At 48.3% G+C, this 70,838-nt stretch overlaps 1 pseudogene; it reads left to right on the top strand.

Annotated features, from left to right (window-relative positions):
- The first annotated feature begins 12,573 nt into the window (after positions 1 to 12,573).
- LOC141938287 (hydrocephalus-inducing protein homolog) lies at positions 12,574 to 69,179 on the top strand (annotated as a pseudogene).
- Positions 69,180 to 70,838: the final 1,659 nt, after the last annotated feature.

Raw genomic sequence — 70,838 nt, 5'->3', positions numbered from 1 at the left:
TGCCGGGGAAGGGGAAGCTTTGGTCTAAAACCCCAAACTTTTTCATGGTTCTGATTTTTTTAAAAAAAAGGTTTGTTGTCACAGTTCGGGCTGTTCAGACGTTCTGATGTGTGACTGTGCTTGTCCTTTTACCTTGAACTTGGTGGGTCTTTGCTGTCTGTAAGGGTCTGTTGTGTCTGCGGGGTTTATCTGTCAGGTTACCCCAGGGAAAGTGAATTTTAGCCCTTTATTTTTACTTCAAGTGTGAAAGAAGTGACGCATTTAATATTTTCTGCTCTCTGTGGTGATTTGGGTTGGGTGGGTTCAAAGTGATGAAACACCTCAGAGTGGTGCTTCAGAGGGTGCCAGCCACCAGAGCCAAGAGGTGCTGATCAGAAACCGGCATTAAGCCCGAGGGTGAGAGCTGGCCCAGGCGGGCTCTTGCCTTCTGGCTGTGGGACAGTTTTTCCCAGCTCGGGGGTGCTGGGAGCGATGAGGGGGGGGGGTGGGGTGTGAGCAGGGGGGTGTGCTGAAGCCCAGTCCCTTTGCAGAGTCCTGCTGCTCCTCTGGCTTTCTGGACAAAGCTCAGTTTCTGTGCTGAGCTTGATTTGCACCTTTCCCAAAAGACAAATCCTGGTTTTTTCAAGTTGGAAGGACCCTGCTCTGCTTTCAGAAAAGTATCTTTTGACATCTGCAGGCAGAGCAGAAGTCTCACACAATGAAGGTACAAGAAGTAATTGAAAAGTAATTAAAGGACAAATTTCTGTGTGCTGGGATCCTGGGAGTGCTTCTAGTTGTGAAATCCGGCAGCAGCAGTTGCTCTGAGACTGCAAACAGCTGGCAGAGCTCCTGCTGTGGGTGACACTGCTTCAGCCTCCCCCGTCAGCTGCTCCTTCATCTCCACCTCTCTGCTCTGCACCAGCTCTGCATAAAATAGTCGCTTTTCACTGCATGTAGCTGTGGATTGCTGTAAACGTGATGTAACTGGTTGCCACCGTTCTTCTTTGCAAGCTTGTCCCACCCGATGTGCTGTCGGTCTGCAGATCGTCACCTCGTTCCTAGGTGAGTGTTGGTGCTTCTCCTGGGGTCTCCTGTGCATCTTCTTAAATGTTGACAAAATGCCCGTGTGGAAATAGAATTAATCATCAGAATAACTGATAAGGAAGAATTAATCAAGATTTAAACAAAACCAGGCTCCTGTCCAGAACACCTGTGTAGTTCATCTTGCCTGTTTTTCCTTCCCGTCACTTTCAAGCTCCTGTTCAGTTCTGCTTTGCCCTGCATCTCTGCTTGTTCTCATCCCAATTTCATGTAGCCAGGCAGACCGACTTCCTCCACCTCCTTTTCTCTGGTTTTCTCCCTGTGAAATCTCTTTTCTGTAATTGCCTGGTCTTCGTGGAAACACATTTAAAAACTGCTCTCGCAGGTTCCCCCCTTTCAGGAGGTGCCTGTGGCTGCAGGGATGCCGTGTGAAGCAGGTGGGACAGGGCTGGTGTCTGCTCCGGGTCGGGGTTCGCACCCCTCGGGTGCTGCGGAGAGGCAGGGTGCTGTGGGCTCACGGCGGTAGCTCGAGGTCGGAGCAGAACCTGGTCTTTGGGGAAAACGTGAGTTTTCCTGAAGTGACTCCCTATCCCTAGGGCTGGCTGGCAGCCTGCAGCCGGCATGTGCCCCGTGGGGGGAGCTGGCCGGGGGGCTGTCAGGGGAGCGGAGAGGTCTGACAGCACCTTCCTGGGGCGCTGGCTGGGACAGGCTGGGGAGGTCTTGAGCTTTGTGTGTGGTGGTCAGGGGAGACCATGCAGCAGGTGGAGCCGGCTCGTCTCTGATCGACCTTTTGAGGCAAGTCCTGTTGGGGATTTAGGTTTTAGGACAGTTAACTGAAATCTTGCTTTATAAGTTCTTGCTGATTGATATGAAAAATGCAACACCTCAGAATGGCAGTAGTCAGAGGTGGGCTGCATCTGGATCCAGGTGATGCTCCTCTGTCCTTAGAACTTAAGGAAGGAAGCTTGCAGGTGTCAGTAGTGCTGCTGCTGAGGGCACTGGGTTTTCCAGAGCTGGGGAGCAGATTCTTACCCCGTCTATACTGCGTCTGCACTGTGAAAGCTTGTGCACAGTAATGCCTTGCTGTCTGTCCCTTCTGTTTCAGAGCTCTGCTGTCAGTTATTTAATACTCTGCTCTGGTTACTGTTGTCATGGTCCTGTTTTCCTTCATCCTTCACTGACTGTGGTGAGCAGCAGGCTCAGAAGGTGGTGGTGAAAATGTGATGGATCAGGAGAGGCAGCAGGACCACTGGCAGTGAAAGAGTTGTCAGGTGTTCAGTGTCACAGGAGAAGCAGCTGAGAGGTTTCAGAATGGTGATTTGTTTGAAGATGGGTCACACGGGGTCACCAGGACATCATGAAGTTTAATTTTGTGTTATAAAGGAATTTTCCACTCTAAAGCTCAGGCAAGTAGCAGTTATTTCTTGGTATTTTAAAAGCAGTTAGAATTTCCTCTACTACTTCTGTCATTACCAGGTGTTGAATTGGCAGCTGACAACCCCAGAGGTCTCGCTTCTGTCTCACATCTTCCACATCACACCAGCTGTTCCTGTGTGGCTCAGGTGTGTGCATTGCTGAGGCGCCTGCACAAATTCCTCTCTATCCCATTTTTTCCTACAGGAAAAATGGAATTGGGAACAGTCGCACTCTGGGGATTCCATCCTGGGCAGGCAATGGGATGTGCCCGAAACTGTAGTTTGACTGTAGGGGGAATTGTTGCAGAACCAGAGTGTAGGGTTGGAGAGCCAAAACGTTTCAGCAGCAATGAAGAGAGAAGTATGGGAAGGTTTCAGCTGCCAGCCTGCACACACTGGGTGTGCATGTACTCGAATGCATGGCTGCATTGCCCCAGGCTGCAGAGGTTATTGTGTAGAAAAGCCCTTGGTTAGTGAATCTCTGTTGGAATAAATCTGCATCTGGTCAGCGGAATGGGATATTTACCTTGTGACACAGAGGTACCTCTCGGGCAAAGCCAAATACTAAGAGATTTTTTTTAGGAATGTTCATTTTCATTCTGATTTCATGCTGTCTGAACTGTTTTGTCCAATCCTGACTTTCTCCCCAGCTGTCCATCACCCACTCTCATGTTTTGATGGCTCTTGTCACAGACAGCCTGGTAAAAAGATCTTGGTTATTTTCTCTTTCCTTTTTTTCCCCTTTGAGAAGTCTCATGAACTTTTTGCAGCTGTCCTGACTCTCCTCCCCTGTCCTCCCTGAGCAGCAGTGTGGCAGTTGGAGCTGCCCCCCCCACCCTGGGAGGAGGTGTGCTCTGCTGGCTGTTAAAGAGTTGGCAGCGCTGTGCTCTGTGCTCATCTCCAAAGCTTCTCTGTTCTCCCTGGGCAGTGGATTTTAGTGTTCTGCCATTCCAAGTACAGTAACATCTGTACAGATACAGAACCTCTAGTTCATGGATTGCGTTCATGAAGTCCTGATTCTATTAATCTCCTTGGGAAGCTCTGTTGCCCCACATTTTCCTTCTCCCCTCTTCTCTCTCAAACTGTTTCACAGCTGGCCTTCTTCCCCAGGCTTTGCCTCGTACCTGGTCAGACTCGAGCTGTTCAGTTCCTGCAGGCCCAGCGGCTGTTGGGGGATCTGAGCTGCTCAGAGACAGCAGGGCCTGATCTCTAAAGGAAGGCAGATTTTGTGGTCTGACTCTGATCTTGCTGAAGCTGCTTTTGTCACCCTTTCAGAAACCAACCGAGGGCTGAATCAGAGCTGGCCGTTTGCTGAAGGTACCAAAGAATGGGGGGTTTAGAAGCCAATGCCTAATCCCGAGGACAACCTTAATGCTGTTGCTTTGATAACCTGTAGGAGGTATTTTATTGTGGGTTTTGTGTAAGGTGCTATAAAGCAATCCCATGCAGCTGGAAGCCAGAGGCAAGACTATTTATTTCAGAGCTTTGAAGATCTGTACTCCTGTGACAGCTGTCTCACTGCTGCAGTGGTTGGGTTTTATTTTGCTTTGGAAAAACTGAACAAAAATTTTCATTCCATTTTCCTTGAGGTGGGAGAATTCCTGGAAGTCTCCAAATAGAGTTAAGGGATGTCTTCATCTTTTTTCCCTGGACTGGGCTGAGTGCAGCTCCCAGAAGACTGGGGTTTGGAAGGCTGGGAGCGCTGACCCGACCAATCTGAGAGGACTCCTGACAGCAGGGCTGGACTGCAGATGTGGGTGCAGGTATGTGGGGAGATGCTGGGTGTCTGGGTGGGCTGACCTGGCTGGTTTGGTTGTTTTGAGGGCGCTGTACTCTCTGCACCAGCTGCTGATAAGGTGTTTTCTGTGGGCAGAGCTGGTGGCCCATCAGTCTGTGTTCTCAGAGATGAGCCCACAGGAGTCCCTCGCTGGGGCTTGGCTGCAGAGAGCTTTGTGCTATCTTGACAGTGTTTGACATTTCCCAGACAATGCTTAAACCTGCCAGTTGACGCTATTTAACACTCTCCTCTGTAAGAGCCTTCCAGCGGTGATGCCTATCACCTCTGGCTTTCCCTTCAAAGAACTGTTACCAAAAGCTTCTGTATCTTTGTCACTTGCCAAATGCCACCTTGTTGCTTTGGGTTTTTATGTGTTGCCTTTAATTAGGATGTGTGCTCTTCTGTCCAGGGGCTGGTGGGCAGCTCTTTGGTGACCAAATCCAGGAGAAAACAAGAGGGTTTACTGTATTATCTCTTGTACTTGAAGGAACAATCCTTTAGCCCAGGTGTCTTTGGACGTGTCTTTTGAGAGGGGGCTACAGGCCTCCAAATCCAGCAGTTTGTCAGTTTATTCTTTGTCCTGTTTGTGTTTTGTTCCTGGCCCTTAATCTGCAGCGGCAGATTGGGGCTGCGTGATGCACAGAGGTTTAGGGCAGGGTTACCTGTTCCTCCAGGACAGGATCTGCTGATTCAGCTTAGTATTTTAAGCAAGATGGAGCCGAATGAATCCTCCTTGTAGCAAGAGCTGGTAGCCAGGATGGATGAGGAGTTCATTCACAGTTACTGAAACACTGAAGGATATTCGATGTGTGTGTTAAAAATTGCTTTCTTAACCAATGTTTAGCCTCTTGGGGTCTCAGGGGTTAAAATACCTCTGGCAACTTGGATCAGTGTATGGGGATTTAAAAGTGCTCTGGATTAAGCAGGCAACTGAGTTAAACTGCATTTAGCTGATTCCCTGGCTGTGAATAATCCAGCCAACCCTGTGCTGAAGACATCTGGGGCTCGTCTGCTGTTTGCAGTGGAGGTTTCGGACCCTTTCTCAAAGGTGTCATCGGTCTGTAAGTTACGGTTTTACTGACCAGAAGTTAGGAGTCACTTTGGGAGTGGCCCCTTCTGATGGAGACTGGAGACCTCTGCTCTTCTGTCCTGGACGTCAGGCAGTGGCTTTCACAGTGGTCCCATCTCTCAGCTCAGCTCTGCTTTCTGTCATTAGGATACAGCTTTGATTTGCCAGGGCTGAGTGAATTGGGACATTCCCTACTGCAGATCTGCACGAGACATACCCCTCTAGCAAGCCATATTCTAGCCAGGTACGGGACAACCTTACAAATACAGAAAGCTGAACCTCCCACTAATTACTCAATGGGAATGCAGCAGGCAGAGCTTTTTGTCTAGATTGCATCCGTGCTGCTGTTAGCTTCAGGAACCCAGTGCTTCCAGCACTGCATCTTCCTCCGCGTTCTCCCCCATGCCCTGGGCAGATCTCTGTTTCAGGGTTGGCCCTGCTGTTCCATGAGCTGTGCCCTCTAGGCGTGGTTATCAAGTGTTAGGACAGATTTTGGGTGTTGCGCTGTGTTATTGCCGTGGTTGTGTAAGTCCCAAGTGCAGATGTGAGGTGACAAGTGCCCGTTATTTGGCCCTGACTCCAGGAAGAACTGAACCCCTTCAGCCTTCTCAATCTGGGTGGAGATGAGTGATGGAAAGCAGTTGCATACTTTCAAGGGATCAGTGAAAGGAGGATCCTTTGCTCTGTTCCCTCAACTAAAATGCTCTGCTGGCAAGCAGCAGCTCTGGGTTTGCCTTGATTATTGCAGTGACTGCTTGTTGTGTTTAGTCTGCTGCGCTGTTATAAGCAGTCTCCCTGCGAGCAAGAAACTTGTGAGTGGCTGAGCTGAGATTTCCAGGTTCCTGATCAGAGGAGGGGCTGTCCCAGCCAAATTGGAGTTGGGTTCCTGATTGCATCCCGATAGAAAAGATTATTCATCCAGTGGGAAAAAAACCCCAAACCGGAACTGCTGTTTTATTGAGTGTTTGACATATCTTAGCTGAGCAGATCTTGGTGCTCAGTACGAGTTACAGCTCTGCTTCTCTGAGCCCGTGAGCTGGGCTCACTTACAGCTGGCCTGACTCTCAGGAATGCTGCCTGCTTTCTGACTTTTCCTGCCCCGTGGGCCTTGGGGGCTTCAGGAACCTTTTCCTCCTTTCCCTTCCATCAGCCCATTTACCACATGCTCTACTATCAGGTTGTTTGGGACTCTGGCCTCTCTTCAGTATTTTCTGGCTGAAACACTTCGGTTTGTACAAGCAACTGTCTGTCTGCATGTCCATCTCTGACTTGCTCTGTCTGTACTCAGCTGACAGACCAGGAAGTGGAACAGGCATCGGTACTTCCCAGTTAACCCCCTCCTACCACTGCAGGGAGCTCCGGGTGGCTTCGGGGGACCAGACCTTACCATTCCTATAACGTAGGTGACCCTGACTGAGACTGGGACCTGCCCTTCCTGTGTCACTGCTCCAGCCATCATCTTTAGTTTTTTCAGGAAAGAGAAACACAAAGAGATGTAGCCCAACATACCAAAAAATCAAATTCTTCCTCCTGACTTTGTGGCGAGAGCCAGTTCAGCCAGAATCACCGACATGCTGACCTCTCCTCCTCTGGCTGGCACAAGTCTGGCAGCCTGTGTCTCCAAGGGCTTCTTACTGAAAAGGCCCCAGGGCAGACGTTAGCACTTTAGAGTACCTTATCTGCTTGGAGCAGACACAAGTCTGCACCAATTTGTTGCAATCACCCATATTTAAAGGCAAGTGGTACCTTTTATTTCCATGGGATTATTGGTCCATGGCACATCTGGCACTCCTATGCACAAGGTCGATGACCTCCCTGCCTTTCTGCTGTACGCTGGGTTTGGCTTTTATCTTTGGTAGGAAGCAACTGGCATTTTGGTCTCAGCAGATGGCTGCTTAAAAATAAAAAACCACCCAAACCAGGAGACTTTCTCTTCTTTTCCAGGAGCCAAGGACTTTGAAGGCGCGTGCTGAGGTTCACTTCCAGCACAAAGGCTGCAGGGTCACAACACACAGTATCTCTTGAAGCCTGTGCTGTAGTTGAGGACAAACGTCTGGTAACTTTAAAGGCAGGTAAAAGTTTATTGTGATCCAGAGAGGTGGGGAATCTCCATCCTGGGAGACATTTAACGCTGCTGGACGCATCCTGCACAATCTGTTTTAACTTTGAAATTGTCCGTTTTGTGCAGAGGGGTTGGACCAGAGACATCCAAAGTCTCTTCCTCCTAAATTTTTCCGTGTTTCTCTACCTGATCCTGCTGATGATCCATGCAGTCTGCTTTATGAGTGAAAGGAAGAGAAAAATCATTGTAAAACATGGAGAATTGTATCAATATTGCTGTCTGCTGCAAGCTCTGCCAGGGAGCAGATGCTAGCTGCCTTTTCTCTTCTAGATTAATTTATTTGACTGGAAAGGCAGCTGCCACAGTTATTGTGAAGTGTCCAGATGAACCTGTACATAGATCTGGGGCAAGTGGGAATGACAAGGGCGGAATTTGGGAAGGCAGGGAGCCCATGCTGGCAGCAGCCCCTGCCCTGCTCGGGGACCAAGCAGGATTCTGGGAGTGATGTGCTGGGGAGGAGCTCCTTGTACTGCTTCTTTCCTCAAGAGCAGCTGTTTCAGGCTTACCTGGATTATGACCATAATGAGAGAGGGTTTCTTGTTGGGCGTACATCCCCAGGAGGGGTTGCACTTGATGTCTGACCTTTGTTTTCATTTCATACCAGGTGTTTCTAGGCCTTGAAATTTTTCTGTGGGCTCAAGGGGACAGTTAAGTCAAGGAGGATGAGAGTAGGGAGACAGGATGTGTGCAAAAGTTGTGCTTTTGTGTCGTAGCTTTTGTGGGAGACAGACAAGCTTTGTGGGCCAAGAACAGCAGGACTAATGATGGGCATTTCTGGAGGGTTGTGTGCCTTCAGAGCTCTCGGCAAATGTCAGCCAGTTTGTCTGCTGCCCTGCAAATGCCGCTCGCTTGGAAGGAGAAATCCGACTGTCCCAAGTGAATCCTTCTCCTCAGCTGCTTTTCAGCTCACTTTGCCAGAGAGACTAAAAAAAGGGCTTCCCTTATGTGCAGGGACTGTGGATTGCACAGAGATACAGCCCAGCAAGCTTGAAAGCATGGAGGGGCCAGTCCAACCTCCCCAGGGCCCTCTCCCAAGTTCAGAGCAGGGAGGGACCAGTGTGTCCAACGAGGCAGAAAAGCTCTCTGAGCTGTGGAGAGGAAGGAAGCTAAGCCCAGGGATCGAAGCTGCCATTATAGACTCAGATGTCCTGTCTGAAGGGAGGTTGGCTACCTCATCTGCTGCCTCTGCCTGGGGAGGGAGGGCTTGCAAACCAGCAGAGGAGGGAGCTGTGTTCTGCCAGCAGCTGGAGCCTCCCAGAGTCAGCCTGCAAAGCTGTCACTGCTCTTGCTCATGGAGAAGAAGTGTTACTGACAAGCTGGCTTCCTGACCAGTCTCCTTGCTGGGCTGGTTACCCAGATCTGCTCCATAAGGAGGTTCATCAGTTCCCCTGCAGCCCAGCTATTCCTTGGGAGGGTTTGATGTAGCTGGCTTGGTTAATACCAGATGTATTTTTAATGAGATATCATTTGTAAAAGGGGTTCCCAGTGCTGGTGAGACCAGACAGGGAAAAAAAAAGTTTCCAAACAGGTTTGGAAACGTCTGTCTTCTAGTCATAGGAAAATTAAACAGAAGCCATCTTTCTGCGTTCAGCCCAGCGACGTACTGTGAACCTGTCTGGGAGAAATTAGCATCCAGTTCCTGATTAAAAAGGTGGGAGCAACAGCCAGGGACGGTTAAAAGAAGGTATGTGCCTTGAGGCTGTGCTAAAGGGAAACCCTAGATATTTGTTTCTCAGTCAGAAGTTCAGCTGATGGATGCCTCTAGAAGGTCCTGGTGCCTGGGCATAATTTTACTTGCCCTGCTCTGTTTTTCTTTAGAGATGGAGGATGCTGAGGGCTGAAGGCACCAGCTGGGTGCTTGGTGCCCTTCCATTTCCCTCTTCAAGGTTTTTAGGTGGGTGGCCAAGGCAGGAGGCAGGAAGTTGTTGATTTGTGGAAACAGACTCTACAACTCAGAGAGAGTTATACAGCAGGTATGTTTACTCCAGCACCAGGGCGCAAGGGAATTTCTCCACAAAGCTTGCACCCCAACAGCACATTTCAGCGGAAACTTCTAGAGTGTGGGTATACATATTCATTGGATTACATAACACAAACATCCATATGCATAAGTGAGGCTGGGTTAGCTCTAGAGGCTGGTGTTAGCAGTTTATGTTCTCTTTGAACCTGCGCATTGCCTCCTGGTGGGCGTCTCTGGGGGTCTGTTGGAGGAAGGCTCACAGTCCTCCTCACCTTGTACTTTTCCTCGGAGCATGCGCAGATTCTCTCAGCCAATTTCTTGAATAACAAGAGTGGTTCCCACTGGTTTACCACCTCTATCTTATCTAAAAGCACCAGTCTATTAATTTCTACCGCCCATATATGGCTATCTATCCATTACAAAGACTAAACTTGCTAGAACACATCTGCTTTCCAAGGACAAGTCTCTTTCCAAGGACATGTCTCTTAATTTTGCCAAACATAGTAATTCTTGGTAAGTTTCCACAGAAAACTGCTTTGTTTTGATGAACACAGTAGCAGTAGCCCTTGGTAAGCTTTCACAGAACAGTCAGGGCAAGCAGGATTATCAAGCAATATTCAGAAGTCATTATAAGTTGCCATAAGTTGCTATAAGTAAATAAGTTGCAAAGCAAGTGATCATTTCCTCGTATTAATTCCCCCCTTTTCTTTTTCCTAAGCAAATTCCTTTGCTGTATCAAAGCAGGTATTTGAGTACATATCTAACAATTGATCTTACCTAGAATTAGGGAGATATTATGTGTTAATGTATAGTCCCATGTACTTATGATCCCTCCCCATAGGTCGATCATGTTGATAATTAATGTCCATCCTTTTGTTGGATTCGGAGCCTCAGGGGTCCGGTCGATTTTGATTTGCGTTGCTGTTTCAGGGCTCCTTTAACTTGAGTGTGATGTATCCACGATGATCGTTCTTTAATCTTGATAGCTTATGCTCTTGCTTACAGGACATCACCTGGGTCTGCTGAGGCTTCCTAGAATGCTTGAATACCTGAACTAGAGGCTGTGAGATAGGAGTGTGATTCCCGCAGGCCCTGCCGGGGATCCCAGCTCAGGTACCGGGACTTTGCTGCTGGGTTTGCTGGTGCCTGGAGGCAGAGGCGTGCTGGAGAGGCTTGAGACATGGTGGCTGTTCCAGCCAGCACACCGCTCCTCACTGTTTGCAGGGACAGGATGGTCCCGGACATGGCACAGTCCTCACATGTTGTCTTTCCTGATTGCAGATGAATTTCTTCCTGACAAAGGATCTCTTATTTACCAAGATTTCATCTGCTCCTGCTGTTTATTGCCCACCTGAAATCCTCCTTGTCTCCTGCTGGCCTTGTTGTTGTCCTTCCAGGAGCAGCCAGTTGTGCCTCTGCCGCAGTGGGGCGAGGGATGGAGTCGGATGGGGTCAGTGGTTGGCAGCTGACAGCTGCTTTTGGTTTCCATCTGCTCCCCTCTTCCCTTTTAATGAGATCAGGTGCCAGGGTGCACTAGGAAGACTTCTCAGTGTGAGAGGAAGTCACAAGTGGGGTACTCAGGTCCCTGTTTTCATCCTTGGCAGAGAGAGGCTGCTCAAACCAAACCTGCACCCTCTTGAGCTGCTCCTATAACAGACCTGGTAATGGGAAACAAAAGCTCTGCCGTGAGGCTGACAGCTCCGGGTTGGGTGGGTCTGTCCTGCAACGCTGAGCCTTGAAGCTCAGAGATGCTTGTGCTGGTGGTCACTGAAATGCAAACATGGCTGTTTCTGGACCCACTGGAGTGCCTATCTTTTAATTTTTTTATCCTCATTTTTTTTTTTCTTTATTGTGGCTACTGTCTTGTCTTCTAAAATCCCAGCTGTTTTCAATGATATCAGTGGCTTGGCAGATTCATTCTTTCAGGTGCTCCCTGCACAGACTGATCAGCATTTCTGATCAACCAGTCTGATTTCATGAGTGGCTCCACTCCTGCTTTGTGTTTTGAAGGGTTTTCCCCTCTGCTTTTGAGGCCGTGTGCTTATTACAAAGCTGTTTTTTCACAAGTGGGAAGGTTTCTCTCAAGGAGAATCTGCAGATGTTTGGGGCTGGTTTTGTTGCTGGCTCTTTGATTGATGGTAGTTCTTGGGATGTGTGAAGGGTGGGAAGAGGTTCAAAGGAAGAACCCGAGGAGCTCGTTTAACAGTTCAGCTTGGACGATCTCTATGTGGAAAATGAAAACCTGCTCCTCTGCTCCCACTGCCAGGATGTGATGTGCTGGGAGTCAGCATGGAGACCTCGATCACGTCAAAGCTGTGGAGTCTGACAGTACTTCCACAGCAGAGAGCAGAGGCTCTTTTGTGGGGTGCAGTAGGTGCCCTGTTTAAAAATCATAAAGCCCTGGCTCGGTTCCAGCCCAGGACTGCCTCTGTGTGGCTGTTCTTTAACAAAACGCCCATTTGGAGAAGTTGGAGGGAAGGACCACTTGTGGCATTTAGCGTGGTCCTTGGAGCTGACCATGGGAGAATCTTGCTGGGCTGTGGGTGCTCAGGTATTGCCATGGTTTTAAATGCATGAGATGCCCAGTAGTAGAGAGCTGCCATGTGCTTGGGCTCTGAAGGAGGCTCTGTGCCCTCCTTGGGTGGAGGAGAGGAGGGCCTGGTGCTCCCCAGCCTGTGGTACCCCATGGCACGGGGTGGGATAAAGAACGATTCTATGAAATGTGGTCCAGATACCAGAAAAAGAGTAAATAAAAAGGGAGATGCAAAGTTGCCAAGCCAGGATAGCAGAGATCGGATGCTGGGAAGGGGAAAATGGTATTGTAAAGACTTAAGGCAGGAGCTGCCGCAGTAAATGATAGTATGTGGAGCTGGGGACTCTCCAGCAGACCCTTGGAAGGGACCCTTGGTGCATCTCACTGTCAGCTGACAGATAAAGTTCATGAAAAGATATAGTTGTGGCTCGTGGGACTGCACCCAGAGCAAAAGGCTTTTTTGGCTCAGGGAATATTTTTATGGAGTTTTACTTCTATGAATCTTAACTCTGCCACTTAAATATGGTCTAATCATGAAACAGTGTGGGGCGGCCTTATGTTCTCCACTTAGGAAGGATGCCACAGCCTGGAGACACAGGTGTATCCTTTGGGTCTGCTGTGAATGGGATTCTGGATTTTCAAAGTCTCATTGTTACTCCTTCCAGGTTTGCCTAGTCATGGCCACTGGCAAGATTCATTGGTCCATGGGATCTTCCAAAATGGCTGATGGACTCCAGAGTAAGGTGGCAGTACGTTGTTATCCGAAGCTGGTCAGAGAGGCAGAGCAGCGTGTGACTGTAAGTACCTGCTGTGGGCCGGGTAGGAGCTGGGTTAAGGCTGGAAGCTGCCCCTGTCCCTCCTCTGCCTTCCCCTCCTGTTGTCAGGGCGCTGTGGAGCCAGGCACCACCTCCCCACCTCTTAGCTGCCGTGCTTCTGTTGGAGGGGGCTGTCATGGTGCAGTGGGGGGTGGACTGTGTTGCTTCAGGATAAAGTCCAGGGTCTTGCCTGAACGTGCCAGCGAGCCAAGATAAAGGAATGTACTGGGCATTGCACGGGAACAGCTGAAGCACAAACATGTGCTTCCGTCCGTCCGCTTTGCTGTGTGGGCAGTAACATCTTCTGTCACGTGGGCATACCTGCCAGTGCTGCCCTGGCCACACCGCTGGGCAGCTGGGCATGTGGTAGGCTGCTCAAACCGCCTGGAGTCTTGACAGAACACGGCTGGTTCCAGATAGAATAGCTTCCAAAAGAGTTGTTTCATGGTATCTCATGTCCTGTGTGGATCACAGATGCAGCCCTGCAAACAGCAGTGGATCCAGGGCGATTCCTCCTTCCCATCCACAGCTGTCCCCTTTGCTGGCTGGAGCTCCCTTCACTGGAGGTGACCCAGTGCTGAGGCTCTGTCAGGGAGACATCTCTGTATCCTTCTGTGGAGGGGTCTGTGAGGCCAGAACAGAGAGAAAACAAGTGCTAATGGAAAAGAAATAATGAAAACTTGGACCCATTCCTCTCCACCTCAGTCTTGGCACAACGCTGCTTTTCTGCTTTCCTCTGACTCATCCAGCAGTGCCATCTCCACCTGCGTGTTGGTTGTGAGCACTGTGCAAGGGTGAAGTTAGGGGATTTCTGATAACTCCTCCCCACTCTCTCCAAAGGTCTCTGGCTCAATCCAGCAAAACTCAAGAGGGTACAAATACCCGAAGAGCAGAAATCCCCAAACATGTCACATCATCTCATGAAGGAGAAGCTAATGGGACAGAGCCACTTGCTTAGAGCATGTGTATTCCGCTCTATATCATTAATTTACTGATGTTAAATATTTCAGCAGGTAATTTACAGGACTTCCAGGACTATCCTAGTGGCTGTGATCACAAATTACTCATCAGTGGCACTTGAACGAGCAAAGTCTTTCTGCAGAAAGGCATTTCTGTAGCTCTTGCTGGTGTTTTGCATTTCAGCTGACTCCCTCTGCCTTCCTGAAGGAGATGTCTCTTACCACCAAGCAGAGGCTGGCCAGCACCCAGGAGATGAGGCGGCCCCGGATTGCCCAGCTTCTAGACATGGGTGAAACCTCCCATCACAAGGTGGCCTTTTCCTGCCCTTTTCCTTGCTGTTTGATGTGACATTTGAAGAGGGTGTGTGTTTGTGACAGGAGTGCCTCCGGCTCATCTGAATACCTCAGTGACTAGGGCCTGTTGTCTTTTCAAACTGCTGGTGGTGGTGGAGTTCCTTCTGCTGGGGAAAGGTAGAACGTTATTCCCTGGTGAGAGGTTGGAAGTCCTGATCTGCGCTAAGTCAATATAAATAACCTCTGCTGAAGTTGGTGGGTTTTGCTGGAGTTTAGCTGATACTGGGGGAAGGCTGGGGCAGGCCACAAGGGCCCGAGCTTGCCATTTTCCATCCTCCTGGTGAAATAGCCACCTCGTGCTTTGGTGTAGTCACTGTCAAATGCTTGGGGTCATGGGACTCCCTCAACGGTGGCAGCATTGGCCTTTGAAGGCTGAGGGCCTATAGTAATTACTTAAGATTTAACAAAACCAAGTGCATTAATGTTTTGGGTTGGAACAATGTGTGGGACCTTTACAGGGTGTTAGATTTTGCAGGGTGCCAGATATACAGGGGAATCGCCCTGGGCAGAGGGGAGTGGAAGTGCGTTCTCTGGATCACTTAGATGTATGTTTAAGCTGCTTTTCTCACAGGACTGCTCACTGTAGCACACAGTCCAAACGGGTGGATCGCTGAGGTAGGCTGTTGAGTGGAAAACTGCCAGCAAGAGACCTGTAACCATTTGGTTAAGGATTGCCCTAGGCAGCACAGGAGGTTGGGAACGCATCAGATGAGCGCACACATAACTGGCAGCGTGCTGCAGGCACGAGCTGCCGTGTGAGCGTGGCTCCTGTGGAGCAGCAGGAGGCCTGCCTGGGTCTTTTGAGTGGGAACAGTGCAGCTGGGAGAGGGGAGACAAAGCAGGGAGGAATTTTCTCAAGTATTGCCTCTGCTCTGTGAACATTTGCGGTTTGTGTATATTTTCAGACATGCTTCTGCGGTGGTATTAAATGAAATGGCAATAATGGAATACAATAAAGCATCTATTTAAAGCCTGTGGAAAAAGGAGATACCAAGTCCAGTCTTACTCAAGTTGCCCAGTAATGCTGAGAAAAGAGCTAAACCTTACCACTATCCAGCATTCACCTCCTTTGTCTTTTTCCCAACTACTGCGTTACTTTCCTTTTAGCCTTACCTCCTCTGGTAGTGTTGTCTTCTAAGTGGTTTCTAGGGTCTCTATCAAAAAAGGTATTTAGGGATGTGTGGGACTAGGTCTCTCTGTCTCAGAGTAAAGATCATCTCAAAATTGTTTCCCATGGAGTCTCATGTAAATTCTTGGGTTTCGCTTGCTCCGTGAGTGCTCGTGGCTCTTCCAGGAAGTGCTCTGGGGCTGTGTGACCACGTTAGCACAGGGCTCTGCTGGCAGTAAGCGCTGCCTTGCATTGTGGAGAAGGAAACCTGGAGGAACACCCGCCAAAAGAGCTTCTTAGCTTGAGCCTGCTCAGTGTGGTCCAGAAACTTTTGATCAGCTCAGAACACAGGTGGGGGGCTGTTTCCCTAGCGTGAGCCACGTGGACGTACTCACCAAGAGACTGTACTCCACTGGAGATCGGTGTAGGATTCTTTCATGAATCTTTCTCCCAGCAGCTGACCCTCCTCTCACCGCTCTGTCTTGACTCTCCAGTTCTCAGCAGTTGACCTGGAGCAGAGCTTGTTTCAGCCTTTTCCTTCAGAGGTGGTATTTCAGAACTACGTCACCTTCGAGGTCTACGAAGTGCCACTGATTCTGAGGAACACTGACAAGGTAAGTGCTGGGATGCGGAGGTTTAACACTGTGCTGGAAGAGGAGAGCAGTGTAATTCCTGTGGTTTACAGCATAACAAGTTACCTGCTGCAGCACAGCACATCCAGAATAAAATGTCTCACCACCTTTATTTTGCAAGACGGTGGAAATCTTCCCATGCTGGGAATCCTCCCCCTGATTTTGGCCATGCATTGGTGGTATCTAACGCAAAGGAGCTTTTCTAGTCAGCATCCTTCCCCTTGAAAGCCCTGGATTGATGGGAATGTTGAGGGTTGTACAGTTCTTTCTGCTCTCCTGCTTTACCTCGAGTGTGCACCATGTGCTGGTGGCTCCCTGGTTAATCTCGGTTTCTGGCAGGGCACCTCTGCCTCTCACAGCCTGTTTAGCTGCCTCTGTGCAGCTCCCTGTCAAATCCCAGGGCTTGAGCCTTCTCCATGCTGGAGGAAGTTATGGTTAGTGGCATTAGCACTCCAGGAAGGGTGTTTTGAAGCAGCAGGGGAAACGGACTGATTTAGCAGAAGCAGTGGGAGGCCTTTAGGTGCCACTTTAGGCTCCTGCTAAGCTTAATGCAGTTCTGCTCAGGTTTTTCTAAGCAACGTGGCTCTCTGCTTTCCCTTTGGAGAACCACAGCACATCCAGAGTAATGTTCTCTTGAAGGTCTCCACCTTCACTTGAAAAAATTGTGATCGTTTTGAGGTTTCCCAGGAAAGTTGAGAAGGGAGAAGTTGAAAAATGCCAGCAATGTGGTTGCACTGTAAGGAGGAAAATTGAGACCTTTTGAATTTTGGCAGGGGAAACGTTTGCTTGAATGAGGCATGTGCCAAGAGCAGCTGGTGGGAAAAGACAGGAGGGAGGAAAGGAGCTGAGTGGGAAGGTGCTCTGGGAGAGAACATGGTACACACAAGGGTTTCTCTTGACATGTAAGAGTAAGTGTGCTGGAAGCAGAGAATGTTCAGAAAAAGAAAGGTGTAATTAAAGATACTGTTCTGTAATAAAGAGTAAGATGTGTACGTGAGAGGAGGGCAGGATGGGCAGATGGAAGTGTACATGAGAGCACGTGAATTAACCCCCCCTCCAAATCTACCAGTCTTGTTGGAAAACAAACAAGTGGACAAAAAAAGCTGTCAGGGCATGTTGCAGGTGGGGGAACAGCAAAAGAAGTCAAAGTGTATTCTGAGATAACAGGTTTTGACAGGGACATGGTTGGAAATGGAAGACCCTTTGGCAAAGACAGTTGCAGGGTGGTCCCTCAGTTATTCCTGGAGAGTCCTGCGCCATTCCTGGCCTGGCGTTTAGCTTGGGAATACTGGAAAGAGCAGCGTGGGTGCCCCTGTCCAAGGGATACCATTCATGGGGTCCACGCTGATTCTGGGCACTCTTTGCCGTAGTATCCTCTTTCCTGATTAAAATGTGCCTCAGCTTCTCTTTTTTCCTATAGCTCTGCTTTGTTCCCATTAAGTCTTTTGGCTTCAGCTGCTCCGTTATCCAGACAGCACTTCAAAGTATTTGATGTTGCCAAGTACCAGCCAACAGTCAAACAGTCAATTTGCTCTATTCATGCTTCCTCAAGTGGAAAAGAACATCTGCATCAACATGTCTGCTATTCCCAGTAAAAAATAATAAACTTGTACAGCTGCACCTTGTGATTTTTATGCCCTGTAAAGGGGAGGCAATGTGTGAGCTGTTGATTTTTTCCAAAAGGAGTTAGTTTTGAAGCTAGTAAGACCTCAGCCATTGGACAGCTCTGGTGTAAAAGTAAGATCAGCTTTAAGGAAAATCCTTGGCATATTTAAGTATACAAACATAGAGATGATAATCCCAAGAGAGGTGGTTATATTCTAATTTTGTTGGCTTTTGGTGATGTCCAGCAACATTGTACTCTGTCTCAAAGTTTTCTCACCAGTTTCACAGATTCCTCCAAATCACACTGACCTATACTGCATGGTAGCCTGAGGTTGTCTGATCCATAAAAATCCAGCTGACAGCAAAGTATGTATTCCAGATAGAGGCTCTGTAATCATTCAAATACAGAAGTGCTTTGCTGTATAGTTACTGCTCTTCCCTGTGTGTTGTAAAATTGCTTTTCTGTCTTCAGGCTGCTCCTCACCACCCTCAGCGATGTTCTGGGTGGCTTTTGCTGAAGGTCTTAGCTCATCTCCCAAGGGACTTGGTGACCAAAATGTTTGTCTGCAGTGTGAAATTGGCTCCTGGAACTCGCTGTCCCAGGGCACTGCTGGGAGCAAAGGGCGTTTGGAGACTTCAGGACTGCCTTGGCCATGGGTTATCAGGCTCGAGCGGGTGGTGAAGAATGAACCTCCATTTTTCCCAAGCCTCACGTGCGTTTGTTGTTTGTTAGCGAAGCTGCCTGTCAGTCAAAATTGCCTGTTTTAGACTTTCTGAGATGAGATTTGGTGCTCAGGGATTGATATCAGTGTGCTAGAAAACACCTATTTGCTGTGTCTGTGCTTGTGGTATCCCAGAGGGCAGAAACTTGCAGCAAGGCGCCTGCCTGGACTCCTGGGTGTGGGGAGGAATGCCCAGAAATCTGCCTGCCTGCACTGGCAGCTGCCTGGCTACAGGCACCAGGCAGCAAGAGCCTCCAGAGAGCTGAGAGTGGCTTTTAATAATGAAACCACACTGTGAGTCAGTGCTGGTCATGTATCTCAAGGCAGAAAATGCCTCTGAAGCCCATAATTGATAGGCCCAGCCTGGGGGGTTGTCTGGCTTTCCATTATTTTGGCAAGTTGACCGCTCTCATCTTCTGCATCAGACTTTCCTTGTAGTGTATTGGGCTTCTCCCTTGCTTCTTTACAGCCCCCTTTAAATTCCCTTAGTCATCTCCTTGTTTCTTGTCTCCTTGTCTTTCTATGTTCCTCCTTTTGCTCTTCAGGTTTCCTTTTATTCCCAGTAAGGCCACAGTGTCTGTGGTCTCCTCCTCTTGCTGGTCTGCCTGCATGACTGTAGCACTGCAGCTTGACTGCCCCACTCAAACCCAGTATGTTAGTAGTGAATTTCTTCCTCCCCCCAGTATAACAGGTACTGTTTTGCCTTCAGGTCTTTCATCCCCCTCCAGAGGCATGACTGCTTGGGTGTGTGCAGGCAGAAGCCCGCAGGTTCTTTGGGCTGGTTGATATGTGGACTTGATTCAGGTATTATCTCTCAGTACTGCTGGTGTCTCACCTGCTCGGTGATTCCTTCACAGCAGGGCGTTGCCCTACTGCCTCTGGCCTAGTGCTATTTTGCCCTGGCAGGATGGATTCCATCCTGGTGTATTAGGTGCATGTACCTCTGTAAGGAACTGAAGGAATTGATGCCTCAAACATTCATCGACACAGAAAACCTCCAGGACAAGCTGTGGCCTTTGTGATTAGTCCAAGGAATGTCACCCAAGGGAGTGGGAGTGTATGGAAGGCCGCACCCCCCACTCCATCGCAGTTGTATTGACAAACTACTTATGTGGGCCTCAGAGTGGGGAAACTGAGTGAAACCAAAAGTTTCCCCTCAAGCGCAAAGACCTCTAATCACTGTCTGCACTGTGTAAGCCCGGTACTGTGTGGCTCTATTGTGTAAGCCAGACACCATGCTTGCCTTGCTAACGACTTCGTGCCTTCACCATTGAAGAGGCGACAAGGCCTGACGAGAGGTGAGCATTTCTGCCCCAGAAGCAGAAGTGTGTTAATCAGCTGATAAGATGAAACTGAAACTTTGCTGTGTGTGCACCCACCACCCAAGATGGTCAGACCTGAGACAACTCTGGATCCAGGGGTGCTGATCCAGATTTCTTTGACTCTCTTTCTCACCTTTCTATTTCTTTCCTTTCTTTTATTTCTTATAGATTTATAAGAGATCACATTGTTTATTATTCTTTTCCAAGTTTAAATTGTTTTCTACTGCAAGTAAAACATTTTAACCGGGCGTTTGGTGTCGTTTCACCTTAATTTAACCCAAGGGGATCACGGAACTGTTGCGACTTCCTGGGCTTCCAGTCCAGGTTGTGACAACCTCAAGAGTTAAAAGTGCTTTGGAAAGGTGGTTAAGGCAGGATGTCCCCAGGGCATGGGCAGGTATTTTCTCCTCATGTTTCCATATGAGTGGCAAAATCATAGTTTCCTGTGTTTCCTGCAGGTTTCTTGGCTGGTGAAGGTTGTCTTGGAGACGTCGTCTTACTTCAAGTTGACCAGCCCCGGTGGTGTGTGCTGTAAGGTAGCACCTGGCATGTGTTCAACTTTCCGCATCCAGTTCAACCCTGAGGAGAACAAGGTGAGACTGGAGGTCCAGAGAGGTTGGTGCCTTCAGTGGAAGCTGAACCTGCTGGGCTGGATTCAGAACAGGGCATCTGCTGTGGGTTTTGAGGACTGTCCTGGTTCCAGTGGGGTTGCCCTGGATCTAGAACGGGGGGAAACTCTTTCCCCAGGGTGAAGATTATGCTCTCATAGTCTGGAGTCTCTTATGTGTTTCAGACTATTTTTATCCTTCAGTGATGGAACATTTAATGTCATGTCTGCTGGTTTCAGAGATAAGAGGGTCTTCCATCTGTGGTGGGGCGGCTTCCCAAGGTGTTGGTTTCTGGTATCTGTCCAGTGCTGTGTGATTATGGGTTTGCTCCACTAACGGTAGATACAGAGATCTGTTTAAAAGTGACCTGTTGTTTGGAAGACCCAAAGTGAGCCTGATCAGAGTGGGGACCGCCACCTTTGAAAACTGGAGTCACCTTAATGCCTAGCGTGTTGGACACGGTAGCGAGACAGCGGAACGTTATGTCTGAAGTCATCGCAGTTTTTACGCACTGGTTATAGCCCACAGCCTGCTGTGGGGTCTGCTCCAGGCTGTGGTCGGGCAGTCTGCAGCTGGTCCCCTCTTGGCACTGCAGGATGCTGTTAGCTGCTGCAGCAGGGACTGACGGGCTGTGCTTTCCCTCCCTGCGCTTCCTTGAGCGTTCGCGAGGGAAGATGCATGTGGAACAGTAGGAAAATGGCAGGGTGGGGTACTCAGATAGTAGGTGCTTTAAATTCCCATGGGCTGCCCATCCCTTTTATTTTAGATGGCTTAGGCTGCAGGATTGAGTACAAAATTGCTAATTCAGAAAGACTTGCTGAAGATGAAACGCTCTCCTGAAATGTCATACTCAGTTCTGTAGGACATTTGCTGCAGTTCCCTTCCTGGTATTTTACCTTCCAAATATGAGAAGCAAAAGCCCTTCTGCAAGGTCCAGTGTGAATATTTGATATGTCTAGGGAAGAAGATCCTTCTTTATTCTTTTTACATCTTGGCTGTGACAACATCTGTTACAGCAACCTTAAACCCCAGCTGGTGGGTAGCGCTGGGTGTTAGTTGTTGTGTTAAAGCAGTAGTTCTGTGTCTGTGCCTCCTCTGGCTGCCTTAGGTCCCTTCCAGGCTTGGAGGGGGTGGGTGTGGGAGAGCAGGAAATCCCAAGCACAGAGGAATCTGAATCTGTTCTGGTTAAGAGTTTGTTGTGTGCAATTCCTAAATCAAATTATCTGCTTGCTGCTTCAACAATGATAAAAATATCAGACGGCTTCAAAGCACCGAGGAAAAAAGATCAGGACAGCAAGCGAGTGATAAGATGCAGAGGTTCCATCAACTCATGGATAAGAGAGCTGCTGGAGGTAATGGCTCCTGGCCCTACTGCAACAGTTTTACCAGTGATTTCAGCAGGGGCAAGGGGATACTTGCAGCCCTGCAATGGCACACCGTCCATCTGGAGATGGATCTGCTCCTCCCTACAGTGAAATGATTTGGGTGATTTGATTTGCCTTCCTACTGCTAAACGCCAGACAGCTGGGGGAACTGTCTGTCTCTTTCATGAACAAGCCAATGCCGGGGTGTAGCACAGTTGAGTTTTCTCTGGCAGGGCTGTCCCAGTGTCTCCCATCTGCAGCTCCTGCTACCACCTGCCTCAGGTAGGCATGCTAACAAGGCATCAACCCTGCAGCAGAGAGGAAGCAAAGCTATTTCCCACGTCCCCTGAGGCTAGGTGAGCTTGGAAGAGAAACTGAGATTAGACACAGGAAGAACTCTTAAGTCTAGGGTAGAGCTGGAATAGGCTGCTGAGGGCAGGGGTGGAATTGTTAGTGCTTTTAAGTACTTGTCAGACATCTTGCAAGAATAGTTTGGGTGTAGAGCTGAGCCAGTTCTGGGGTGGGGAGATAGATCAGATAGCTTTTTAAGGGTGTGTGTCCCCAGCCTTGTCCCTATAATGCTCTGGGAAGGGGTGGGAAATACACACTTACCCTACACTCACCTGAGAATAAAACAATTCCCATGTCCAGCTTGTTAAATATTTCACCAAAGACTGCGTGTTGGTTGTGCCTGTGGCAAAGTCCTTTTGAAAATGCACCTGAGCATCCCCTGGCCAGCGTCAGTGAGGTCGCTGCGTTGCTGGGATTGGAGTTAGTGCTGTGGCACAGCTGGGTGCTTAGTGGAGCCTTTGATCATCTGCGGTGGTGATCGAAGCGGGTTCTTGTTACTGCTGTAATCCCTTACATGAAATTGCTCTATTTTGGTGCCTCTGAATCAAAGTATCAGATAATTTTGTCTGGTTCTGCCAGCTTGCTGTGAAAGCAGGTGAATCAATGGGATTGGTTCTTCTTTGCAAGTTAACAGCCCTGTTCAAGTCATGCTGCAGGAATGAAAGGTCGCTAAGGTAAAAAGTACTTTGACATTGCTGGATGCTACTGTTAGAGTCATAGAAAACAGCAGGTTTTCTTCTGCCATGGGATGGTACTGAATGCACTGTGCTGAGATTGTTTCTTTCCCTGCAGCATTATTTCTACCAGCTCACCTGCATCACAGAAAGGGAAAAGTTTATTGTGCCAATCCGAGCTATAGGTGCCCGAGCTATCCTGGACTTCCCTGACCAGCTGAACTTCTCCGTCTGTCCAGTCAAGTACAGCTCCCAGAAAACTCTGCTGGTTCACAACATCGGTAACTGGGAGGCTCACTACCGCATCAGCACTGAGAGGTAAAGGAACTCGTCTTCTTTGTGTAAAACACTGTTGCATGATAACGTGGTTGGTAAACAGTAACAACAAGGAACCAGAGCATCTGAGCTGCTGTATTGCAGCCGTAGCTGGAAACGGGCAGGACACGTGGGGTTTGCTGTTGCTTATAGTGTTTTAAGCGTGTTAGGCATTGGAATGGGCTGCCCAGGGCAGTGGTGGAGTCCCCATCCCTGGAGGTGTTTAAGAGTCGGGTTGACATAGCACTTAGGGATATGGTGTAGTTGGGAACTGTCAGTGTTAGGTTAATGGTTGGACTGGATGATCTTCAAGGTCTTTTCCAACCTAGACGAAAAGAATAATTAAAAAAAAAAGCGTGACGCAACCTTTGATAAAACTCTGCATGCTGCAGCGAGGTTTTGTACTGCAGTGGTGTCTCCGACACAGCATCTTGCAAGAGTGATTCTGTTAGATTGAAAGAGCAAACGAAGGAAGGCAACCTGGCTGCCCGTGGGCTGTGTAAGATGCTGCATGGCAGGCGACAGCTCTAGGAGCTCAGTTCCTGTAGACCAAATGCAGTGTTAAGAAATGGGCAAGCTGTGAGCTGATGAGAGAGACATTTAAGAATTTACCAGCAGCTGTGTCTTTATTTGCAAGTGCCATTAGAGATCATAGATCAAAGTAATTGGTATTGAGGCCCTGACAAGAACACTGTGTGGTCCAGGAACTTTGTTTTCCAGTAGGTTTGGTCTGGTCCCTGGGACCAAATATTAAGTAGAATGAGCTTTTAGGTGGAGATGAGCAGACACTGGCTTCAGAACTGCACCACAGCCCCAAAGCAGCATGCTAATGAGGGCACAGGCAAAAGATGCAGCAAGTGTCTGGTGCATGGCTTGGGGGCCTTTTCTTCTAGAGGTTTATCTCTCCCAGATTTCCTGGAGAGTGCTCGAATCTGTAAGGATTCTGTAAGGCAACCTCCTGATCCTGAGTACCTTCTGAAACGGTTATATACCAGTGTCGGCCAAAGACACCCACGCTCTGGGAGGCTGCAAGCACGTGGTGTTCCCGTGGTCCCGAATCAAACGCCTGACATGAGTTGTGTTGTGAACAGCCTGTCCTGCTCCTTTTGGTCTCAGAAGAGAGTCACTGGTTTCCCAGTTTGCTGAATGGGAGAGGGTGATGCAGCTGCAGGGAAACTGGTTCAGTTGGCTGGTAATTCATGGTGAGTTGCTTGGTCATGGAGGTCTTGGTGTAGGAGCTGAGGTCAAGAATGCAGCAAAGACCAGCGCTCTGACTTGGTGCACCTGAGTTGCTTCAACTTCTTCTCCAGGAAAACAGGGCTCAAAAGGCTACTCTTTACTTTTCTCTCGTGAAATGTGAGGGTTTAAGAGGAGCTTCCACCAAAGCCTGGCAAGGCTATTTAAGCAGGCTTCTAGGATGCTATTTAAGGAGGCTGCTTCTTTTGTGTGGAAACACGTAGGCAGGAACTTGTAAATCACTGCACAGTTTTCCTCTGGGATCTCCAGATCTAGTTGCCACCAAAATAAATACTCAGTGAAGTCCAGCATCTTTTTGCAATGTACTCTCCAACTCTTCTATTGAGTGATACAGCACATGTCGAATCCTGCTTGATATGGATTTTAAGAGTTTCTGAACTTCAGCAATTAAATATTTCAGTCCTGGTTTGCAATAAAGAAATGGGAAGCATTGCAAACGTTTTATTTCAAACTACACAAAAAAATATTCTGAACAACTGGATTGGATGTGTACAGGGATGGAAAGCTGGTATGATTTCCTTTGTCAGCTGATGACATCTGCCATCTCTTCCATTTCATTTTGAACTTTTGAAAGCCACTTTGACATTTCAAACAGATGTTTTAAATCTTTGAATATAAGTAGCATTTTATTCTAATTAAGTTGCCCTGACTTTCATTCAGATTTATTTTTAAATACTCTTAAAAGAGTATTTAAAAACACATGCTTGCATGTGAGAGGAGGAGGAGGATGATTAGTGGCGTAGAAGGGAGTGAGAGATCTGTCTAAGCTTAGATCCATCAGGTAACCTCTGTATCCTTTATTCTCTATCTAAACAATTTAAACTTGTGTTCTGGCCTGAGCATATTCAGGCTCTTGCCCATTCACAAGTCAGCTGCAGATGCCACCACTTCCTAGTCCATCGTGCTGCTCATATCATGTTTCCTTGCAGCTTTTCTCTGGATTTCCTTCTCTGTGGCACCAAGCATAACCTGTTTGCCTTCACCTTCAGTGCATTTTTCAGCCCATCTCCAATCCTAACCTTTCCCCTCAGTACTGAGAGCTCAGCTCTTGCATCTGGTCACTTAATGATGACGTTCCCTGCCTGTTACTCATTTATCTAAGGGCTTTGATGTTTTCTGTTGTGCATTTCCCTCCAGGGAAGAGCTCTTAAGTGAGGCCATGGGGCCAATTCAGCATCCTTCTGCTGTTCCCTGTTTGGAGCTCTCCCTTGCCACGGTTTCTACCAGAAGCATGGCTGCATTTTGACCACTTCTTCATGAAGGGAGAAAACCACCAAAGCACTCCCTGTTATGCAGTCTGGCTTTGTGCCTCTCCTCCCTCTGCATGTCCATACCCAGCTCTTAACTGCATAGCATGGTAATAAAAAATAATAATAGTATAAATAGAGAAAGTCTCTTCCTGTTGTCTCATTGTTAAGGCAGGATAATGAGTTTCTGCTCCATGACATTCACAGAGATAAATGTCATTCCAGTACATTCGAGTTGAAAATGGTGTCTGGAAGCAGATCTCAGTGCAGCACTGCCTTTTCCTGACATTGCTGACGTTGTGTTATGCCATGCTATGGGGCTAGAGGGGATCAGTCCAAGATAAGATCCATTTAGGAATGTCCCCAGCAAGCTCTGAAAGCTCAGGAAATGATCCTGTGAGGCACAGTGCCTCGAGCCCCCTTGCATCCCTCCCTGTAGTACCCATACGCTACGTGGAGGCGTGAGATTGGCCAGTTACCGTAGGACGTGCAGAGACCATCCAAGGACATGAAAATAGAGCCTAGGTGCAGTGAAAGAGGGAAATACAGAGCTTGCGAGATGCTGACTCCACACAGGATTTCTCAGCACAGAGATAGAGTCTTGGATGCTTTGGCTGTAACAGACTGGGTTTACTGGAATGGCTATACTGCTTGACTTTGGCTGTTATACCATTACTAAAAATAATATATGTGAAGATTAAACGACCTTTGTTTTTTTACCTGCAATAGATCTTAGTGGACAGAAGAGGCAATTCAATCATCAGTAATGTTACTGTCTTCCTTGGGTTTGGAGGTAGCTTGTAATGAAATCAATTGTCCCAAACTCAAATGATTTTACAGTGCACCAATAGACCAAAGAAAGGTTGGCTGCAGAAGATAAAGATGCCACGGCACTTGAAGTGTATTGCAGCCTCCTTGCACACTGCATGTGCCAAAGGTGTGGTTGCAGGAGAACAGGCGGCATGGTGGTTTGAGGGCCTGGGCCACAGAACTGCCAGCTTTGTTCACTTGTCAGTTGTGTTCCTCAATTCTGTCAGGAGTATTTGGCCTTTGGTATCATCATGGGATGCCCAACTGTCAAGATGGTGAAAGTAAGCAAGATGTAAATGCCAAAATATATCATTATGAAATTGCTTACAAATCTAGTGTTGCTTTCTTTCTGAAGGGCAATAACAGGCAAGATCTCGGCAAGTGCTGATGGGCAGGTCTCTCCTGAATTGGTGTGGCTAGATAAGTTTATACAAGCTGGGGACTGCAAGGTGCCATTGGGAGATCTGGACTTGTGAAAGTTTAGATGTTGTACAACAAAGCAAACCTACAAACGGACATAGTTAAAAAGCATGTCAGAAGAAAATGAGCTATTAAAAAACCTCCAAACCTTATCTTTTGTGTCTTTCAGGAGCAGTAGTGATTCATTAGAAGGGTAGATCTAACAGGATGAGAATTATCCTAAAGAACAGGTCACACTTAATGGATAAAAAGCCAACGTCTATCTCACTAGCGTCATCTCTCAGCAGTGGTTTTCATTTGGCTGTGACAATGTGTCAGGGATGTCTCCTTGGCATCTCTTCTTATCTGTAGGCTGCAGGCAACAGCTTAGTGATGGTGACTGAAATTCAGGGGAGTTAAATTTAACGATGGAGCTTTCATCCTTGAGTCTTGGAGAACCAGGTCCATGTGAGGAATAACAAGCTCCTGCTACAGCAGTAGGTCTTGTGGGTACAGCATGGGGTGGGATGTAGGACATGCAGTGTCTGATTTGTGCTCCGTTTCTCAGTCCTGAGAACTGAGTCCTGAACTTGGTTGGATCCTCTTCTTCTGACAATTTGAAAAGATGAAGATATCTTCAGGAGTGTTATTCCCATCCTATCCCATCCATCTGAGGGCAGGAGTATGTAGACATGGGGAAGGAGTAGGAAGGTGATGGGATGGGAGGTAGTGCTGAAGTGTTGCCCGGGATCCCCCTTAACTAGCAGCTTTTCTGTTCTGGCAACATTTCTGAAAAAAAAAAAAAAAAAAAAAAAGGAAACAAACAAAATCTCTGCCTTTCCTACACCAGGCAATGGTCCCACCCAAGCCCTGGCAGAGACCTGCAGCAGTCCTGCCATAACCATCAGTGCGGATTCAGGACCGTGTAGAACAGCCTAGTTCTGAGGCTGGTGGTGCCTTGTCTTTCCTCCTCTCTCTCCAGAGTCTCAGGTCCAGCACACAAACATTGCAGGCCCCGTGCTTCGGTGGTTGTAATGGGAACAGGTCAGGCCCCTAATTGCAGCGATATCTCCTTAATGAGCAGAAACTCCAGCAATTTCATCAGCTGTCACTACTTACATGAACAAAGTTCAGCTTGCGCATGGCTTCAGTTGTTCTCAATATTTTTGTGTGTGTTGCATTCTCTGATCATGGTAAAACTCTCCAGAACATGTTTTTAAGGTGACAAATTGACCACCAGCAAAGCACTAAACCAAATAACTTTTGTTTTCTAAGTGGGGCTGTAGAAGAGCCGTGAACCCCAGCTGCAGAAGCATGTTTCACCTGACTTGTTCCTTTGCATTAAAGCCCTGAGTTTTGTGTCTGTCAGCCAAGAGCCATTTACCTGGTGACAAATAACAATTGCTCATATTAAATTCAAAGTACCCCAACACATTTTCATAATTATTTTCAATGCATTGCACAGAATTTGCCTGGTGGGCCAAGCAAACAGTTATTGAGCTTGGATTACAACCCAGAGTCCCAGATTGCAGTGCTTGTGAATACACAGAAAACCTCCTGTTAAACTCAGCTTGATGTGCTCCTGGTAATGGCACTTCATGTAGCCAGGGGTTTAATGGTTCAGGATGTAAATGGGATCCCCCTTCCGTGTCTTGTTTCTGTGTCATTGTATTGCTCTAATCTGCGTTTGCACTTATTCAGCTTTTTCTGATTGTTCCTTTTCTTAGAGCAGCTTTCCTTGTAATGCCGATAAAACATGCCCTTTCTTAGGCTAAACTAGGATGTTTTCAAGGTAAAAAAGTGAATTCTGCAAATTAAACCATAATTATTCTCTGGTCTTCCAGAAAGACACTTATTCTCCCTGTCTGATTCCTAGGCTGCAGTCTCACTGGGACAAGTAATGCCCTGACATTTGCATCTCTTGAGGTGGAGTTTATAGGTGGCAGGAAAAGACAGATTCCTGAGGAAGTCAGTGTCAAGTTGTGCAGGCAGATAGCTCTCACCATCTCTGTGCTCCTCAAAACCCATCCTCTGTCTGTATTGCTAGCGGTCGGACTCCTGAGCCTCCCTGCAGAGAAGGGGATGCAGAGTATGGGGGAGATGAGGTCGTTTGACACCACAGGATGTTCGGAGAGCTGGATCTCTTCAGAAGTGAGAGTCAGTAGAGCCATTTCTGATCCTCTATGTTCTGGGTTTTTTTACTGACTGTGGCTTGTTTGCTTTTTGCTTGCACAAGTGAGCTGAAGTGGAGTAGACTGCAAAAGGAGTATAGTCCCCGAATCGCCCACAGTAGCCCTGATGTGTCTCTTTCTCTGCGTTGCAGCCCCTTCTCTGTGGATCCCTCCATCGGAACTCTTGGGATTGGCGATGCCATGCAAGTAACAGTGGAGTTTCACCCGCTGAAGACCGGGGATCATTCCAGTTCCCTGGTAGTTCACTATGACACAGGTAAGGGCTGGGCACTGCATGGTGCACGCTCTCTGCATCCTTCAGAACAGAGCCCTTTCTAAGCAGAATAATGTTAAACTTGCTTTGCAAACTACTTCTGAAAGCTTTTCTTTCAAAACCTCTGCACGTTTCAGTGCTTAGAAGGGAGCAGATAAGGGACAAAGGGTGAGTCTGTTCTGTGTGTCCTGTGTGGCTGTGTGCTGGTCCATCCCTGGTGTCAGCATGGTGTTCTCCACCCAGCACGCCCCCATGACAGTCATCTACCATCATTTCCCATTGCTGCAGCTACCTTAATTCCCTCTCCAGGTGTGCCTCCCCTGTCCTTTGCTTCAGGGAAAAAGTGACAAATAGTTGGTGTTTAGGGGGTTGTTAAAGTGGATCCCCTCAAGCAGGAATGAGATTTTTGGCAGGCTGTTTTTCTGGGAGTTGCTGAGTGGAGGAAGGAGGAACCTTGATTCTCCATTGCAGTGTGCACATGCAGGTGTGAGGTTTTATTCCTAGACAATGCTCTGTTTGAAGTGTAACGTGGGGAATGCATGTCTCTGTCGGACTCTCTCTAAATGCCCCCGTCTCTTACACACCTCTGTCCCCTGTACTGCTTCTCCGTTGTCTTGCCACAGACCCTTTTTTTATGTTGCCCTCTACTCACCTACATCCCACACTTCACAGCATCAGGACTGAAGCAGCCAGGACTTGAGGGCTCTTGGGGTTTGGCAGGGAGTGCTCGCTGCCTCCCAAGATAGGTATAAAATTTATACTAGGGTACGAGAAGCCAAGCTCAGGCCACAGAAATGCTGTCAGCTTTGTAAGTCACTTTAAGAGTAAGTGGGAAAAACTCAAGAAAAGGTGTGATGTTAAAATGCCTCTGTCTGCCTTGGTTCAGCAGAGGTATCTTGTGATGCTGGTCGAGACACTTCCTCAGTTGCCTGAATGCATTTGGTGTGCCTTTTCTCTTGCCTGAACGAGAGGTTTGTTTTGTCCCTATTCCTGAACTTCGGTCCTGGGAAGTGTGATGTCCTCACCTAGGTGCTGCTGTGATGCTTTAGCCCAGCAACGAGCATTTTATTGTCTTGAGTTTGTAGAAGTTCTAGAAATGCTCCTGTATCTTCCAAATGCTCTTTGTAGGCTTCTGAGTTATCACAGCTTTGTTTAATATTTTTCAGTCAATGACACATTCACAGAGAATGGTTTATGCTCACTCAGAGAAGCTCATTGGTTTGGGTAACACTGTCTTGACAGAACTACTGAAATTTCAGATAGAGAAGGACAAAAGGTGCCTCATTTGTATGCATATAGGGAACCTATAGGATAAACTTCAGAGGGATAGATCTTCTTCTGAGTTAGATCAGGGCTAACTACCCTAGAGGTTAGGGCTGTGGGGTTTATACCATGTGAAATGAAAAGTCCAAGTGAAGAATCCAGGGCCAGGATCTTCACAGCTTGCTTTGAAAACCTGAGTCTTGTTCTTACTGAAACACCTGATTCCTCCATGGTTAATCTTTGAAAAAGTGGTTTTCATGGATAGGCCACAGGGACCAAACTATCTGCTGGCTCTGGAATAGGCAATCTCCCCGGAACATGGTGCAGCCACCTGGGAGATGAAGCCAGGATTCGTTCCTGCCTGTCAGTACAGCGCTGCAGTTATTTTTCAATAAACCACAGACTGAGAAGGAGAGCAAGGAATAATTAAGGGATTATCTCTCAAGCTGTGAAGCATACAAATAAGTAAAAGGCTGCTGAGATTAATTGCTGAAGTGAAACCGAAACTTTTAATCAGTCTTAAAAGCTGCTTGTTGCAGGTGTAGTGCAGAGCAGCAGACAATGTTACCCAACCTGGCGGGGCGAGCCCTGGCTGATTTGTCCTGTGCTAAGTCAGACTCCCTGTGACTCGCGTACAAAAAGCAGCTGGGTTGCTCTTTCAGAGCCACCAACAGACTGTTTCTTAGGAAACAGAGGCACTAAGAGCAAAATATCAGTGTAGGGTGTTGGGAGGCATTTTCCTTGCTTTACTGTGTGTCTGTATTGACTTGCTCACAAGTGGCAGTAGTTCTCAGTGAATCACACTGTTGTTAGTGTGACTGACGCAGGATCAGGTGCATGGTGCGTGGGTTTAGTTTTTGCTGAACTTGAGTCAAATCTGTCCCTAGCATTGCTTAAGCAAACATGGAGCTCTTCCCTTTGCCTGCTGTTTGGTTGATTAGAATTGTGTGTCCTTTAGACTGTCCTGGTTAGGAGTACAGGTGTTGTCCCCTAGATAGACTGTCTATGTGGTGGTAGTTGTGTTGCTATAAACTTTACAGGTGAGTGTGAAGAAAATGTCTTTGCTGCTAAGAGCATAATGATTTACAATGAAAATTTGACCTTCACTGCTTTATATGTCCAAACTCCTCCATTTCCCCCATGTACATGGGTCTGGGTGTGAAAAATCCCAGCTCATACTCCAGCTGGGAATGTAAACGTGTCGGGATGCTGAATCCCTCTCTTCGGGTAAAATTGGTGCTGGGTTTGGCTGAACCGGCTTACTTTGGTAAATGAGGCCACCCATGCAAGGGCTTGGCGGTGTGTTAGTGGTCACTGTACACATGCAGGAAACTCATGAAATCCCAGCCCTGGTTGTTTACTGCTGTTTGAGGTTGAATAAGTAACTGTAGCATGGACGTGCCAGCATGTCGGAACATCTCAGCTACCCACAAGGATAAAGCATCCGAGAAAAGCACTGCCTTGCTGTGATAGTCATCTGTGGTTTTGTGTAGGCTTTGGAGAAAACAACCACCTTTGTAGAGCTCTGTTCTCTTTCCTTTAAGAACCCCCTTTCAACCAAGGGTCTTGTCATCTGTCTTGCAAGGCTGGCATTGCAATCAGTGGCTTCCAGGAACTTGTTTGAAAATGAAATGAAAATCCTATTGATGTAGTCTCTAGATCAAGCCTTTTCCTTTCTCTTTTTTCTCCTTTGTAAATCCACTGAGGCATGTGGACAGGCAGCAGGGTTTAACTGAGGTTTAGCCCTTGTTGTGCTGCATTTTCCATTCCTGAGATCACTCAAACAAGTTGCTGAGTGTTCTCAATTTGCACTGACTTCAGCCAGAATGGAGGAGGCTCAGTACTTGTCTGAGCAAACTCCCTACCTCGTTACATACTTGAGTCGTCCCTGTATTGTGCAGGATACCAGGGTGGGAATACCGAAACCATTTTCTGGTTTTAATCTTAGTCTTGTGCCAGTGTTTACAGGGGCTCTGACGTTGCCGTGAGCAGCGTTAAGTTACTGTTGAGCTAAATTCATGGCAACAGACCGTGAGCTTCTGACGGCCACCGCTGTGTGCCACTGCCACTCCAGCCTGCAGTTGTTCATCTTCATGCACTTCTCCATTCCTTCCACATCAGGCAGATTTATAGTAGCTGCTTACAAGTGCTAAGAGGTGGGGAAATCTTCCACTTCCTAAGCAGCAGCCCCTTTTGAATCCAAAGCTTCACTGTAGTGCACTAACCGATGTAATTCTTGTTTATTTGTGTTTAGTGCTGGCAGATGGTTAGAAACTTACAGTATTCTTACATTATTACAGTTTTTAAAGAAGATCTTGTTTCCTGTGTTATCCTAAGGTGTAAGCCAGAATGCTGTACAAGAGGCTTCTCTAGATTTTCCTTGGTCTATCAGGCATTTAAAACCTTTGCAAAGGGATTTTTCTTTCTGCCTGTCATAGGTGGTAAGTGCATGTTGTGCTTTTTTTCCTTCACTTGTGAGAATTCCCAGCAAGTGTGGATGGTTTCTGTCAAACTTGTATGTTCTTGTACATCTGCTTCAAAGTGAGTGGAGAAAGTCGTATATTGTAGGCAAAAGAAGTGCAAATAGGAGTTTGTGCAATTATATGTTGTCTTTGCATCTTAATAGTAGCAGCACTGCAACAGACCGAGGATTGGTAACTAATACTTTATACAACTGATTGGTTATATGCTTTTATAGTTCAAATCACTTAGATTGATGGGTGGGTCTAGTTGGTCTCCAAAGTGTTCGTTTCTGTCAAAACAGCTAATAGGTAACAACTGTTTCCTGTCTTTGTTCCCCTCTTCTAGAACTGCTTGTAATAATGAATTTTTCTTATACTGTTTTTGATAAGGTCGTTCTGCTCCTTGCAGAGTATGGCCCCTCTCCAGGGCCTTGTGTTTCAAGAGAGATGATCTGTCACTTTGAGGGTAGATGAAGGGGAATTAAATTTGTGCTTCATTTGCTTGAGGTTTCTTTGCACAGCTTTGTAGCTCCACAACTCCATAACACCTCTCCGAACAAAAAGCCTGCTCCAGCAACCCATGGAGTTGACTGCGTGAGCACAGACTGGGATATATGTACTAGGAGGGTCACTTGGAAGTTAAAAATCTCCTTCTGGCTGTTTTGTTCATCCTCAGGCATGCACAGAAACAGACTTCTGTGTGATGCTGCATACCCCATTTTTAGCACATGAAAGATTTCTGGAAGAATGTGGTTTTCATCTCTTTGCAGGTGATCCTTGACCGCAGCTTGTCTACTCTATCATCAGTGGAAATCACTGACATGTTCTGAAGTGTCATTACCGGTGGATGTGTTTCAGGGCAGAACTGACCATTCATTAGCCTCCTTTCCTTGTGGATCGATCAGCATCTGCTGAGAAGCAGAAGAGCAGCTTGAAGGGTGACTGATTTATTACGTGGTCTATTGGGCATGTCTTTGCCAGGCAATCAGAATGAAAGTTCCTGCACTATTTTCCCCATGGCCAAAAACAGTGTTTCAGCCAGTCAGGTACCCCAGCGTATCGTTACTGTAGTACCAATAATGATTAAAAATAGCCCGCGGCATCCTGGGTATGTGGCAGTGGTCTTTCATCATCCGACGGTTTCATCGTCCTTTTCAATACATTCTGCGAAGCTCCTTCATGCTGGGCAGGACAAAGCCTCCGTGCTGGCTCCCGGATATTCCTGTGCCAGAGTATTGCATCCTGGAAGGAGGCAAACAGTTCTTCCTAAGCACAGTGCAGAGGGGGTGATGGGGAATGCTGTGGGTGCTCGGTCACAGAAGGAGGCACAGTGAGAGCCTGACTGCAGAGGAGATAATGTGCAGGAGAGCTGTCTGAAGAGCCTGCAGCCTGTCCTGTGGAGCACTGCTGGCTGGTCACTGCTTTCCACCTCCCTTTTCATCCCCATCTGTTGTCTTACGGCTCCTTGCAGGGCCTCTGGGGTAGAGACCCTCTTCTTGCACTGTGCTGCGTGGGCTCAGTGGGTGCTTTGCCGAGGCCGGGGCCACACTGGGGACTCTGACTGTTACAGCAATAACTGTGGCCACAGTAATGACGAGGATGCTCTGAGCTTTGTTGTAGCCTGGGAATGGTTCTTTAGAAACACCTGTGTTAGCAGCAGCAGTTATTTAGTGGTGAGGTTTATAAACGAGGTCTGGAGTAAATAACGTGATGGTTTAATGATGTCTGAAGGCAGCTCCTGAACACCACCTCGGAGAAGCACTTACAAATGACTGTCACTGCTCTGCATTTTGCTCTAGGGCTGGAAATACAAGTGTGGGGATGGACAGACGGCCTTTCTCAGGCCGGCGGAGACTCAGCGCATCTTGTAGGTGAAGCCATTAGCTTCCCAACAGCAAAACAACTCAGAGCAGTGCTCCTGACTCTGATCTAGTGGTAGCTCTGTGGGAGACGCAGCAAAAACCACATGGTGGGGGGGCTGGATCAGGCTGTAGGTGACTTCTCCAGCTTTCCAGAGGTCGCTTAGCCTGGTGAAGTGACTCGCTTCTTCAGCGGTGAAGTGGTAACAGAGACCTCTGCATGCTGTTTGAAAAACAAGGATATGCCGGCAGTGGAGGCAGCTGGCTATGATAGTAGCAGGAGCAAAAGAATTACTTATCATAGGTCGATATGGGGGTACAGTAACATCCTTTTGAGTGAAGAGCTCTGCTTTCATTGCTTGCTTGTATTTTCAGTGAAAAAGCAGCAGAACCTGTCTCTCTCCAGCTGCGTTCATAGAAGAGAGCAAGGCACTGTCTTCTGACAAACTGGGCAAATGAAATTACACTTTCTTTCCGTGCTACCTAAATATTCCAAATTTGACTGTCATTCACTCCTAAAAAGATTTAAAATCCAAATTCAGCAGAGAGGGAGACACAGGGATAGAGGAAGAATATGTCTTGGTGAAGACAAAATGCATCAGGGTGCTGTTTTGTTTCTGTTCAGTCTAATCAATCTGGCTACCAGCTTCCTAATGTTTAGAGCAGTAATCAATGAAGGAAAGTACCAGCTGTTGAATACTAGGAAAGCGTTCTCCATAAAACCTGAAATTTGTTTTGAAATCTTGTTCAAGGGTTTGCTCATCCATTCATTGATCTATACTTTCAGGCTAAACAAAATCTGTCTTTGTGTCTAAGAACAGTTTGTACTGCTCTGAAAATCATTCCCCTTTGCACCAGGATGATCATGCAGTATTAGAAGAATTCAGAAGATGTTTTAGCTGTTCTGTAAATTCTCTCTTTGTCTGTTTCCCTGCATAACAGGAGCCCCACAGAGGATGACCCAATGCTATATTTCTCACTTCAAGATAGTGAAAAGTTATCATGGTGTGCTCAGATACCTGTGTCCGTAGTCACGCAGATGGATGCTGGGATAAAACACAGTGGTGTTTCTGCTGTGTCAAAGAGCATCGCTCAGGAGTGCACAACCCAAAGCATCTGCTCTACTGCTCTATAAAAAGTCTAGCTTTTAATTTCAAGTTCAGGCATTGCTTTGTTCAGGTTGCAGAGAAAAAGCTGTGTCCTGCCACCTGTAGGAAATGTGTCAAAAGCATGTAAGAATGAGAGAGTTGACATCCTGTAATAAGATCATGTTGTGTAAATAACGATAGGGCAGACACATCTAGATTCAGTAAATGCGCTTTCATGGCAGCCAAGCATCCCAAACCAGACGCCATGGACATTACCCTGTCAAGTGAAATACCTAGTGCTATGTCGCTGTTACAGTACAGAGGTTTTTTTTTAAAAAACTTATATATTAAAGAGCCAAGAGTCTTAAATGAAATGTCACATCTAATTTGAGACCCAAGACATGAAGCCTGCAGCCGCCCGTGGCCAACCCTGGCAGGTCCGCTCTCTGTGTCAGCTCATTGGCCTGGCAGACAGATCCGTGGCTTCCTTCTGACTCACTCTGTCTCCCTCCTGCAGGACTTTCTGGGATGTAATGGTGGAATTATTGTCTGTTTATGGAGGTTGAGTTGAGGGTTGCTCATCAGTGGCTGGAAGCCCTCCTCACGCGCAGCGCTGTAGGTCAGCCATGGAGAAACATTTCCCACTGTACTCCAGGGGGAGCGAGCCAAAGCAAGTGGTTTTGGCGCTGGTGCCAGCCTTTGCCCAAGGCTCTGTCTGTGTACAGCTAGTAACGTCCATGACCGTATTTCCTTTTGAACTGTATTTGAATTTAGCTGGGTGATGATTGCTATCCTGTTTATACTACATTGCCTCGATCTGCTACACATGGAGCCTTCCACTCATCCCCCCAGAGTTGTCACCTGCTGGTTCTTCATGGCCAGGGACTGGAGCGTGCAGAGGGGACGGCGATATGCCAGCTAGGAAGCAACTGCTCTGTAGCTGTGCTCCCTTATCTCTTGGTTGTGATCTTTAAACACTAGAATAATTTCTGCTACAGCTACCAAGTAAGGGAGAGATTAACTGCATCAAAGCCCTACAGAGATGGCCAAAAAGAGGAAAAAGATAAGGTGGTTCAAGGCTAGATGTAAGGGTTTGGATTCAGAGATGCTGGTCCAGACTTCTTTAGTGGGTGATGCTAGGCAACGCCCTTCCCCTCTCAGGGCCTCTATTTCCATGCATGTAAAGCCATTGGTTTCACCAAAGTGATGCGATGCCTGAATTCATTGGTTTTCTTTTACAGTGCTTTGGGATCCTCTGGTGGAAGGGGTATAGGGCACAGAGAGCACATTTAGCTTGCTTATCCCTGCAGGTCCAAAGGGGAAGAAAAGAGTGATGCCAGTAGCCTGCAGCTGAAACCCAGCTGCGTCTCCCCTTGCCAGTGAAGCCCTGCAGTGGGTGCTCCTTCATCTTGATCTGCCTCCCCCAAGCAGCTCTGTGGTAGGAAAAGCCAGTTGGGGTTGTTGGTGGATTCTCCATCAGTTGTGGCAGAGACTTTGAGCCGGGAGGCTCTCGAGGGCTGCTGGCTTTCAGAAACCTCCTCTGAGCTTGTAAGCATGGAATAAAACTACGTGCCGTGCCCGCGAACAGCAAGTGATAATCTGATCCGTGTGGGACCCCGCAGCTTGGGGTCAGTCCCTTGCTGAGCTGCTGCTGTTCCTCCCCGAGCGCTTTGCTGCCCCTGCGCTCACACGAGTCTCTGCAAATATGTTGCTCATTAAATTATCTGCTTGGTTTGTCTCTCCCCGTGGCTGCAGGCTGCAGAGGCAGAAAGAGGACGAGATGGATCGTTGACTGAGGGAGTGCAAGGTGGAGCCTGCTCTCCGAGAACGTTGTTCCCTTCTCTCCCGCCCCTTCCAGGACCAGCGGGCAAAGGCGCAAGGAGACTCCATGCTTTTCTCTGATGATGTGTTCACCCTTGAGCCGCTGGTAAGCGATAGCTCCCTTCCTTCTCCTCCCTGGCTGAGGTCACTTGGCAGGTCCCTGCATCAGCTGGCTTGATGTGCCGAGAGAAAACACCAGGTTTCTAGTGAGGCTGCGAGAGCTTGTTGCAAAAAGCATTTCTGTGGGCTCCTGACAGAGCGAGAGGCTGCCTAAAGCTGAGCTCTGCTGCAAGGGCTATAAATTAAGGGCACTTCATAAGTGTCCTTACACTGCTGAGAGCTATCGATAATTATGAGTAAGGACACAGCTTACACGTAGCGTATGGGGATTAACAAAGGATATCAGAGCACTCTCAGTTCACATATTGACCTGAGAAATGAAATGGTCCTCTGTGGAAAGGAGGCCAAATTCAACCCAAGTTTGATCACAGACATATCAATCTCTTCATATAACCTGGATGGATACCAAGGCTGAATCTCCCTTCCAGTGTCATCTGTGAGCCTGGACACAAGGCTGGCAGGTTTAAACGAACTTTTTGAGTTTCATTGCACATAGGTACAGAAATTTTTTTGCTTTTTCTGTTTATGCAAGCAAAACCCCATATCCTTCAATCAGCCAGAGCCCTGGTTCTGAGTATTTGCATGGTCTGAGATGAAGAATGGCCACTGTCCGAGCAATGCAAAATCCCTTTTCATCTTGGAGTAAATCCTAGGATAATCTCAACCTCTTCTTCCTTTTAAAATAGGTGAAACTATTTTTTTTTTTTCAAGGAAGGGGATCATCTTCTCAGTTACTCCTATATCCCATATAAGGCTGAGAGCCACCAATGTTGGCACAGCTGCAGTTTCACACCACTATAGCTGACAGCAGCATGATGTGACCAAGAGGTTGTGTCAGAGTGGTGGGAATATTGTAGAGAGTGGGAGCTGATCAGCTGAGCATTAAGAGCATGCTGCAGTGTGTCAGAGCTGGTTTTGGAGTGTGTCCCAGGGCTCCTGCTGCTTTACAGTCGGACTGTGTCTCCACAACTAGCTTAGCCTGCTCTTGAGCTCCTGAAGTGCGTTAAGGTGAGGTCCAGAAGTCCGGCTGCCCACAGCGCCGAGTCCTGGTGCTCCATGTAGTGACATACGGACATAAAGTGTAGCCTGGCCTCAACTCTCTAGTGGAAACCTTTCCTGAATGGCTGTGTAAATGTTACGCAGTTTTCTCTAGGACTGAATATAAGTGGGCTACTGCATGAGTCTCTCCCCTTCTGTATTGTCCAGCATTATCAACCTTTTGATTTCCATTAATTCCATTATTTATGGAACAATCAGGTTCACATTCAGTTTTGCTCATGCCTGTCTTTCCCCCTGGCGTATGGGTGTCTTTACATCAAATGGTAGTAAGTATTTTCTCCTCTTTATCAAATGTAAAATCTAAAAATCCACTGCTGCTGGCTTCCACAACCTTCTGTCCAGTGACAGCCCTGTAACTTTTAGCTTGGGCAGACACCCTTCTTGCACTGCCATGTAAATCTGCTGGAGAGGCGCCCCAGAGATGGGACCTTGCTGCCTCAGACCTTCTGGCCAAAAGTGGCTGCTCTCTTCTTCCCACCTCTCACCTGTGATGTGTGGGAGCTCCCCACAGAAATAATGAAACCCTTGTAACAGGTGACTGGAGGAAATAATTGCTTCCAGAGGTTAAGAAGCTGGTGGAGGGAGAGTAATCTTGGAAACGCTTTCTGGGTGGAATGGCTTTGCAGGGTTTGTGCAGAAGCTTTGTTGTGTCAGTGGACCATTAGCTGCCAGTATTTTCAGGTGCTGCAATCTGTAGAAGCTGCAGCAGGTCACTTCAGTCTGTATAGGGTTAACTTGCTGATGAAAATAATAGCAAAAAAGAGGAGGCATGATTTTGGAATTACCGTGTGACTGAGAACATTTTGAGCAGTTGTCCAAGCCTATGGGAAACAAGCTGATCCACAGCTCTGACTTTCTGAGCACATCTCAAATTTGGTTTATTTTTGCATCTACACATGGTATGTCAGCAGAGGCAGCTGTGATAGAGGCCCAGGTGGCTGCCAAAGGACAAAGTCCTTGCTGTTTGCTCCATCCTCCCCGCCACAGCTCGGCTGTAAGTCACATTGCAGACCCGTGGGAGCTGACTCCTTGGAAATGGCAACCAGAGGAGAGGGAGGACGAGGACTTGTTACTGTTACACTGACCTTGACAAGTCATCGCTGTCCTGTCCTTGACTGGTAGTGACTCCTCAGTGTCACGTGTGAACTCTGAGCTGATGGAGGTGGTCTTCAAGATGTCCAGGTTGCGAAGGTGCTACTGTTGTTGATCCAGAGGTTGGGCCAGGAGGTAACAGTGTTGTTTGTTGCTGCAAATCTGCACCTCAGCTGGGGAACCAAGCTGTTCCCCATCCAGATGAGAGGCTACTGCAGAGCACTTTGTTTTTTGGCAGAAGACACCATCTCCAGTGGGAGCCGTGGTCCATCCCACAGCTCCCTGTGGGTTCAGTTATTTATGGAAAGAGGCAGATGTTGGCTTTGGCACTGCCTTTCTCCTAAGTGCCCTGAGCTGACAGGATGCACTTTGAGTGTCATTTTAGTACTTCTGTTGCCAGCTCTGTCTTTTGTTTCTTTGACTGCTTTGAGCAGTGATTTCCTTCCATTGCCTTCCCCCTCTGCAAAGCAAAGCAGGTGATTTGGCCAGCAGTTGGTGGTGCCCGGCTTTTCAAGACCAGCTTTTTCTTACTCAGACTGGTGGAGATCTAGCAGATTCTCATTATTTAGAGGCTGAGGGAGAAATAGGATCTGCACGTATTTACGGTTGGGCTCTTGCAGAGAGACCACTTGTGTAGCTGTGAGTCACGGTGCGCCATCCCCTCCCGTATCACCTTGCTTTATGCTGTAGCAAAACCAGGATACGACAGCTGGAGTGGTTGTGCTGTACCATCATACATCCACCGTCTGTATTTTATGCCACTGGCCAGTTGCAGCCTGTCTGAGGCCAGAAGTGTTTCAGCCAGGAGTGTTGCAATACCATGTTCACAGCACTGCGTAGTTTTACATCTGTCCTGGTTACCATCCATGGTGGTTCTCCATGCTCTGACTCAACTGCCATCCTATAGAGAACACGTAGCCCAGGCAGACCGCTGGCTCCTGAGGTGCTACTGGAGTGTGAGCCAGTTTGGTTGCTTCGTTATAGCCCTAATTTAACAAAACTCCTCTACCAGATGCCAGTAAAGGTAAGAGACTTAGAAAGTTTTTTTGCAGCTGCTTCCAAACTCCCATAAATTTTGTTGATAAGCGTTGCTTGTTCCCTGCTCTTCATTGATGCTCTAAATAAAGGCTACAGGGCTGTGGTTGAAAACAAGAAATGTGATGTTTGAACATAAATGGTTTGCTCTCTCCTTCTGTTTCAGGAGGGAGATATCTGGCCAAATTCCTCAGCTGAAATTAATGTGATCTTTAGACCCCGAGAAGCCAGAGTCTATCAACAAACAGTCTACTGCGACATCTCAGGTACGGCTCCTTTCTCCTGCTTCTGTTGCCCACAGTGGAGGCTCAAGTAGTCTTGCAGCCCACTCGGTTCTTGTGTAGTTGGTAGGAAGGGTCAGTGGTCAGCAGGGTGCTGGTACGTGCCCACTGTCCCTGCGGTTTCCAGGTGGTCTCCTGTCCAAGGCCAGCCCTCAGGATGTGTCGCTACAAGCCTGGATCACCGATCCCAGAACAACCAAGGCAGTGAAGGGATAGGTTTTCATGCCGTGGGTTTGCCAGCATTTGCTCTGCTGCCAGGTGCCTGTAGAGGCCAAAGAGCTACAGTGTCCAGGATTCAGGCACTTGAGGCTGCTCCAGTGGTTCAGAGCATCCTTCAGACAAAGATCCCACACTGTCATCTTAGCAGGCTTACGGAAGAAAATGAGCATCTTAGAGTTTAGCTATAAGCCTTGCAGTCTCAGTTCCTTTGCAGCAAGGGGTGTGTGTATTAGCAGTATGTTTATGGCTTCTCTGACCTCAGCAGTGAGGTTTTCCATAACTGTTCAGTGTGCTTCAGGTAAGGTGTCCTTACAAAGCTGAGCTCTCGGTATCATGGTGGGCATAGGTGAGTGCTTCTCTCTGGAGATCACAAAGCCCTGTCTTATTTAGGTGCCACTGCAGAAGGTGAGTCCCGGAGCCCCGGGCACGGAGCTGTGTGTCAGGCACGGGCAGTGGCTGAGACGCTCTGCCTGCTGGAGGCAGTCTCAGACGTGCATACCGCCATTAGCAGGGAGCTTCACCTTGCCTGGGCTCGTACTTCTCAGCTCCTGTGCTCTTGTCTCCGATTGCATCAGTATAGATGGCGTATTTTTATCTTCTGTTTTGTGAGCTTTGTGCCTTCACTGAATGGATTTCAGAGCTCATCTAAGCACATGGGAAGAAATTCAGAGATTGTGTTTTAAACTCAGCATCGCTTTTTCAGGGTGCGAACTGATGGCTAAATGAGAAACCAGCCCAAGGGGTTGGTTAGAAATTAGAAGCCAGCCCCAAGGCATATCTCTTGAGGGAAGGGAAGAGTCCTGTATCTCCTCCTGGAGCACCTAGAGCTGGTCCCATCCAGCCCCGAGTCAGGGAGTAGCACTGAGGCAGCCTGGACAGTCCAGTATAACAGAAGCAATTATTGTACTGAGGTGGAAATCCCTCCCTAGGCCGCGAGACCAGGCTGCCCCTGCACATCAAAAGGGAAGGCACAGGGCCTCGGCTCCACTTCAGCTTTGAGCAGCTGGACATCGGGAAGGTTTTTGTTGGATTAGAGCACAGCTATGAGGTGAGCAGTCGGGATTCTGAGGGGCTGGGGGGGATCCTGATGGCTCCCAGGGCAGCAGTGAGCCTCGTGGACCTGTGGGATTTCTGGCAACTCGGGTCATTGTGACCAGGGAGTATTTGACATACTAGTCAAATTCGGGGGCTTTCCCAGAATCTGGATACTTCTGATGGGATCTGAAAGGTGCATATGTTGTTTGTGAAGCCTTAATCCCTGCTTTTTGTCAACCTTCCTTAGAGATAAGCTGGGAGGCTTCATGTGAAAAAATACCCCCTTGACACATGAAAGCAACACTGGGACAAAAAGATATATATTCAGAGGCTTTTGTTTCAGCCCTGGATGCAATGCACCTTTGTACCCGGGCTGTTAAAAAGCAGCTGGAACAAATTTACTGTGTTTGAACTCCAGTCCAGTGCAGCCAGTTTTCGGTTAAGTGCGTGCTGCTGGTTCCTGGGAGTTGGAGGAAAGCTGTCCAGCCTCCTGGCTCAGAGCTGTGTCTTGCAACAGAACTGGGAGTGCTTTCCCTTGCTGACCAGTCTCTCGCCACTCTTCAGTTTTGCTGCATCTCTATGAAGAGCAAAGCATTTCTGGAAATGAAGCAAAGGAATTTTCTACGTATTTGCCTCCCCCTGCCAATGGTGTCAAGTCTTCTGCAAAAAAAAAAAGATAGGGCAACTGAAAGAGGTAGAAAATGAGGCAATACTTTTAAAAGCTTGACTGTGGCAGGGAAGGACACATTAAGGTGTTTTCTTACCAAAATATTGTGCTCTCTATGCATTTGTAATGGTGATACTTTATTGATTATCGTTTTATTATTTGCATGACTTGAGAAAATGTGACTAAGTAGATGATAGTGTTAGTGCTGTACTAAGCAGCTAGACTGGAGGTAAACCTCAGCTCAACGTTGGATCCCTAAGTGCAATTTGTAACTGAGGTGTAAAAGACAAGAGAGGAGAGAGTAGTTTTCAGGTTACCCTTGCAGAGCTTGAATACGTGAATATTTCTAACAGCAGCTGCAAAATTAAAAAATAAGGGACATCTCTCTGCTTCTGTCTCAATTTTTCTACCAGGTTTTACAAGGACAAAATTTAGGGAAAAGAAATCCAAAGCAGACAGTTAAGTCCATGGAAATGGCAGGATTTCACCCTGCAGCAATCAGAACCTTTACCGCTTTGCTTCGGGTGGGTTTGTTGGTGACTGACAACGTGCTGGTACTCGCAGCAGCTGTGGGCATTTCTCACCCAACATGAGAAGAGCTGACTCTCAACAAGTGCTACGGGATTGTGTCACTTGATCGAGGCAGTAGATCTCTCAAGTGTTCAACAAAACACAGCTTAGTTCTAAATTTGCAGTTTATTCTGATAACGGTAAAGTCTTAGATGGTGGCTGTGAATATTTAAGAAAGAGAAATTCTTTGGAATAGATAGAGCTGCTGTGCACCGCACGCTCATCCTTTCCTGACACGTCTGTTTGAGCAAAGACTAAGAAAGTATCCCATTAAAGAAAAAATAAGAAAACTAAATTACATACCATAGCAGAGTTGGGGAGTGCTTCTGAAGTTGGTTATAGTGCTGCCCTGAGGTGTCTTCTACATGCAGTAAACGTGTTGGCTGCAACGTGTTCTGCCCTTGGCAGGATCGGACTCGTCGGGAGCAGAATCAGTTGTGTGATGATTCACTAGTAATGCTGCAACTGCCCTTCCTTGCTCTTAGGGACAGGTCTGAATCGACTTGATGATGCTGAGCAGCTCCTCTGCACTGCAAGTCGAAGTGGGCTGCTCTGTGTCAGTGGAATAAACCCCGAGGGACTGTTTCTATGAAGCTGTCACTGCTTTGTATGAAAAACCCAAAGGCAGAACTTGTCCTGTTGCATTTTCTTTGGCTTCTGCCAAGCAGCAGCACACAGCATCTTCTGCTTTTTACAGATGTTAATTGCTTAATCAGAAGACAAATCAGCCTTCTGTAAGAAAGGAAGATTCCTTATGTATTTCCATTTTGCTTTCTTGCTGCTGCAGGTGGTCCTGTTTAACAAGGGAGCCATCCACACTGTCTTCAACTTGGTCCCTCCAGCTACAGCTCTGGGCTCCTGCTTCACCTTCCTCCCCCAGGAGGGCATCATTTTGCCGGATGGGCTGCAAGTGATCCGGATCTCCTTCAGTTCCACCATCCTGGGGGAGTTCACAGAAGAATTCAGGTTCAGTGTGAATGGATCCCCTGAGCCTGTGACCTTGACTATCAGGTGAGGAGGGTTACAGGAGCTTGGTGGGCACATCTGTAGCTGTCTCTGGGTAATCATCTCCCACCTACCTCATTTTAGGATGAAACAGAGAAAAAAAGGTGTTGTCTAAGGTCTTAGTCTTGGCTCAGATCCTAGTATCCCCACACTAAGAGCCAGGGCTTTTCAATCTTGACTCCAGTTTGAACCTTGCAGTTGCAGCAGCAAATGAAGTGTAATTGTCTGTGAGAGGAAATCATAGGATTGTAGAATAGTTTGTGTTGGAAGGGACCTTTAAAGGTCATTTAGTCCAACCCCTCTGCAGTGCGCAGGGATGTCATCGACTCGATCAGGTTGTTCAGAGCCCCGTCCAACCTGACCTTGGATGTTTCCAGGGATGGGGCATCTACCACTGCTCTGAGCAACCTGTGCCAGTGTCTCACCACCCTCACTGTAAAAAATTTCTTCCTTTATATCTAGTCTGAATCTTCCCTCTTTAAGTATAAAACCATTACCCCTAGTCCTATCATGGCAGGTCCTACTAAAACGTCAGTCCCCATCTTTCTTATAAGCCCCCCTGAAGTATTGAAAGGCCACAGTAAGGTCTCCCCGGAGCCTTCGCTTCTCCAGGCTGAACAACCCCAGCTCTCTCGGCCTGTCCTCACAGGAAAGGTGTTCCATCCCTCTGATCATTCTTGTGGCCTCCTCTGGACCCGCTCCAGCAGGTCCATGTCTTTCGTGTGCTGAGGACCCCAGAGCTGGACACAGCACTGCAGGGGGGGGTCTCATCAGAGTGGAGTAGAGGGGCAGGATCAGCTCCCTCGACCTGCTGCCACCTGTGACCATGCCTCCTGTGCCCTCAATACCCAGTTTAACTTTCAAAGTCTTGGGTTCCTCTGGGAAGGAGCTTTGCCTTCATGGTTGAGGCGGGTGGCTCTGTGACTTTCCAGGACGCTATTTGCACAGAATTTGGCAGCAGCAGGTTCTCACATGTCTCTGTGTGAGGGCCCCAGGGCTTTAAGTGACTACCCATGCTGGAAAACAGTTTGACTGGAGGTGGTACAGGAAAGGTGGGGAGATGCCTGCTGCCCAGTCCGGGTACCCAGGAGCTGGAGTGACTCCTTCCTACAGGTAGCTCATTCCCCCTTGGGCCACGGCAGACAGCAGGATGGCATCAGCTTTGGGTGGTAGATGGTCTGGGCCACCCCCCCTGAACACACAGCAAGGCCAGCAGGGCTTTGGGGATGGAGCCAGCCTGGATGACTGCAGCCAGAGGCAGTGTTTTTTAAATCCTCTGTTAATAATCCAACCAAATGGGTAGCAGCAGCCTCAGCATCATCTCTCATGCTCATGGTTTGGGACAAGCAGTCCTCTTGTGCAGCCAGCACTGTGGTACCTCCTCTCTGCAGCCAGAGCAGTGCTGATGCAGGAGACGGGGAGCTCTGCAGCAGGTGCTGTCACACGGACTCAGGCATCATCCCGTGGGCTGGTGCCACGGCAAGAGATAATCCTCACCAAGCAAAGGGGAGAAGGGGGGAAAAAAAGCTGATAGGAGAGGCAAAGCTCACTTCTCAGGACCACAGCAGCATGCAAACTTGTCCCAGCTGGTCTTTAACAATGGGCTGGTGGGATGAGGTGGTGTAGGCAGGAAGGCTGGTGCTGGGTGCTCGCTCTGGAGCTGTGGGGCTGGCTGTGCCTCCTCGGCAACCAGCCTCCTGGGCTGCTGCTGGTGGGAGGCACTAGACAAAGGCAGTAAAGCAATGGGAGGAATCTGCGGTCGACTTTACCAATAAGGTGAGGGAAGTGGATAAAAAAGAACAAAAAGGATATTACTTTGCAAGAGAAGAGTGGTGAGTAGGTCTGTTGACCTCAGTAGAGAAACAATTATGTTGGCTTTGTGTTTGGAGGGAAAGTGCTGCTTTTTTTGGAATCAAGAGGGAACATTTCACAATCAAATAATTTATTCTCCTCTGTCCCTCCCCCAAATTGGTCATGGGGTGTTATTGCATGAGCAGCTTTCTCCTTGAGCAAGGGCAGGTTTTGCTGGTAAGGCTGCACTTATCACAGGTAGAATACAGTACTGCTTGGACAGTGCCTGCTGCCTCTGCCCCACAGTGGCCTTGCTCCTGGGGAAGGAAGGAAGGAGTTGTCAGAGGGATGGTTGTGTTTTGGCTTCCCCACAGCCAAATGAAATGGTCCTTTCTTCCCCAGTGATGCCCTGGCTCTCAGTGCCCAGCATGCCCTCCCCTTCCCTGTGGCCACTCTCTGCCCTGTTTGGCCAGCACCCCCCTGGGCTCAGTGCAGACCTTCTGTCTCAGTGAAAGAGGATTGCTGGTCCTTTTTTATTTATTTCTTCCCCATCCTTGTACTCCTTCTCCCTGGATGGTGGCTCCTATGCAGCCCATCTGATGGCACCCCAGCACACCCGCCTGCTCCCATGCAGCTGTCCCTCAGCAGCAATTCCCATTGCAGTCCTCTCCTCCCTGAGATGGCATCTGCCTCCTTGAGCTCTGTCTTGCCTTTTTCAAGGATCCCTCTCCAGCCCTTCTGTCATTCTCCAGCCCCACAGCTCAAGCTGTTTGTTTTCAAATGCCCTTGAGATGTCCACCCACCAGCTCCAGCTGAGCCTCCCTCTTCAGATGGTTTTGTGCACTGGATTTCGTCCTCCGTGGAGAAAAGCTTCTGGTTCTTTTGAACAGAGGCGAGCTGGCTGGTGGGACACTGGGCTGCAAAAGAAGGAACGGGGATGAGAGTTCAAGCAGTTCTTCTCCCGCCTTGTGTTATCCTTCCTATTCTGCCAGGACCCTGATCTCCCTTCACGCATGCATTACTTAATGCAACTGTAAAACACAGTTGTTGCCAAAACCACTGCCTTTTCCCCCATTCTCTTGCAAGCTGTAGTGTTATCAGCTCTGGGTTGGCTCCTTGCCTGAGCCTTCTGGGCAGTCAGTCCAGTTTAACTTCCTAGAGCACAGATCCGGTGCACTCAGCAGAAATGGCAGTCATTTCCCCACTTGCCTGGCAAGACTCATCCTTGGCACTTTCCCGGTGTCATCCCCAGTCGTGGCTGGTTTGGAAGTAGTTTTCCATTGTCTCCTGGCAAATGCTTTGACAGAAAGCGTGTCTGCTCCCTTTGCTCCATCTAGAGTAAGCTGTTAGGGCTTGGGAGGTCAAGTCTGGTTATGTGAGGTCCCTGGAGAAGGAACTTCACCATCAGCAGGGATTTGGTACCTGGCTCGTTCTTAGGAGCTGATTCAGCTGCAAGAATCAAGAAGTAGTGTTGGATTGAAACTCCTGAAAGTCAGTTTTTGAGTGCTCTTTGACTATGCAGTCAGAAGGTGCCAAGACCATAGGTGATTATTTGTTACTTGGAAACCAGCCTTATGAGGTGCTGGATGCTTGTTTCTTTGGTGTTTGGAAAGGGATGCTGGAAATGGGACAGCACGGATGGACACAGGTCCCTCCTGCGGGATGCTGGGGTCTGTTCATGTGTAGAACATGTGGATAATGACAGTGGCAGTCCTGTGAATAAAATGAGAAGGCACTGTTCACTGTGGCCCTTGATTTTTAACTGAGGCAGAGCTGACATTGATTGTCATCAACCATGAAGTCAATTAATGAATGTTGTGCAGCTTCCAGTACTGATTTCAGTGGATGTGAGTGAGTTTTGGAGTATGGAGCCTGTCTGCTGAGTTTAAGGACGGGCGAGGTGGTGTGGTGGGTTCAGGACACCCATGTTCGGCGACTTAAGACGTGTTGCTCTTGGATGTGTCAGCTGGTGCACTGGTGACAAGCTGATACTTCCCTCCAAGATTCAACTGTCCTCTGTGTAGAACTGTTGCTGCTCTTCTCAATGGATGTTTGGGGCTCCCCTGGATTCATGCCTCAAAGTCCTGCATGTGTAATGATTGTGTGGATCAGGTCTTCTGAGAAAGGTTTTCATATACTCCATGGAAACACCAGTTCCAGCTAAGAAATACCAAAGCAGGGAACCTGTGGCTGGGAAGGCTAGTTACAATGAGACCCCTTTTGTGTGGACACCTCTGTCCATCACATTACGGGTGGGGAAACCGAGGCACAGAGCCATCACTTGTTCAGGGACCTTCATCAGGCCAGCAGCAGCGTGGGGGCACACCCTGCCGTGGTGCCCTGAGCCTCGGCAGCAGCTGTCGGCTGCTGACCACTTTGCTTTGGCTGCCTGCTGTCCACATGGGTGCTGTGCTGAGCACAGGGGTGACAGGTTGATTTGAAACCCACCATGGTTCCGAGAGCAGCTTTTACCCACCCAAGCGGTAAGGAAAGCTGAACGCTTTGCCATTGTCTCTAACCAAGCCAACGGCTCCTCTGCCTGTCTTTGTCCTTGCAGGGGCTGTGTCATTGGACCGACTTTTCATTTCGACGTCCCTGCCCTCCACTTTGGTGATGTCTCCTTTGGTGAGTGTGCCCTGGGCTTGGGCCGCGGGTTGAGAGCTCTGTGAGTTACCAAAATGGAGCACTTTAACATAAGATCATCTGTCACTTGTGTTCCTCCATAGCAGCCTTCAGGGTGTTAAAGCCAGGGCTGCTGGTTGCTTAGGCGGTCTTGTGCCATCGTGAGATCAAATAGGACCAAAGGGATAGAAAGTCAGTATTTTCTGGTGTCCTCGTAGTCTGTTCAGCCCCAATCTCCCAATCCTTGGCAGCAGAATGGCTGTGAAAGTCCTTGTCCCAGGAAGGCCCAGGGGACGGGACTGCAGCAGAAGGGAGTTTAAGCCACATACTAGCCTGTAGCTGCTCTGGGTAAATGTTCCTGTTGCAAGGCAAGGATACCATTTACCTGCCTGACCTTTAGTGCGAGATGTTAATTAATGCTGTGAGGGCCCCTCGTCGTCACCCACTGGGTAACATGCCCAAGCAGTAGCTCTGAATCAGGCACTGATGTCCTCGGACCATGGGCTCCTCCTTCCCCACCACAAGCCCAGCTCTGCTGACAGAGCCGGTGGCTGAGCATCCAGAGCGTCTCCATTGAAACGCAGATTCTGGTTCTCCATCTCAGTCTCACAAAAGGCTTTTTACTGAGATGATCTGCAGTTTAAATGTGAAATCAATTGTGGATTGATTGAAGGGCCATTATCATTCTGTGCCCAGGATGCCTCTGTGTTTTCAAGCTGTTCATGGACTTTTTAAGAAGACTCATTACCTTTCCTGAGTTGCTTCTCCCCTCCCTCCATCACCACTCTGCCACTTCTTTATTTTGTTTTGAATAAAACAACAAGAAACACACCAGGCAGAAATGTGGTTATGTAATAGGAGATTCATTGTCCTTAACCTCATTTCATTAATAAGGCCTTTTCAGCTGAAGGCAGCTATTGTCTTTTTGCTTCTTTTAACTGTGCTGATGACTGTTGACCGGCATCTGGTGACTTTGGTCTCATTTGGGACTGTGAACTCTGTGTTTGTCCTTTTTGTGCCCCTCCGGCCTCCCTGCTGGAGGAACTGCTGGAGGTAGGCAGTGGTCACTGTTGTTGGACATGGAGAAACTCCCCACTGTGGCTGCAGTTGGTTTTCCTCCCTGTCTGTATTCAAACAACGCTTGGTAAGCAGGCCACGGGAGATGTCTCCTTCTCACAGAGCTGGCCAGCCAAGCCAGATGTCCACGCCAGAGCAGGCTGTGGGCTGATGTCCTGTCTCTGCAGAACACCCCTCCAGGTGTGGTTGTGTCACTGGTTTTCCATGAGGGAAGGCGAGTATCACAGCTAAAGTGATGTCGACCTTTGCAGGCCAGTGTGCAGTGTGGAAGCCATGTCCCATTTGTTAGGTAAGGTGGAACATGGCTCCTGATGATTTCTGAGCCAGCATCAGGTTTGCCTCCAGTGCGGTGGGCTGTGAGTTGTCATGTGCTCAGTCTGGTAGCCCCAGACAGGAGATGCCTTAAGGATCCTGCCTAGAGAAACTGCGTTAGAGTGCTTTGCATCATGCTATCCTTCCCAATTTCATCCTTCCTTTCTTTTACTGTAGCTTCTCCTCGATAACTTTATATACTGAAACCTGTGGGAGTGTTCGCAGAGTTAACAGGGCATTTTATGGATTGAATTTTCAGAATAAATGGTCTGTCTGCATGGACACTTGTAAGTGAGAACTAATTGGTGCTGGTTTGGGGGCAGGTGAGAGAGATCCTCACAGTTAGAGAGAGAGAAATTTGTGGTGTTCAGCATCACTAAGAGTGGGCATTTCCAAGGAAGCAATCTCTGTGATCAGCGTAAAAGGGAACTTAAGTGACAATTAATTCCTTGCATAGCTCCTCAGTTAGCTGTACTTCAGATTGAAAAGAGCTAAACTCCAAACCCAGTTTTATCATAACAGGCTATTCACACCAGGAATCACGGGACAGTTGGTGCATAAATTCATATTTGTGTCATTTTCCTAGGTTTTCCTCACACCTTGTCGTGTCGCCTCACTAACACCTCCTTGGTGCCCCTGACCTTCAACCTTCGCATTCCTGGGGACGGCTTGGGAGAGCCCAGTGTCAGCAGTTTTGTTCAGATGTCAGACAACACTCGCCTACTCCGGAAAAAGGGAGTCCAACATCGCCTCAGGCCAACCGAATTTACCATAAAGCCCCGCAGAGGGGCCATCTGCCCCCTGGGAATCCTGGATATCCAGGTATGGGAAGAGTCCAGCCATACGTGCTCGGCGGGTGGAGCTGGAGCTTCTCTGAGGGATGAGAGGGCTTTAGCACCACTAGTTTTGAGCATAACGCGGGTAAGATACCTGCACTAGTGTTAGGCTTCTGTTAGCTGCATTACTCTGGGGCTTTTCTGAAGGACCACTGCTTTGTTTCCAAAATCGTAAGCTGAAGATCATGTACCATATGGTCAAGTACAGAAGCCATTCATATGTTTTTGAGAGCTGCTTTGAGCAGTTTCTTTGATTTAAAGTGGGCAGAGGAAGGATGAGGACAGAAGGTGGCTGTTAAAAAGAGAGATGTCATTATATAAAGCAGTTTGCTTTTCTTCCTGGTCTTATATATCCTCTCCTGAAGAGCAGAATGAGTTGTATTCACTACGGTGATCTCCAGTGGGGACTGAAAAAGGTCTGGCAGCCATGAACTGCACAGCACCTGCTGGGCTGCATTTTGCCCTCAGCTTCCCAATGTAAAGCTGAATCTGTTGAAGTTAACAGATTGACTCTGGATTTATGCTGTTGTAGTTGAGATTAAAAATTAGTCCCTTAATTTTAATACAGTGGTGAGTAGAGCATTAATGTAATCGTGCTTACATATGCCCTGGTAAGTGCAAGGTGTATTTAACAAAGCAGATTTGTCAGAAGGCTTTTGTTACTCCCAGCAGCTGTGCTCTGTACATGGACCAGCAGAAGAGTTAGGGTAAAATCCTCCCTTTCCTGCTCGTGGAACAAGAACCGGAGGACAGCACACATGGACGATGGCTTTTGGGAGTGATGAAGTGTTTGATGCTCTTCTCTTCCACCAGGTCACCCTGTGTTCCAACACTGTGAAGAGCTACGAGCTGGCACTGGTGGTGGACGTGTGCGGTGTTGGCAAGGCGGTGTCGGCGCTGCTCCTCACAGCCAGGTATCGGCGCTTTCCTTGCAGCTCGTCATCTCTCCTCGTGCATCCAGCACCACGCTGCCTTGCACGTGGTTTGCTGGCTCCATCTCCAAATGACAAGTGTTGCTTAATGAGCTAGTTCTGCCCAGCTAGATGTGAGATCGGCAGTGTTCTGAAAGCAGCACCTGTACTCCACGGACAGGCATGGCCCTGAGCCTTCTTCTAAGGGGAAGAGTAATTATATTTATTATTGGCCTGTTTTTTGGTGCTTGAGGTGTAATAAGTTTCCAAAGGGCCATCTTTGCTCCTTCCCACAAGTGGTGGACTTGTGCTGGGTTGCAACCAAAATACAGCATTCATTTGGGCCGCAATGAGCAGCCTGCTGAGACCTGGTGTCTGGGTCAGTTAACGAAGGTGCATGTGAATGGGAAAGGGGCTTATGGCAGGACTGGTGAGGGAAAGCTCAAAGCACGATTGTATGAAGGGGAAAATAGTCCTTGATGTGGAAGGTGAGCTCAGGTTTCTCTGCTTCCCTCTGGTTCTTTTGAGCACTAATGTTCTCAGACTTAAGCCAGAAGTTGTTCTTGCTGCAGCCAGATTCAATCCTGTTGTGCTGCAGTGGGTGTCGATTTGATTACAAGAGGGATGAGTTTACTGTGCTGTTCCCTCTCCCAGGCAGAGTCATCCAGTCAGTGCCTGGGCTGCAGTTTTGTAAAACAAGTGCAAATGGGGACAGACAATGCATGGAGCCGTGGGGGTGCAAGAACTGGGAGAGGGTGATCCCCCACTGCCTAAGGCAGGGGGTGGCTTGTGCCCTCCATCGCTGGGGCAAAGGGCTGAGTTCTCAGGCAGGGCAACAGCGGTGTGGGAGAGGAGGGAGTCATTTTCACTGAGACACTGGAGTCTTGTGTTCTTTGAGCCTTGGTGAGCGCTGGTCCTCAGTGGGAAGGCTCCCCCAGAGCTCACGCCTTGCTGGGACTGTTGGGAGGGTCCTTGCAAGCCTCCTGGGGCAAAGAGCGGGCAGAGCTGATCAGGCAGCTCTGGGACAGGGCACTGTGCGCTGCCTGGGCACTTGTCAGCCTCTGCGAGGCTGAGTCCCAGGGTTTTGCCCCACCTTTACAGGAGGTGGTTGAGTCAGAAGATGTTAAAGGTGATTTATCACTGTAGGGGTATTAAGTGTCTATTTGACAAATGTGTTATGCTCTATTTCATGCTACTTGGGGAGTAAATGAACTCTACATTCTCTCGGTATCTCTAATTCCCTTTTGGTCATCTCTTTGCCTAGATGCGTGGTTCCTCTGCTGCGAGTGCTCAACCCCATCGTGATGTTTGGACGGTACTTTCTGAAATTCCCTTATCAGCAGATGCTGACCCTTGTGAACGATAGCGATCTTCCAGGCTGCTACAGGGTTCTCCCTCAGGTTTGGCATTGCATCCGCCTCCTGCCCTCAGATGTTATCAAGGGGTTTATTAGGGAAAAAAAGGGTTTTGGATAAGACCTTGCTGGTTTATATTCAAACCTAAAGGTTGCTGAGAAAAGGAAGCTACCTGAATATAACTTCAGGAAGCAGTTAGACAGGAACCTACCTGAATATAAACTTCAGGAAGCAGTTTAAACTTTTTAGGAAGCAGTTTATATTCTAGTCTTTGGGGTGCTTTCATGCAGGAGAACATAGAGGGTTGTGAAAAGCTGCTGCAAGGAGGCTGCCAGCCCAGGAGTGGGTGTCTGTGGGTGCAGCAGCTTTTAGACCCCCTGAGGATGCTAAGCCCATACAAGTCTTGCATCTGGCTTTGTACCTTTCTGCTTTCTCCTGGCGATTTTTGAAAATGTGTGTGAATTGCCATTGTGTAGATGTTGAGGAGTTCACAGTTTCCTCAAAGGTCACTCCTGTGTGTTGCATTTGACTCTGTCCCTTACAGGAACACAAGGAGGACACTTCTGTGTGGTACTCCAGCCCCATGCCATGGGGGATTGTCCAGCCTCACAGCTCGGTGGAGGTCCCATTGACCCTGGAGGCCCAGGTGACGGGAGAGCAGGACACTGTTGCTCATGTTGCAGTGTTTGGGAGTGAAGGATCCCCTCTGGTGAGTTCCAGGGGACGTGGGCCTTTGTGTGACTCATCTTGGTGGGGTGTGAAGCGTAAGGCAGGGTTGCTAATTCCGGGGATCCTTCCCGGGAAAACAAGAACTTGTAATATATGCTGATGTGGACAAGGAAAGAAGGGGTTTGTGGCATACGCAACAGCTAATGCCTGCGAAACAAAGAGCTTCACTCCACAGTCAGAACTGAGTATAACTGTTGTTCAGCAGGGATTCTTTATTCACAGCGCTGGGCAGCACTGGGGATCACTCCACCATGAGTGCCACGCTTACTAACAAAACTCTCTGACTAATATACACAAAAAGCATACATATGCATTAGGTTTCCTAGAAGAGACAGTCTTATGCTAATGGGTTCTCAGAATTCATTTACATAGTCTGAGCGTGCGTAGTAAAAATAGAATGAGGGTCTTCTCCCCCCCTTGGTGGTCCACATCATCTTCCTCACACTGTCTGCTAGCTGAACTTTAGGTTTCCCATGTCCATACATGGTCATGGAGTGACCTCATCCCTCCTTCAGCTCCTGTTTGTTTTGAGGAGGTTGGTTTAAACCGGCTTCCAGTCGCTTTTCTTGACACTGGCGTCTTCTCAGGCACTTGTCTTGCATTTTTAGGTCCCTGTTATCAGGGATGTACTCGGAGTTTGCCAGAGTGTCCAAGGCCTGTTTTATCTCCACTAGGCAAGGAGTTACAGCTTTCAAGATGTTTTACCAGTGGGTAAGATGTCAGAGGGTAGTTAGGAAAAGAGTATAAATGAAATTATATACATTGCAGTGAAGTACGGGAAAAATAAAAGCTAGTGAAACACAAGTGATGGTTAACGTTAAAACTAAACGTCCTACTTTACTGGTTTCTATACATTAACAAGGTCAGGAGGTCTTGTAATTTCAACTATACGTGTAGCAACTTCCCTTCACCTAGAGAAGAGGAAGGATGTATCATCCTAGGTGGTAATCTAAGTGTCTGACACAGCATTTAATTACGGTAGGTCAGACGGGATAAGAAGGCCAGTCTGAAGCCCAGAACAACCCCTGGGTCTCGTACTCTGCTGTGCTATTAGATGAACAGCACTGGTGCTTCGTTAGGCCTTTTGTTCAGGAGCACGCAGGGACGTCCCTGAATCCTGCTAAGGCAAGTGCTGTGTAAGAGGCCATGCTGGAAGTCAGGCCCATCACGTCTGAGAAACATCCATCATATCTCTTTGCCAAGAGCCCCAGCCAAAGACTCATGAGTCTCCACACCACTTGCACGTGGAGCACAGAGACTTTTTTTTCTACTAAGTTTGGAAATGGGTGAGGCAAAGCATTCCTGGACTAAAGCCTCCTGAAAGATGATGTTCACATTCAGGCATACACAACAGCAGCAATGACAACAAAATGTAGGCAAGAGAATGTTGTCTGTAGTGTCCTGACTTCATCTAGCTGAAATCGAGAACAAATATAGTTAATTAAACTTTAATTTAAAATTATATCAACTTTTGAAACAGCTGTTTTAAAACATCTTCTCATCTCTCTGAGCATGAAAGAGGATGTCACAGGATTCCTGGGAACCTTAAGCTTTCTGTAACAGAAAGAAAGGCTGACATTTTGAAAGTAGTTACAGGGATTTAAACTTTTAATAAAACAAGTGGAAATGATGCTGCTAAATCTCCTGAATGCCTCCTGAATATTTTTAATGATGTGAGAAGGTGGTTTAGCCAAGGGATCCACATTCCTCCTCCAATAGTCTGTGCCAGTTCTGCAAGAACAGAACTTTTGGGTCTCAGACTGTCAAAAGAAAACAATACTGCTTGAGTGATGTAATTAATAATTAATGCCCATTATCCATATAATACCAGGAATACACATATGTGCAAATCAGAGGCAACTAACTTGTGTGATCTCTACTCTAAAGGGCCTGCTTTGCTTCTGACTTGTGCTGGCTTTCACAGGTGTAGCTTTGGGGCTAAAGTCACTGTCCAAGTGTGCTGTGCAGCAGCAGAAGTCAGGGAGGGTGGTCTGGGGCAAGACTGAGCAGTAAAAGGAGTGGGAGCAGGCACAAGGTAGAGGAAGGAGAGTTAACAGTGTGAAGGAAGTGTGAAAAAGCAAACACGGGAAACAGGGTTTCTTTATCCCCTGATAACGGGAGCTTGTGGCTTTCAGATGGGATCAGTCCAGATCCCACACTTGCTCCAGGCCTTCTGTTTTGGTTTTACAACACTGAAAAAACTTCAAACAGCCATAATTATCCCCCAGTCTAGAAGTACCCTTAGAGCTGTCTAATCATTTTAAACTTTCTCTGTTGTTTTTTTTGATCTTTCCTACCTGCTTTCTGGAGCAGAAAATCCATTTAGTGAGCACTGGAGAAGGAGCAGTTGTCTACGTGCACCCAAGTAAGATAAATTTTGGCAGTATCCAAGTTATACAAGATGCTTCCCGAAGTCTCCACCTCTCCAATCAGAGTGTCATCCCTGCATCCTTCAGGGCAAAGATGGTAAGTATCTGTGGGGCTATTTTCTAACAAAAATGACTGACAAGCAACCTGTGACTTGATTTTTATATGCAACATTTGCATATCACTATATGATTGAGAAAGCAACGTATTCCATCACAATGCAGCAAGAGGAGCCTGGCTCTGGGGGCAGTTTTAGCTGGGGGACCCCTCAGTAAAACAGAGAATTTGCATAGATGTTTGAGCAGAAATGAGTCTGGATCATTTTTGCAAGTTCTCCCTTTTTTTTGTGGAAGGTACTTTATCTCTAAGAGTCATGTGTTTGGAGCTCTGAGACCAAGAGAACGCTGTGGCCCTTTGCTCCTGAAAGGGCATGGGTTTCCGCACGGTTTCCCTGTTAGATCTGCATTTGCTTTCTGTCGAACTGCTGTTAATGATAGAGACTAGGGTGTGAGGTCTGTCCTCAAACTGCTCGCAGTGAGGTGAGTTTCACACCTACTGGGGGTCAAACCAGCTGGGTTGTTGCACAAGAATGTACGTGTGAGGGTCGTGTACCTACGGTGGACTATGTCGCATTGCAGAACACCTCTGGAGACTGGCTGCAGAAAAGGGCTCTTTAATTCATGGAGGCTGCATAGTGTGAGAAGCTGCATAGCCGAGGGAGGTTGGGTTGCTCCCTGGCAGGGGGAGCAGGGCTGATGCAGCCAGGACAAGCTCGTGTGCTGAGACTGGTTGGAGTGTGCTCCCCACTGGAGGGGGGATCTGTGAGGGGCTTGAAAATGGGTTCAGAGGAGGTTTGTTCTTCTCCATACTAGGTGGGTCAGACTTCTGGGGCTGGTTAGCCCAGACCTGGCACTGTGGACTTGGTGTTGTGGATGGAGCATCAAGCAGTGTGTGAGAGTACAGGCTCAGCCTCCTGGGCCAAGGAGGGGGCTGAATTTCCCTCGTGCTGCTTTTCCAGCTGTTTGGGGGATAAATGTAACCTCAAAGTGGGGGATTCCCAGAGCAGCTTGCTTTGATTCCACAATGAAAACCTGCTTTCCATCTCTGCAGAAAGCAAGCTACCTGGGGTGGGTGGTACTGGTGTATGAATGATGGGGTTTGCATGCTCATACCAGGCACTGACCCGCAGAGCTGCTCAGGCACTGCTGTCCCGGTCCCTCCCTCCCCGGGCAGCTTGCGGTGTACCCGGGGGGCTCACAGGGTATATCTGCCTCTGCATTGCCTCAGGGCCCTAAGGTATGGGACTGGGCGATAAATCCTATCCTGCTTCACTGCGATCTCTGCAAATATTGTGGCTAATCAATAAATAGAACAATAAATACGAAGTGGTTCAGGGATGGTTTCTTTCCCTGCAGTAAGGGTGGGCTCTGCTGCTCCATAGCCCCCTCTGCTGACCCCACAGGCTTAACTTACCCCACGGTGAGCATCTCGGCTTCTCAGGACAGCTGCTGCTATCATGGAGGTGTTCAAGGAAGCAGGTCCTGAGAACCTGCTCGGTCAGTCGTTTCAGCAAGGGCTCTTCAGACTCTTCAGCACCCTGATGCTGAGCGTGCTGGGCAGAGGCAGCACTGCGGCAAGCGAGGTGTGCTCCAGCTGCTCCCCTGTCCTCAGCAGGTGCCTCCTTTGGTGCTGCTTTGCTGCCTCAGTTGAAGTTTCGCCCTTTGCTGCTGCCTTAGGCTGCCTGGCCATTTTTTGATGGGAAGAAGAGAGGACTGAATAATTTTGGAGATAAAATTTGAGATGTAGTCAGGCATCAGGGTGAACTGCACATGTACATCTGAGAGCAGAGGCTGTCCCTTAGCCTAGATGGTGGGTGACTTGGGCATCCTGCATCCAGTTGTGCCCCTGAACCCAAGTCTTGTGTTCTCTAAGATGGAAAAGCTGCTGCTTTGATTTCCTGCTTGGAGATTGCTGCAGGACGGTGAGCTGTGATTTCCCCGTCTCCCGTTTGATGGTTATTCTCGAAACTGTGGCTGTTTGCAGTTAGGCTTATAGATCACGGTTCCTGCTCAAAGGAAGGAGCTATGATTGAAATTTTCACAGCAGCATTGGATCAGCAATGTTACAGCACGCTGACTGGCAGCTCAACAAACTGAATGAGATTAAATTAAGGGACAGCAACAGGGCAAGTCAAAGGTTGGTATCTTGTTCGAAACAGGAAAGGAAAATGCTGTAATGCAGATGGTCACGGTGCCACATGCAAATTGCTGTTCCTGTCAAGCCAAGATTTCTTCTTGCTCTATGGGAGAAAAGAGCGTTATCTGAGCAAGCCAAGATGCTCTTTTGTGGATAACTTCACTTTGGGGTGGTGACTTAAGGAATTACCTGGAGTACCCCTCGTGCACAGGCTTCCCCGTACCGTCTCCTCTTCTCTCTGTTGGATGAGTTGAGTCTTTTATATTCTGAGTTGTGGGGAGCAGCACTGAACATCTCTGCCACCAGAAAGAAATAAATAAAAAACCTCCAAGTCTGTGCATTGAGATGGGGCTTTTCTGGGTTTGAAGAAGAGCATAGGGACTTTGTAGCCTAGTCCTCTGTTGGCTTATCCCTGCGTGCCAGGGTGTCTGCAGGTCTGTGACCCCTGGGACCAGTGTGTCATCCCGTGCTGAATCCTGTGTGTGTCTGACGTACTTTTCCTTGTCAGATTGCTTTCCCAGCTGCCAGGCAGCCCTGTTAGAGGATCCTCTGGATCCTGCAAGGCAAGAGTTTGAGCTTTTTTGGGTAGAAAAGACTGGAGGAACAGGTCAAGGTGAAGGGGCTGCTGCAGCTTAGCTGGGACTGATGCGACCTGCTGAAAAAGATGGCTGTTTCTCCTCCTTGCTGCCGCTGTCATCTTCTTTCCCTAAGTGCCTGATTTTTTTGCCATATTGACCAGTACAAAAGAGTTGTATTGGTTAATGGAAGTGTTTGCTCTCCCTGCAGAAAGGCAGAAAGGAAAAAGCATCGTTCTTTGATCATTTCCTACTTGTTCTTTGTCACTCTGTCTTCTTGGGGATCTTTTATTCAGCTGCTAAGAATGACATCTCTTGGCACCACGGAAGGCAGCTGCATATCATGCCTGTGTGATCAGGAAAGAAAAGACAGAGGTGTAGTTTTTGTTAATCAGTGGCAGCTTTCTTCTCCCTGCATAACCACCATGCTGAGTCTGTCATGTGTACCATAGGGAGCCAAACGGTGGTTTCCCAGTGCCTTGTAATGAGGGAGGAGGGAGAAGACCTTTATTGGGATTTCCTCTTCTTATGACAGTCCTAATTTGGGGTCCTGACTCCTTCGACCTGATCCTTGACCTCCCTAATCCAGAGCCCTGTGCTGCTGGTGGAGCTTGCTGCTGCCTGGTTTCCAGCAGCGGTCATACAGCCAGATGTGTTGTCTTCTTCAGGAGGGTGCCTGGTGAGTAGATCCCCCTCCACCTTCCCAGGGATGAGCTGCCGTCAGATTCAAGTGGAGCTGACATTGCAGAAGAGACACAGGTTTTTTAACTTTAAAAAAAAAAAAAAAAAAAAAGCTGTAACTGTTTATCTTCTCACTGGGATTCACTGAAGAAAAGTCAATTGATTTTCAGGCAGTGTATAAAGGGTCATGGTCAAACGTGATGTAAGCAAGGGGAGGACACGCAGTTCCCATTCCCGTACTTGCTTCTCTCCTCATTAGTGCAGGATTTGTTTTATTTACTAATTTCATTGCTTAGTATCTCAAGCTTTTGACAACATTCCCTTTATTAAAGAAATGGCCATATGGAGAGACAGCAAAACGTGGAGATAAACTTAAAAACAGTGCCAATAAAGGGATGCTGCTTTAGTGATTCTGTTTCCTGTTCTGGCTGATGGGCAATTTTGCTGATATCCGAGCAAATTGTTCAGGCTGTGGGGAGGGAAGGCTTTGAAGAGCGTGTTGGCATTATTTGTAGCTCTCTCCAACTGAAGTTGGAGCAGACTTGAATTGGCAAGAGGGGCTGGTTTTTAAATCTACTGTAAATTGCTTTTTTTTTTTCCTCCAAGCATCTGAATAATTAGCCAGCCCGTCAGTGTTTGGTCGTAGCAAGACACAGGCAGACAGACAGTGCTGTGACCTTCAAATGATATCTGCAATGCTATTTAGAAATGAGTGTTAAATTAACTTTCCAGGATATGGGCAGCACTGGCCCTGAATACGTGGTCTCTTCCAAGGTGAGCAGAACTTTTGAAGATAAGATGCACAGGCTTAACTCTTTCCAGAGCTGTCCCACCAGAGCCTCATGGTGCCCCAAAAGCTCACCTTTAGGCTTAAACCATTAGTTTATATTTTAAAGGCCATGTTTTGCTAATACAGCAGTACCAATTTGCTGATTTCCACTCAGTTTGGTCTTGCCAGAGCTGGAGGGAACCATTCATTGTAGCCAACTGTGCCTGGAAACACACGGCATCAGTCATGAGCAGGGGTCATGGCCAGGAGCGTCAGTCTTGTCCTGGTGACCGGTTGTACCAAAACCTGAGGAGGGTGGAAGGCTCTGTCCCTCCCAGTGTTGCACAGGCTTAGGTCCAGCAGGCTTAAGTCCAGAGCATGTGGCTCTTGGAAAGGGGAGCAGAGGTGTGGAGGAGACCTTGGAAAAGGTGCCTGAAACCTGGCCACAGGGGAGAGTTTGGTTTTTATCACGTAAGGTATCTTATATGAGTTCATGCCCTTTCAGAATTTCTGTTTTTCAGTAATGGAAGAAATTGTTATTCTGCTTGTCTAGGGAAACTAAACTTGTTGTATCATGCTGCACCTGTTGGTTAACTGAATTAAAGAAGGGTAGAATCTTCAAGGCAGTTATGCTCCTACAAGCAAGAGTGACTCAGCCGGGTGCTTTTCCCAAAGGAAAAGCAGGAGGAGTTTGGTTATCAAACCAGGTGGCCCTGATCTCCCCAGCCCAGCAAGGAAGCGCAGATGGGATCTGGAGGGGTGAGCTATGGACTGAGGACACAAATGGAGACAAGCTTCGTTAGCTCACTCAGCAGTCTGCTATTGGCTTTACCAAGCTTGACAAGTTAGGCTCTGTTGTCAGTGGCAGTGAGTGCCACACTACTTTTTTTTTTAGAGGCTCTGCCTTTTGATTTCATAAAACATCCCCTTGATGGTGCTCTGGGGCAGAGGCTAAACCAAAGTGGTCCCCATCTGTGCTTTTGCCAAGGAGATGCTGGTGCTGAGGTGCCAGGAGGCGGCTGGTGGTTGGTGGGAGCATCTAGCCAGCCTCATGCCCTGACCTCCACCTCCTGCTGGGGCTTGGGGCGGTTTGGGGCTCTCTTCTGCCACTGACAGTTTGTGGGGATAAAGAGCAGCTTCAAAATGAAGAACGCAGGGTCCCCCACCTCAGGACTGCTGAAACACCTGGAACGAGCTCTGTGCACAACTGATGTAGGATGGGGTTTTATTTCCCCTTCTTGTGCAGCCTCCGTGAGGAGCGATGGGTCGGCTGACAAAGGTGTGAATGCTCTCTCTCTAGAGCTGTGGCTTGGTAAAGTACAGCTGCATTTTTAATACTGAGTTCTGCTTCCTCTTTCACTCGTGCAAGGCCAGAATGACCAGATCACTTTAATTAACTAGCTTTAAGTAGCTTTGAGAGAACTGAGTGTGGTGGCTCCTCAGTCGTCCCGTAGAGGAGCCATCCATCTATCCCATCTATCGATCCCTTCCTCCATCCCTCCATCTATCCCTCCCATCGATCCCATCCATCCATCCCATCCATCCCATCCATCCCATCCATCCATCCATCCATCCATCCATCTCTCGGATGCACGGTGGTGTCTTATAACCAAATTTTGGCAGCTCTTACTCGCAATGGAAATCTGTCCTGGGAGAAGCTAATAATCTCAGCATTGAACTTCTTGAATAAGTGATTGATCGCCACCCTTGCCTAGCACTCAGGGACTCTGTGCAAGCTCCTACAGGTACAAAAGTAGCCACCGTCTTTGTCTATCCAGGGCACAGGGCGACTGGGTTGTGTTCTGGAGCATTCAAGGATAAGCGAGTAGCAGGGACGTTATCAGAAGTTAGATCGTGGTCTTCAAAGTGGGGGGATTTTTTAGCGTGGCTCCAAGAGATTCCTTGTCTCTGGGACACAGCCTGGATCCACGTAGGCAGAAGCTGACCTGGAAACCTGAGTGAATCTGGCCCGGCAGAGCCTTTTAGTCCCGGCAGGTCTCCTGTTCAGTGGTGCCCCGTGCTGCCCCTTGGCCCCACATCAAATGCTAACCAAAAGAATGAGGACACGATGTGAATCCTCCTCCTCTGGAGTGGGCTGTTGGCCCTGGCTCGCCCTGGGAAATTCAAAGTCTGGCTCCATCGAGACAGCCTATCATTATTCCTCAGTCATAGTTTCTTGGGTACAATTTACTGCCTGGCTTGTTGCCAAGCTTTGATAAATGAGCTTTGCCAGATAGCAGACATGCAGATTCACCTCTGGAGCAGAGCTATCGGGTCTCCTTTTCCAGTGAGATACCATGAATCAGAGGGCAAAGAAAACCTAACACCCACCGGCTTGAACGTGTTGGCTGGGTAGCCCTTGGCTGGTGACAGTGCAGTGGATGCCTCTGAGGCTGGTGATGGGCTGTGCACGGGATGCAGGGCCAGCAGAGGAGGGTTGGTGGGATCCTGTGTGAGGCCCCAGAGTTTACCCTGTGCCAACGACCTTCCTCCATCCCACTCTCATCTTGCTTTTTTTAAGACTTTCTTTTGCAGCTCTAGAGGACAAATTAAATGGAGTGGAGTTGATTGATTTTGCCAGCACCTGGAATAATTTTGATGCCTTTGGCATGCTCCATCCTGGGATGCAGACGTGCAGACCTGACCTGCTGTCTGTGCAGGGCACAGCCAGCCTAAGGAGCTAGCCTAGCTGGGGCATCCTACACACGCTGCTGGGACCCCGCCTGCTCAGCAAGTTATTGCTTCCCTGGCCCCCAGTCTTACGCTTGCTAGCAGAGGTCGCTTTGGGGGGTTATTTAAAATGCTTCTCAAGACTTCAAAGTGCTGCTTGGTTTTCTGATGCTCTTCTCCCTTGGGCTGGGTGGTGTCCTGTTAGAGCGGAGTGCTGCCAGTCTGACAGATGGAAACTCGAGCTAACTTCACCTGGATCAAGCATTTGCTTGGATCATGGCAGGATCATGTTGCTTTCCATTAAAAAAAAAAAAAGGGGGGGGGGGGGAAACCTCTTCTCTTAGAATACTGCAGAGTTTTGGGTGAGTAGTGCCTGTCGTCCCAAACACAGCGCTGAACTGTGGGGTGCAGGCACCACCGCCACTGTGATGGACACTTGGAAGCTGTACACCTGCCTCCCAGTGCGTTTCCTGCTGGCCAGAGAGCACTGTGTGCGTTTCCTCTCTGCAGGCTTGCTCCCTGGGAATGTGGTTTTAGAGGGGCTGGAAGTCCAGCACCTTCACTGCCCCATCCGTGGAGAGAGGTCCATGAGAAACCAGAGGGAAGAGAGTGCTTGGGAAGCTCAGGCCATGCCTACAGGCCACGTGCCTTCCGGTTTGCTTTCTGCTTATTCCTTTACTGCTCTGCTATGAACATTTATAGCTGAATTTTCCAAAGCAGAGGTCACTGGGGCACCTCACTGCAGCTGGTGATCAGTGGGAACCAAGTGCTTCAGTTCTTCGGGGGCTGTCGAGAAGCACTGAGTAACTCTTGGGAAAGAAGACGTTGGTGTCAGGGTTTTGATCAGCCGGTTTTGCAGAGTTATTCTTCAGGCTCTCAGCAGTATCCCCCAGCCGTGTGGCTGCTGCGGTGGGATTTGAGCAGTCCTGGCTTCCTCTGGCCTTGAGCCTTTATGCCAACCCAGCCACCATTGTCAGGAGGCCAAGAGAGGTAAAGTAGCTTCCTTTGGTGTGCACTCCAAAAGAGAGACTGGAGGGGGAATAACCTCCTCCTGAGGATAAGCATCCCTTGGACTGGGCAAAACTGGGTTAATGAAGTGAGTCTGTTAAAGGAAGGTAAAATACAGGTTGTAGAAGCTCCTGCATAGTTGCTGTTCTCAGACACTAGCTTGGATTTAGAGAAATGGAGCCTTTCTGATTTTTATCCTCATATCTTTAGTCCTTCCTTTCCCTGCACCCCACAAGAGACCAGGGTCCATCGTTTCCATGCTAAGTTAGTGTTTGGCTTGTCTTACAGGCTGGCTAATGCTCGTGCTGGAGGATTGAACCCAGTGAAGGAGTGATTTCCACCAAGACAGAGGTGTCTGTGGCTGTCATAACAAACTTGGATGACACGGAGAAATTCAAGGACGAGGTGAACCTGTTCATAGAGAACAGCCACACCTACGTTATCCCTGTCCGGGCTGTTGGCATTGGCACCACGATTGTCACCGACAAACCCTTTGCGCTGGAGCTCAACTTGGGACCCCACTTCAGGTAGGGTATCTCTCAGCGTCCACTTCTGCTGTGGGCTCAGCAAGAAGGAGTTTTGCTGTAGTCCTTCAGGCTAGTTGTTCTTCAGTGCTCAAGGTCCTGGCTCTGTTTTCCTGAAGCCACAGGGCTTCCTTTAGAAACCTTCTATGGCCATTTGAAAGTTGTTAGATACCCTCAAAAGCCACCAAAATAGAAACCAGCTGTTAAATTGTCACTGATACATATATAATACATGTATTTCCTCACTTTTTCAAATAGAGATTTGGAGGAAAACAGCAGGTCCTGGAAGCCTCTGGGTGGAAAATGCTACATTACGAGTATAAACATATTTCCCTTTGTGATAATGTTGCTTGTTTTTCCCTTCACTATGGAGTATCATCTCGCAACAGTGTAAAACCTTGGTGGTAGCTTGTTAGCAGGTCCTTGACTAAATTAATGGTGCTGTTTTGTTTGCCGTCTGCCCAGCAGTCCTGGAGGAGCAGCAGAATTTCCTTGCCCCGTACCATCCCTCAGTTTGCTCACCTTCCCCGTCTCCCCTGCCAGGCTGCTCTTTATTAGACGTAGTCGCTCTTTCCTCGTTTCTCCCACCGGCTTTCCTCGGTGTCACTGCCACAGCGGCAGCCTGAGGCGCGGGCAGGCGAGGGTGGCTGCAGGACCAGCTCTGAAAGGGAGAGGAGGAGAAGTCCACTGAGTTTGGGTGGGATAAATGGAAAGTGTTAATTAAAGAGCTTAGCTCAAAGGAGGGGATTCACTGGTCCTAACGCCTGTGTCTGAAACCAGGCATGTTCCCGTAAATGGGAGAAAAATAAGCCTTTTCAAAGTGCTGCCTGCCTTGTGTTGGAGACCTCTTGGGACAGGAAGAATAGTCTTCTCGAGGTGCCTGTCCCTTTCCCTGGCTGCAAAGAGGGTCCACGGTGGTCCAATACCTAAATTTTGGGGTAGAAAGAGCAGGTTGATCCTACTCTTTAGGATAGACTTTGGGGGTTTAAATATGCATGCACAAGCCACCCACATAAGCAGGGACATTGCAGGGAGGTTGATGCTTGTCCAGCGTGTCCTGTGCTCTGTGCAGCCACAGATTGGCTACCCAACAGAGTGGACAATGTCAGTGTGATTTGTGTCATTGTCCTCTGCCCCCCTTCATGTCTTGGTCTGCAGACTCTGGAGTTGTTGCCATTGCTGTCGGCTGCAGAGCTGCCACCAGGTGAGCTGAGATGGGACCCAGGTAACATCTCAGATGAGTTGGGCTTTCCCAGAGCCACAAATTCTGCATCCACCCAGAGCTTCTCCAGGCTTTCATCTGTGCTGTCCACCACATAAACCATTTCACACTAAGCTTGTACGCATCATGCTTTAACAGTCTGTTTCAAAGACTGGTTTGTTCTATACTCTCAGGTCTGTATTTAGCTGCTTGTGGCAGACGTGCATTTTGTAAGCCGTGTATTCTGTCCTTTTCAAAAAACCAGTAACTGTTCCAGGAACAATTCATGTCCTGGTCATGCTCAGATTTATAGAGGGTAAAATAATTACTCCAGACTAGCCTGCAGTTAGTGTTTCTTTACATGAAGAAATCAATTTCCATTGAATATTCATTTTGGTTTATATCTAGCTCTCGTTATTCATCTCTCGTTGTTGCTCTATCCCCTCAGCAGCCAGACCTGGTCTTGCTGCCGTGTTTGTATTGGGGAAACTTCTGTTGATCCTATGTTCTCACAGTGCATTTATATTCCTAAACCACAAAACCAGCTGCACTGTTCAGGCAAAGGATGACATGTTGGGGGTGATGAGGGTTGAATGCTCCCGAAGGGATGGGGGGGGAGGGGATAACGTGGGTGCCAGGGCAGGGGCCCCGCCAGCGAGGCAAGGGGTGCCCAGGTCACCGGAGGGTCTCTGGGCTGGTGATGCTCTGTCTGCGGCAGCTGAGATGGTGATCTTCATGCAGCTCTTCCTTGCTGTACGCAAACAGAGCAGCTGCTGGATGCTGATAAACTTAGGAGCAACCAAGGTCTGGCTTTTGCTGAAGCTTTGAGCTAGGTCAGCCTTTTTGGAGGTGCTTTTATTGCTGAGTGTGCAGTCAGATAACGCCATCGGAGTGCTGAAGCTGGGTGACCGCTGGGAGATAGCAGCTCCCATGACATTTTCCATCTCTTTTTCTCTTCCAGCCTGGATCCCTGCTGTTACCACTTCAAGATGACAAACAAAGGACGGCGCACCCATCAGCTCTACTGGTCAACAGAAGGTTTTGGCCCGTTTCACCAGCGCGATCGGGTCCCTGCTGTCAGCACCACCAAGGGCCAAGGTTCCTCCCAGAGCCCCAGACCTGCCTGCCCTGTGTTTAAGGTTCAGCCGCTGAGGGTGGAGCTGATGCCAGGCAAGACTATGGAGATGGTGCTGGAAGGCTTCTCCAGCACTCCCCAGGTGAGGTCCCCCCCGAGGGCTGAGCCTTCCCCATCAGGAGCAAGTGCTTTCAAGAGCCACAAGTTACCATGGCAGCACCAGCTGCTTTCCTTGCTGGCCACCATCAGTTCCTAAGGCTTTTTCATGTTTCCATGGCTACCGTAAACCCAACCTGCTGATACCAAAACACAGGCTGAAGGAAATATTGCTACTTCAGGGGCAAATGGCAGGTTACAAGGTGTCATGTGCTGAGGCAGAAAGGAAGGGCAGAGAAAATAAGTTACGCTTAGACTAGGAGCACGGGCAGAAAGTAAATAAAAAAGTGCAAAGTAATGTATTTGGGGGAAGCGGTGAGTAAAACAAAACACCTGTGAAGGGTGGGAGGGTCTGGGAGTAGCATCATTTTTCCTCTATAGACAAACATGGGCAGAGGGCTTGTCTAGCACTGAGTCCTGGAGCAGAAAAATGAACAGTGTGTCAGCTGTAGTGATCGAGGTGATGTTCATCCATGTGGGAAACTGTTCGCAGGGATCTTTATAATTGACAGCTTGGCCTTTGTCAATATTTCCATAACAGCTCGCCCCAGTCTCTCAGCCAGTCCCGGGGTCCCAAGGGCAGGCAGGTCTCGCAGCACCCTTGGATGGCAGCTCAGAGGGGGACATTTCAGCAGGATCACTGGGTGTTCTCCTCCCTGGACCCTTCTTTCCAGGGAAATCCAACTCTCCAGAGAAGCTGCCAGCTAACCCTGGTGTGCATTCCCTTTCTCCAAGATTGCTGACCACAGATATTTAGGTGAATGTGGAATAAATCTGCATCAAGCTCCCGCTGATACTTGTGTTTTGAAAGGTGTTTTAAAGGATTGCCTTGGTGGTAGCTTGAGGAATACTCGATTACTCCCCTAGTTGACTGCGATGAGACTGTCCCTGTGCAGTTCGGAGCCCAAAGGTTTTGCTGAAACGGGGAAAAGGTACCAGAAAGGAAATAAAGTGATCAGGGTGCAGGTGAGGCTGTCTTGCCTGGAAAGCCAAAAGGGGATCTGTGAGCTGAGCTGTGGCTACCTGCCTCCTGCAGTCAAAGCCAAGACCCTGGGAGTGGGCTTTCCACCTTCATCGGGTCTTGAGAACTTTATACTCTTGAGGTTGGTCAGAAGCCCAACTCCCTGCATTGCACACGCAACACGGATGATTTTGAGTCTGCGGACTCTGAGGAGCAGTTGGGTTGTGGTGTTGTATCAGAGGGAAGAGTGAGAAATGAAGGGAGGAATTTGGGGAACTGAAACCATGAGAAATCAGGAAAAAGTCTTAAGTGTAAGAGCATCCAGCTTAAGCAGAGGGTTTTCATGTGAACTGCAAGACATCTCGTTCCTGGGGAGGTTTCTTTTAAAACCAGCTCTAGGAGGGCACAGTACCTGCTAGGAATGAGTGACCCCCTCTTTACCTGAAGGCAGTCTGGCTATTTGGGTTTTTCCCATGGATCCTGTCCACTAAGCTTCCAAGGGAGGGTTTGCTAGCATTGGCCCTTCTATCACCTGTTTTCCTTAATATAGTTGTATTATTATTATTTTTTTTAAAGCAGTTCCTACAGCTTTCTGTAAGTATTATGCTTGGCAGTGGTACAAATCAAAACAGTAATCCTTTGGGGCAGGGACTATTACAATTGTAGGCAGCACATGACTCACAAGGGCTTTTTGTGGATAGTGGGGTGTAGCATCACGGACGTTTGAAAGCAGAATAAATGGGATGCAGCATAAAAAGAAAAGGGGGCTGTTGAGGAGCCCAGTGGATGTAACTTGATGGCGGTAATACGGTCTGTGGCTGGGTGGGTAGCAAATGCAGTGCGTTTTTGGGACGCCCTGCTGGCCCCCGCTGGGTGACGGCTGACTCCTCCGTGCAGGTGGTGAAGGAACGGCTGCTGTGCCACGCCGTCGTGGGGAGCAAGGCAGGGAAGGCACCGATAATGCAAGTGGATGTCACGTGCGAGTTCGTTGCTTCCGTCCTGCAAACGTCCTCCAGAGAAATCACTTTCCAGGTGGAGAAGGTAAGTCTCTGGGTTTCATCTTGGCATTGAAGAGCATGGCTGATGACTGAAAGCCTGGTGGGGGGTGTGCTTGTGTTTAAAGGAGGAAGTTAAATGGCTTCTCCAAGTCCGTGGGACTTTGACTATTGAGCTGAGCTGGACCAAGATTTTGCCATTAACACTGAGATCAATATTTCGCTCCTCTGGGATTGGGAGCAGTCCCACCAGCTGTATTCTGCCTTCATGATGTGGAGACAGAATTGAACTGCTGAGCCAAGGGCACAGGGCAAGATGTGTGGGACCCACGAGAACAGCGTGGGCTTTGCACAGCCACCTCGTGTGCTGGGGCTGCAGGTGGGCAAGCAGAGTGCTGCAGCTGAGCGATGCTAAACCCCCTCCTCACCCATCCTGAGGTGCTTCGTAAAGTAAGTGAGGATGTTTTTAGAGATGGGAGTGGTTTTTAACTTCACCCAAGTAAAACTGAGATAACAGCTGCTCTGCCGAGGGGGATCGTGGCTACTTCTAGAGAGACACCGGTTCCTGTACTCAGTGTGAAGGGAGGTTTTTGGGGATCCTCCAAGGCACAGTGATGTCTGAACACCAATCCTGTAGGGAAGCTGAGAAGAACTGAGATTCCTGTCAGCTCCTCAGGCTGATGAGAAAAACCTGTCATCTCTTGTCTCTCTTTGCCTTCTCTGCTGTTGGTATGGATGCTAGCTCTTTGCAATTCCCCAAGCTTCACCTTCTTCAAAGGACCCGCAGACATCCTTCAGCTGCAGTGATGATAGCACCAGCGCAAAGCAGATGCCCTTTAGTCTCTGGATCCTGACTGCTGCATCACCTTTCCCTCTCCCACGAGGTGTCTGAAAAAGAGAAGATATTTCATTATTTAGTTTCTGTGTTTTCAGGTCTCTCCTCTGGTTCCCAGGCTTCCAGAGAAGCACAAAATCCTGTGAGCAGGCAGTTCGGGTTTAATTAGAAGCTTTTCAGCTATCCCTGATGTCTGCCCGTGGTCTGCTTGATGCCACGCGCTCTGATTTATCGAGTGTTATGACACTGCAGCTGTTTGATACCGATACATCCAGAACCAGTTTCCCAAACACTGTCTAGTTGATATAAACCATGCAGGAAGCCCAGAGCAATGCATAAACAGGAAAAAATAGCTTAGGTGGAGCCAAGCTTTGAGGCTACAGACAGCTTGTCACTGGAGCAGGGGCAGCAGGACACCCGTTGCAGCCCGACTGTTGAGGTTTCTAGCTGGCTGTATGTGCCTGTAGATGTTCAAAGCTAACCTTAGGTTGCTGCAGGCTCTCCACTATGGGCCAAATCCTGCTCGCTTTTCTCCTCTGACCAGCATCACTGCTTTTATGAGGCTACTAGAGCTGATAAGGTTGTAAGAAATTACTGTATGTGAGTGAAAATCATCTTGTGCCATTCTTCTCGAGAGAGGATACAAAACTGGAGACAAGTGGTCTGGGTTCACTTTCTGCTATTGATCTTGTTCATGCAGCTGCCTCCTCTTGGGGTCCTATTCCCTCCTCTG

The sequence above is a fragment of the Strix uralensis genome, chromosome Z, assembly GCF_047716275.1.
Source record: "Strix uralensis isolate ZFMK-TIS-50842 chromosome Z, bStrUra1, whole genome shotgun sequence".
NCBI lineage: Eukaryota > Metazoa > Chordata > Aves > Strigiformes > Strigidae > Strix > Strix uralensis.
This window is presented reverse-complemented; position numbering and strand designations above follow the sequence as displayed.